Source organism: Cavia porcellus, unplaced genomic scaffold (genome assembly GCF_034190915.1).
Source record: "Cavia porcellus strain 051 isolate PalLab524CR breed Dunkin Hartley unplaced genomic scaffold, mCavPor4.1 scaffold_25, whole genome shotgun sequence".
In the NCBI taxonomy this organism is placed as follows: Eukaryota; Metazoa; Chordata; class Mammalia; order Rodentia; family Caviidae; genus Cavia; species Cavia porcellus.
Genome location: NW_026947508.1, coordinates 54,584,254 through 54,654,407, shown reverse-complemented (window position 1 = coordinate 54,654,407; position 70,154 = coordinate 54,584,254). Strand labels below are relative to the sequence as shown.

The window sequence follows — 70,154 nt, the reverse complement described above, 5'->3', positions numbered from 1 at the left end:
AGATGTGGTATTTTTATGCAATTGATTATTACTCAGCTATAAAAAAGGATGATCTTGTGGCCTTCATAGGTAAATGGAGGTAACTTGAAACTATCCTCATAAGTGAAATAAATAACAATCGTATTTATAAATATCACATTGTGTCTCTAGTGTGGAAAGTAATAACTGTAGAAGTAATAAAACCCAAAATGTGCAATTGCTATTATAAAAAAGAGAGGAAAAGAACATGCTCTAAAGGATATATCTGCAAGTGTGTAAGATAGATAACTATATTACTAAGTTTTTGTGGATCATTGAACAGAACTGTTTGTAGTCTCACTGTTTGAATGTCCACTTTGTATGCTTTATTTTTGTAACTTGAACAACTATTTCTAAGATAACAGTATGTAATTTATCAGCTAGTGATTTCTTAGTGTTTTTTTTAAATTCTGCATTCTATTCCTTTTTGTTTTGCTTTTTTTCTCTTTAAATAAACTTTTTTAAAGTACTAACTTTTATTATGTTAATATTGTTAGAGGGAAAAATATCTAGATTCATGTGACACTCTTGGTTAATACCTTATTTGGCATGAGAAATGCCTAGGATATTAGTAAGTCACACTGCTGGTGTGTCTGGTTGGGTCATGGAAGTGTGACATCAGGGACATTACATTTTCGTCCCCCTTTTTCTCTCTATTTTGCTCTGTGCTTCCTGGTTCTCATGTAGCAGTTATCATTCTTCATTTTCTTCCACTATGCTATTTCTTCCATTGGGGGGGGGGGCCAACTGACTGCAATCTCTGAAACCATGAGTTAAAATACTTTTTACTTTTAAGTCCTGTATTATGAAGTATTTTGTACTTACAACAACAACAACAACAAGAAAGGTCAACAATAGGTCCAACCCTTTAAGACGTTTATATAAATGAAGCATCTCCATGAATGCTCTTCACAGATTCTCTTCATATAAACATATTTCAGTGCCACTCTAACAACTCTGTGAAAGAACCACTTTCCAGGGAAAGCACCATGGTACTCACTGTTTACTTTTTAGAACAAACTATTATAGCACTATAAACACATCCAACTATTTCTCTAGTTGAATCCTAAACATTTATAAGTACCTTTCCCTTTGAAATGCTGTAGCTAACTTAAGGTTTAACCTTCATTTACTTAGTCAATAGTGGAGGATGTCAGATGTGTCACCAGAGCATTTGGATCCATCCCTTCCCAAAAATGCCTTTTGCCTTTCCATAGATCCATCCCATGTGATCATTTCCCTATTGGATCAATGTAAATTGATTCAGTTTGTATCTAGATGTTCCCCAATACCTCCCAAAGTGCTGATAGGTGGGACTTTTCAGAGGTGGGTGGACCTAGGGCATCTAATGCTGGAATTAGGGTGTACGAAACTGGGATTAAGGGTGTGTGATTATTAAATTAATCCACTGTTGTTTATGCATAGCTCTCTGTGTGGATAATGGGAAGGCCCCACTTATGACACCTATAGGTATGGGAGGTGACAGCCAAAAGGCAGATAGTTTGGGAGTAATAAAAGAGGAAGACTTCTGCTCCTGTTGCTTGCTGCTTTCCTGCCTTCTGCCTGGCTAACCATGTCATGGACTGTTTCTGTTTTACAATGCTCCTCTGTCATGCTACCCTGCCTCAGAGACAGTCAACTATGGCCTGAAATGTCTATAAACTTTGTGCCAAAATTAATCATTCATCCTTTAAATTGTAGGTCTTGTATATTTAGTCTCCACAATGAGAAAAGTAACTAAGACAAATTTGGGTACTCACAATGGTTCTAGAGAAACAGAGTTATAAAGATGAAATTCTTTACTGACTAGTAGTCACTGGAGTTGGCTAAGTTGATGAGATCATGGAGCTGGAGTGTGGTTCAGTGGTACAGCCCTTGCCTAGCATTTGCAAGGACAAGGATCAATTCCTAGTATAAAAACCAGTAATAACAATAATGAATAAATTAAAAAATTTAACTTAATGAGACTAAATGGCACCATGGTCAACCCTTCTGATACCATGAGGCATACTGATAACCCCTGGTGTGAATTGTTTAAACTAATGTAAAATATAAATTCACTTGATTGTCCTACTTCACCACTTATGAAATGTAAGTGATTTAGGGACTCCACATATGAAATTTTGAATATTTTCTGCAAAGTAGAAAATATAATCTTGCTGCCTGGTGGCTCTCAGCATCTTTGGATAAACTAGAGAATGAAAAAAAATGAGTTCGAGGGAGGGATCGCAGGTTCCTGAGGCACCTCGGCCTGTGGTGAGTGCCCAGCACACTCTGCCCAAATCTCAGACTGTTCCGGACCCCCCAGGCTTCTGGGTGCAGTGAAGTGGAGCAGTGGGTTAGAGGCCACTGCATCCGCCTCCCCATCCTCGCTACACTTGGAGGTCTGCTGAGCTCCCGATGGGTGGGCGGGCCTACACTATCCCCCGAGCCCAGCCACGCCTAGCCGTCGGTGTGCAGAGGAGGAGCTGGGCGGATCTGGAGTGCCTGCAGAAGCCCCTTCCTTTGTCTGGAGGACTGTGGATATCTCTGCAACCAGGGAGGGATCACAGGCTCCTGAGGCACTGCGGCCTGTGGTGAGTACCCTAATCCGGCTGCGATTGAAGAGCTGTGGAGCTTCCAAGGGGCAGGTGGGCGCACAGTGTCCCTGAGGCCCAGCTTGTCTGGAACTGCGGAGTTCTGAACAAGCAGAGGAGGGCCATTGGTTCTGCAGGCCCAATGGCTTGGGGTAGCGTGGTGCCAGAGTCTCAGTAGCTGCAAACATAGAAGGGGATTTTCAACAGATCCTGAGGAAGCATTCAAATAACACTTGAAACACAGAAATATAGGAAAATGACAAAACGAAAGACCAAATTACAACCTCAAACCTCCAGCCCATCTCAGGAAACCCTAGGAGGAATGTATTTAGAAGAAAATATATCCCATCCACCTCACATATCAGACACAATAGCTACTGAAGTTGGCAATCAACTCCAGGAAGCTTTAAAGAAATTCAAACTCGAAATAATTTCCCAGATAAAAGAAGAAATGATAAAAGAAATGAAAGAGATTCTAAATATATCTAAAGAAAACACAGATAAAAAATTGGAGGAACTAAACAAAAAGATAGAATCCCTAGACGAGCAATATAAGAAACAAACAGAATACATAATGCAGATGCACAAAGATATACAGGAAATAAAAAACTCCACTGAAAGTTGTAAAAACTGCCTTAATGAAAGTGAAGATAGAATTTCAGACCTTGAAGACAGGATTGCAGCTAGTGAACAGGAAAGGAAAGATCTTTTGAAAATAACAAGGAATCAGGAAACAACAATTCAACAACTGCAAGACGATGCAAAGAAGAATAACATAAGAATGATAGGGATTAATGAAAAAGAAGGAGACAACATAAAGGATGTCAAGAGGATATTTAGAGAAGTAATAGCTGAAAATTTCCCAAGCATGAGATCAGAAACTGACATCAGGATCAGTGAAGCATATAGAACTCCAAATAGTCATAACCAAAATAAAACTATACCCAGACATATAATAATCACCATCCCAGAAATCCAACACAAGAATAGATTATTAAAAGCTGTCAGAGAGAAAAGACAGATCACTTATAAAGGAAAACCTATCAGAATCACAGCAGACTTCTCAGCACAAACGATAAAGTCAAGAAGAGCATGGAGTGAAGTATTCCAGATCCTAAAGCAAAATGATTTCCAACCTAGACTGATATATCCTGCAAAACTATCATTCAAAATAGATGGTGCAATAGGATACTTCCATGCCAAAGAACAGCTGAAGAACTTCATGAACACCAAACCAACCCTGCAAAAAATATTGAAAGACAGTTTAGATACACAAAGGAAAAAAACCACTAAGCAAAGCAAATAATTAAACAGAACATAAAGATAAAGATGCAACAACAGAGAGATAACATTCCTACAATTAACCAGCATTTAACAGTAATAACCATTAATGTACATGGTCTCAATGCACCAATCAAAAGAAACAGACTAGCAGAATGGATCAAGAAACAAAATCCAACCATATGCTGTTTACAGGAAACCCATCTAACCCAGAAGGATACTCACAGACTGAAAGTCAAAGGATGGAAAACAATTCTTCATGCAGCAGGAATCCAAAAAAAGGCAGGAGTAGCCATTCTGTTTGCAGACAACGTGAACTTTAAACCAACAATGACCATAAAGGACAAAGAAGGTCACTACATACTCGTAAGGGGAAAACTCCAAGAGGAAGAGATAACTATCTTAAATATATATGCACCAAACTCCAGAGCACCCAGTTATATAAAACAATTATTAACAGAAATGAAAACTCAAATTATCAGTAACACAATTGTAACAGGAGACCTTAATACGCCACTGACACCAAGGGACAGATCAACCAGACAAAAAATGAGCAAAGAAATAACAGAACTGAATCACACCTGTGAACAAATGGGTTTGATAGACATATACAGAATGTTCCACACAACAACATCAGAATACACATTCTTCTCAGCAGTACATGGATCATTTTCTAAAATAGACCATATATTAGCTCACAGAACATATTTAAACAAGTGCAAAAGAGCTGAAATCATCCCTTGTATGTTATCGGATCATAGCGCTCTGAAATTAGAAATTAATGATAAAAGATACTGCAAAAATCCCACAAACACATGGAAACTGAATAACACACTCTTGAGTAAGCAGTGGGTCACAGAAGAAATTAAAGAAGAAATCAAACAATACCTAAAGGAAAATGAAAATGCAGATACAACTTACCGGAATCTGTGGGATGCAATGAAAGCCGTCCTGAGAGGAAAATTTATTGCACTGAGTTCCCACATCAGGAAAACAGAACGAATACAAATAAATAACTTGATGCTACACCTCAAACAGCTAGAAAAAGAAGAGCAAGTCAAGCCCAAAGCCAAAAGAAGAGAGGAAATTATAAAAATCAGAGCGGAAATCAATGCAATAGAGTCTAAGAAAACAATCCAAAGAATCAACGAATCAAAGAGTTGGTTCTTTGAAAGAATAAATAAAATCAATAAGCCCCTAGCCAACCTTATTTTAAAAAGGGAAGAAAAAGCTCAAATTCATGCAATAAGAAATGAAAAAGGAGAAATCACTACAGACCCAATAGAAATACAGAAGATCATCAACACCTATTTTGAAAACCTCTACTCTCAAAAGTTTGATAACACAGAAGAAATAGACAGATTCTTAGAAGCATATGAAGTGCCAAAGCTAGATCAAGAGGATGTAAAACTGTTGAATAACCCAATCTCTGTTACTGAAATTGAAAATGTAATTAAGGCCTTTCCCACCAAGAAGAGCCCAGGCCCAGATGGATTCACTGCAGAATTCTACAAGAAATACAAAGAAGACCTAATGCCGACACTCCTCAAACTATTCAATGAAATTGAAAGGGAAGCAATCCTTCCTAAGTCATTCCTGGAAGCAAATATTACTCTAGTACCAAAACCTGAGAAAGACCCAACTAAAAAAGAGAACTATAGACCGATCTCCCTAATGAACACAGATGCAAAAATCCTCAATAAAATATTGGCAAATAGGATCCAGCAAATCATCAAGAAGATTATACACCATGACCAAGTGGGATTCATCCCAGGAATGCAAGGATGGTTCAACATATGTAAATCAATAAATGTAATCCACCATGTCAATAAAGCCAAAAATAAGAATCACATGATCATTTCTATAGATGCAGAAAAAGCCTTCGATAAGGTCCAACATTTATTCATGATAACAACTCTACAGAAAATTGCAATAGATGGTATTTACCTCAATATAATAAAGGCCATTTATGACAAACCAACAGCCAGCATCATACTAAATGGCCAAAAATCGAAAGCCTTTACTTTAAAATCAGGCACAAGACAAGGATGTCCTTTATCACCACTCCTATTTAATATAGTACTGGAAGTACTAGCCAGAGCAATTAGGCAAGAAAGAGAAATAAAAGGGGTAAAGATAGGAAAAGAAGAAGTTAAGTTGTCATTGTTTGCAGATATGACATGATACTTTACATAGAAGACCCCCTAAGCTCCATTGAAAGACTCTTAGATACAATAAATAAATTCAGTAATGTGGCTGGATACAAAATCAATACTCAGAAATCAACAGCATTCCTATACTCAAACAACAAAATCACAGAGAGGGAAATAAGACAAACTGGACTATTCACATTAGCAAGCAAAAAAATGAAATATTTAGGAATTATTCTTACGAAAGAAGTGAAAGACTTATACAGTGAAAATTATAATACACTGAAAAACGAAATTGAAGATGATCTCAGAAAATGGAAAGACATCCCTTGCTCATGCATAGGAAGAACAAACATTGTGAAGATGGCCATTCTCTTAAAACTCTTATACAGATTCAATGCAATCCCAATAGAAATACCATCAACATACCTTATAGATCTAGAGAAATCACTCTTAAATTTCATCTGGAACCAGAAGAGACCTAGAATTGCAAAGGCAATTCTAAGCAGCAAAGGCAAAGCAGGAGGCATCACAATCCCTGACTTGAAATTATACTACAAAGCAACGGTAGTAAAATGAACATGGTATTGGAATCAAAACACAGGCGAAGATCAATGGAATAGATTAGAAGATACAACCACAACTACAAACACACTCAACCACCTTATCTTTGATAAAGGAGCCAAGCAGGTTCACTGGAAGAACAACAGTCTCTTTAATAAATGGTGCTGGAAAAACTGGCTCTCCATTTGCCGAAAACTAAAGCTAGACCCATGTCTATCACCATGTACTAAATTAAAATCTAAATGGGTCAAATATCTGAATATTAAAACAGAAACACTAAATCTATTGGAAGACAAATTGGGTTGAAACCTTGGAGACATAGGAGTAGGTAGAGAATTCATGAACAGGACTCAAACCACACGGGAAATACTTCCCAGAATCAATAACTGGGACCACTTCTTATTAAAAAGTTTCTGCATGTCAAAAGAAATCTCCAGCATAGTGAAAAGAAAACCCACAAACTGGGAAAAGATTTTAGTGAACTCTCTCTCAGACAAGGGACTCTTGTCTAAAACATATAAAGAATTTAAAAAACTCAGACCTCCAAAATTCAAAGATCCAATCCAAAAATGGGCATCTGAGATGAATACGCAATTCTCAGATGAAGAAATGCAAATGGCAAATAAATACATGAAAAAATGCTCATCATCATTGGTCATTAGAGAAATGCAAATTAAAACCACACTGAGATACCATCTCACTCCTGAAAGAATGGCCAGGATCAAGAAAACCAACAACAACAAATGCTGGAGAGGCTGTGAGGAAAAAGGAACTCTCCTGCACTGTTGGTGGGAGTGTAGACTGGTACAGCCTTTGTGGAGGTCTGTCTGGAGGTTTCTCAAAAAGTTGGGATTGGAAATCCCATTTTTTCCAGCTATTCCACTTCTAGGCATATTCCCAGAAGAACTGAAAGCATCATACCACAGTGATTTATGTGCACCTATGTTTATAGCAGCACAATTTGTAATCGCCAGATCTTGGAAACAACCCAAGTGTCCATCAACTGAGGAATGGATAAAAAAGTTGTGGTATTTCTATACAATGGAGTATTATTCAGCTATAAAGAAGGATCACATTGAGATATTTATCAATAAATGGGCGCAGCTTGAGACCATACTCATAAGTGAAATAAATCAATCTCGCATGTATGAATACCAAATAGTTTCCCTAATGTAAGTAATGATGCAAATATATAAAAATATGTGGCAATCATGATTCCCCATTATGTGGCCTTGAAGCCTTATAAAATTTTCACTTATTAATTAGAAAGGCTTTATTCTGGGCTTCTTGATATGGAAATATTTGAAGCTATAGTATATGAAGTTTTATCCAAATATTTCAAGGAAAAAGACAGACACTATGGTAACTAGTATTCTTTAAAAAAATTATTTAGTTATTTCTTATGTTTATTTTAATTAAGGGAAAAATTTTAAAAATTAGGATATATAATATTAACTCTTTTCGATTTCCTATTAACTTGTTTTGAAGTCCTGTAATGCTCCCACGATCTTGTTTTGACTGATTAGACTCTGTTCCATTCTGTGCGATAGTATCAAGTCTGAGGGTATAGGCAACTACTTTGAAGGCAATAAGATTCACAAAGATGCCCATTCTGGTTTGACTATTGTCTCCTTTGGAAGTCCTGTAATGTTTACAATGCCTAAGTTTTATTGGTCTTGTTCTCTACTGTTTTGTCCAACTTTATAATATCTAATGAGATAGACAAATCTTTTTAAGGAAACAAGAGACAACGTTGATAACCATTGTTGATAACCTTGAACTCTGTTCTACATCATGTGCTATGTCTATCCTTGGTTTTGACTGACAGCTTTGTTTTGCCATATTTGACTTTATTCTCTCCCCCCTCAAAAAAGTAATAAGAACTAAGGAGTAATAAAATCCAAAATGTGTAAATTTTGTTGTAAAAAAGAGAGGAAGGGAAAAAAAAGAGCTCTAACGGATATAACAGCAAGTGTGTATAGGGGTGTTAAATAGCTGACTATATTAATGTTTTTGGATCATTGAACACAGCTGTTTGCAGTCTCTCTGTTTCAATGTCTACTTTGTATTCTTTGATACTGTGATTTGAGCAACTATTTCCAAGATGATAATATGTAATCTATTAACAGGTGATTTCTTACTGTTATGTTTTTTTTTTTTGTAGTTCTGTATTATGTGTAACCTTACACTGCTTTGTTTTGTTTTGTGTTTTTCTCTTTTTCCTCTTAAATAAAAAAAAAAGAAAGAAAAAAATGAGTTCAAAACATCCATAGAAAGTCTAAAATCTTCTAAATATGAGGACAATAAGGAGCTCAAAGATTCAAATGTCCAAGCCCCAGACACACATAAAATATTTTCAAATTTCTAAGTGTATCTCGAAAGAGAATCTCGGGATGCAAGCAAAGATGGTGGATAGATAATGTTGTAAACCCCCCTCCCAAAAAAAGGCCCCATGATGAAAAGCGGGGCAAGATGATGTCATTTTTTTTTTTTTTTGTCTTTTTCCTTTTTATCGGTACCAGGGATCAAACTCATGACTGCCTGCTTCCAAAGCAGGCGCTTATGCCACTGAGCTAAATCCCCAGCCCATGATGTTATTTTTAAAACAAGCACTTTTATTTTAGCTGGCCCAGCCACACAGTGCAGATGGAATTTGCAAAGCTGTGCAACTGAGTTAGAATTTTGAGTGATTTTTATAGTTCATTTATGATTAGCTCATGGATCATTAAGTACATAATGATGAGAAACAGAAACAAAGTGGGCCTTTGTTCCCCTTTGCTTGAGGTCAGAAGGCATTTCACAGTGGGTAGTTAGCCAATTCATAGCCCTTGGTCTGCCAATTTCAGGAACATTTGTTCCCTCATAAAGGGAATAATGGTTGACACCGCATCATTTGTCTCTGACAAGTGGAACAAAGGTTGACACAGCAAACAGGTTACTGGGGTGGGGAGGAATGATGCTTACAGAACAGCATGATGATGTGGTCAGTTAATCTATAACTGTGGTTACTAGGGCAATAGCATAGAGCATAACAGATAACAGCTGGCTACAGAGGCTCCCTGAGCTAATCAATTTAGAATTCAACATAATATAACATTGATAGTCCCAAACAGAGGGAGACGAATTCTCTCATCCCAAGAAGAAACTAAGGTGAGAAGAACCAATCAAACATACAGTCCCAGTGCTATTATTGGAACAGCTAAAGGTTCAGTGCTCCCCCCGCAGCAGGAGACTTGCCGAATCATCTGAGGTCCTGCTGCTTCAACTCACTGGAGGTGCAGTCACACTGAGATTTTGGGGTTGGCCAGCCAAACTGAGAACTGAGCTGGCAGGGAGCCTGCATTGACCTGTGGTGAGTGATAGGAGTGGAGCCATTCCACAGAAAGGGGGGCTCCAGCAGACAACATTCTGGAACTGGGCAGGACTGGCAAGTATAAGGGGCAGCAGTGACTTCAGTCAGTTGTTCCCTTTCTGAGCGGGATTGGTGGAGTGAGCGTGGCCTGGGTCACACAACCTAGCTGAGACCCAATAGGTTACCCGAAATCAATTCTCTATGGCGATAGCACACACTAATGCAGTGAAGTCAGAAGGAGTGACCCAGAGGGGAGGTGGCCCACAGTAACACAGTGAAGGACTCAGCAGCTTGACTGATCCGGAGGGGAGGGGCCAGAGTACGCTCCCCCTGTTTGTAACTCACATACACACTGCAGTGGGTCACCTAGCCAGTGTGCTTCAGAAGAATTGTAACCAACAAAGAAAGAAACTGGAGCCTCCGGGAAGAAACAAAAAAGATGGGAAGAGGAAGCAACAAGTCCCCAGGTCCCAACCCTGAGAACACTGACCCAGGACAGGTAAATACAAAGGAGAATGAGAACAGCAAACATACAATATCAGACACTGCACCAGTAGACATAAAGGGATTTATTTGGCACCTCATAGACGAGTTCAAAAGTGAAATATTTAGCCACATAAAGCAAGATATAAGAAGATTAATAAAAGATATGTTAAGCACCCCTCAAGAAGACACAGGCAGAAGAAGGGAGGAACTCAAACAAAGGAGAGAACCATTTGAAGAAGAATATAAAGAAAATATAGAATATATGAAGCAGATTCAAAGAAATTATCCAGAAATTAAAAACTCTATGGAAAGATGGCAAATCTGCTTGAAAGAAACTAAGGATGGATTATCCAACCTGGAGGACAGCTTTGCAATGTGGGATTATGAAAGGAAAAACTTTTTAAAGCAAGGAAATGAGCAGTAACAATACAAAGGCTAGAAGATGGCAAGAGGATCTATAACTTGAGAATAAACAATGTGAATGAAGAAGCTGGGGTACAAACAAAGGAACTACAAAGGCTATTCACAGAAATTATTAAGGAAAACTTCCCAAACATAGGAAAAGGAAATGATATTCAAATGTATGAGGCATACAGAACTCCAACCACCCACAACCAAAACAGAGCTATACCCAGGCATATAATAATCAAGATCCCAGAAATTCAATATAACAACAAAATATTAAAAGCTGTTAGATACAAGAAACAGATAACCTATAAAGAAAGGTCCATCAGAATAACAGCTGACTTCTTGACACAAACCATCAAATCAAGAAGAGCCTGGAGTGAAATATTCCAAGCCCTGAAAGAAAATAACCTCCAACCCAGATTGATTTACCCTGATAAACTGTTTCTAGAAATTAATGGAGAAAGAAGATGCTTCCAAGACAAAAAAGAACTTGGGAAACTTGCAATCACCAATCTAACTCTACAGAGAATATTGCAGGGCATTCTAGAGAGAGAGAAAAGTACTAGGATTCCAGGAACAGTGGCAGAGGGGCCTCAATGAATGGAGCACAAAACAGAATGAAGAAGATTAGCAGACAACTGATGGGAAAAAAAGAACATAACAGAAATGAGGCAGAGAAGATTTGATTCAAAACTGATGTGATTGATAGTATCAAGTCTGAGAGTAAAGGCAGCTACACTAAAGATGACAAGACTCTACGATACACGTTCTGGTTTTATAACTGCCTGTTTTTGAAGTTCTATACTGTATACAAAGTTGTATTTTTATTAATACTGTTATGTACTGATAAATTAAACGATGTCTGATGATATAGCCAATTCTATTGGAGATAACAAGAGACAACACAAGAACCATGGTAAAACTCTTTACAACAATCTTATATGTTCATTTCATTTCATGTGTTTATAGGAATAAAGCTTTGTTTTGTCTTGCTTTCTTTTGTTTCTCCCTTTAATATAGAAAGGATAGAAATACATGTTAAGACTCATGCATGTTTAGAATCTATAAACAATTTATGAGAACTGGTCTTATGGCACATGATGAAATGAACAAATACTTTGAAGAAAAAGAGTCACTAAAGTACTCAGTGCAGTGTCATAATGTGAAATCCAGCAGTAGTATTATTCTTTGTTTAGAGTGATATTAGCTTGCTTGGGTTTGTTCAGTCTCAATATAATTGAAGATATGGATAACTGCATGTATGTTTAAGTGTATAGGATTGATAACCATGTTTCTAAGTTTTTGTTGGATAGTTGAACAGAACTGGTTGCAGTCTCACTGTTTGTATCCCCATTTTATATGCTCCACTTTAGTATCTTGAATAACTATTTGTAAGAGAACAATCTGTAATCATCAACTAGTGATTTCTTACTGTTTATTTTTTCTTTGAAAGTATGTATTATTTCTATCCATTTTCTGCTTTGTTTCATATTTCTTTAAATAAAATTTAAAAACAAAGACACTACAGTACCCAGTGCTGATCCCAGAGTGTCATGATGTTAACTCCAGTAATACTGTTATTCTTTACTCAGAGTGACTTTAGCCTGCTTTAGTTTATTTAATCTCAACATAAATGAAGATATAGATAACTGCATATATGTTTAAGTGTATAGGATTGGCAACCATATTACTAAATTTTTGTTGGATAGTTGAACAGAACTGTTTGCAGTCTTGCTGTTTGAATTCCCACTTTATATGCTCCACTTTTGTATCTTGAACAACTGTTTGTAAGAGGACACTATGTAAATATCAACTAGTGATTTCTTACTGTTTATTTTTTCTTTGAACAAATGTATTATTTCTACCCATTTTCTGTTTTGTTTAGTCTTTCTTTAAATAAAATTTTTAAAAAAGAAAGAGAATCTCCCCTTTAGCCACAGGGTTGAGGCTGCAGAAACACAAGCAAAGGCCCTCATTATTCACGTGGCTTAAATACAAGCGTAAGTTTAATGCTCAGGCTCAAAGAGTATCTGAAGTAAAAGTGAGGGCTCTGATAGGAAAATAGGATTCCATAAATTGGGATGAGGATTCTTGGGAGTATCCTGATGAGCTGAGGAAGATGAGCTTCTAGACTCTAATGAGATTATCTTATCAGAAGAATAGATCTCCTCACTCAGTGGTGGAGGCACATCCAACCTCACTCACTATGATGTTGGACTCTCCTAGTTATACCCGAGGAAACTAATCCTATATTGGTGAAGAATGATAATGCTGACACTCCTCCGGATCTACACTTGCCATCCATTTTTGCCCGGTAATCAGGCTTAAATCACAGAAAGTTTCTAAGGAGAAGGTACATAGTGTGACCCATGAAGCGGTCTACTATTATCCCAAAGAACTTGCATTTTCTAACACTTCTAAGAAGAGGCCTGATGCGTAAGTGTGGGAATGGATTTTACAGGTGTGGTAGAATAACAGCAAAATCAAACACCTGGATCAGGCTGAGGTTGTCAATTTGGGCCCATTAAGCAGGAATTCTGAGTTTAATATTGCAACTGGTAGGGCAAAGAAGAGTAGTTTACTTGGATGGTTGGCAGAAGTATGGCTCAAAAGATAACACACAATGGATGAGTTAGTCATGCCTGTTTACTGTTGATGAGGGGATTCAGAGGCTTAGTAAACTGTAAATTCTGGGGTTGATCTGTCATGTCTGACCTAATCTGCCACAATGGGATGATCCAGAAGAATGTACCATCCACAAACACCTTGATAAACAAATTTGTGAAGTAAACATCAGCTTCTCTGAAGAGTCCTGCCATTGCTCTTCTCTGTATGCCAGACCTTACAACAGGGACCACAGGGGTTCAACTGAGAAACTTAAGAGCAAATGGTCCAACTGGCTCCTGGAGTGGCAGAAGTCAAACAGCAATGCTTAATCACCAAAGGCAGAGTAATACACTTACCATAATGAACAGTGGAAGCAGAACAATGATCTGAATTATGTGACATGTGTAGACCTATGACACTGGCTGGTAAGTCACAGTGTTCCCAAAAGTGAAATAGTTGTGAAGTTGAAAAAATTTATACCAGATTTATATCATCAAATAAATGTAAAGACAAATTAACAGAAATCTACTTCCAATTGTAGTAACAGGGAATCATGGTCCCTCAACCATTTCCCAGATGCTGATACAAGCCAGCATATACACTCAGAATCCTTTGAATGAAGAAAAGATTGGATCTCCTTGAGGAAAGATCTTGATGTACCACCAAAAATGTATATGGTTAATCTCTCTGCTTTTCTATAAAAAGGCCTTTTCCTAGAATAACTGTACATTGGTAGAAGTGAAATGATTAGACATTTGGAAGATTACTGATACCACTTCTGAACTAACACTGAATCCATCCTGTAGTCATTTCCCTGGTCCAGAATTCATAATTGGGATAGATATACTTAGCATTTGGCAGGACCCTTACTTGGTTCTTTACCTCATTGTATGAGTGCTATTATATTTGGAAAGGCCATAAGGAAGCCATTAGATTAAGTTTTTCCTAGTAAAATACTAAACCCAAAATAATGTCACAACCCCGGAGGGACTGTAGAGATTAATACCTCTATTAAGAACTTTAAGGATGCAGGAATGGTATCCCCAGCAGGATTCCATTTAATTCTATTTGACCTATAGGGAAGATAGATGGCCTTGGAGAATGATGATAGATTATCATGAACTAAATGAATTGTAGCTGCTGTACCAGATGTGGTTTCCTTGCTGGAGCAGATTAATACCTTTCCTGGTATTTGGTTTGCAGCTATTGATTTGGCAAATGCCTTCTTCTCCATGCCTACCCAAAAGGCCCATCAGAAACAATTTAGTTTCAGCTGGAAAGGCCAGCAACACACCTTCATTGTCCTACCTCAGGATTATACTAATTTTCCAGTCCTGCATCACAATTTAATTCTCAGGGATTTTGATTGCCTTTTTCTCCCATAAGGTATCCCAGTGATCCTCACTTTGATGATATTATGATGATTGGACCAAGTGAGCAGGAAGTAGTAACTACTCTGGATTTGTTAGTAAAGTACTTGAGAGCCAGAAGATAGGAAATAAATTCAACTAAGATTTAAGGTTCTTCTACCTCAGTGAAATTTCTAGGAGTCCAGTGATATGGGGCAGGTAGAGATATCCTTTCTCAGGTAAAAGATAAGTTTTGTATATGGCTCCTCCTACAATGAAAAAAGAGGCACAAAGTCTAGTGGGCCTTTGGATTCCTCACTTGGGTATCTTACTCCAGCCCACTTACTTAGTGACTTGGAAAGTTGCTAGTTTTGAGTGAGATCCAGAACAAAAAAACAACCAAACAAACAAAAAAGACTATAATAAGTCTATATTGCTGTGTAAGCTGCTCTGCTACTGAAATCACTTGATCTATCAGATTCAGTGGCCCTTGAAGTGTTGGTGAATTGTAGTGGAGATCTTTAGGATTTTGGAACAAGGTTCTGCCAGTGGGGTGTAGACAACTACTCTCCTTTTGAAAAAACAGCTACTGGCCTGATACTGGGCCTCACTGAATGCTGAACATTGACCAGATTACAAAGTGAACCAAGTTGCTTATCACAAACTAGGTATTATCTGATTTACTGAGTTCAAGTTTTGGACAGGCACAGCAACAGTCTATCAATAAATGGAAAGAAACATGATTCAGCTAAAGCAGATCCAGAGAGTACAACAAGTTATATGAAGAAATTGCCCAGATGCCCATGGTTCCTCCTCCTGCCATACTGCTGACTCCCAGCATGCACCTATGGTCTCACGAAGTGTACCATATGATCAACTGTTAAAGGAAGAGGTTAGAGCCTGGTTTATAGACAGTTCTGTATGCAGTCACCACCCCAAGTGGACATCTGCAGCATTACAGCCCATTTGCAGGACACTCCTGAAGGAAAAAAATACAGTAAGATATCACTAGTTAATAGGTTACATATTGTCATTTTTTTTTTGGTCTTTTTCATTTTTTTCGGTACCAGGGATCGAACTCACGACTGCCTGCTTGCAAGGCAGGCACTTAAGCTGCTGAGCTAAATCCCCAGCCCCCCATATTGTCATCTTTGAAATACTTGTCAAAATTATAAAATTAAAGCATGCAAAGTGAACATTCATACAATGAGATTGCAGACAGTGCTGATCAATGATCCAACAAAAATTCAGTAATATGGATTTCCATCCACACACTCAAACATACATGCAGTTATATCCCTTAGACCACCTTCCTTTCCTCTATTTTTAATAACAATTACACTTTGGGGGTTTTTTTCACTCCCACAATTGTTTTTTTTTTTTTTTTTTTTTTTTGGAGAGAATAAAACCTAATGTGGCTAAACAGAGTCAGTTAGAACAAAAGGATGGGCATAGTACATGATGTAAAAATAGAATATCAGGTAATCTAAAATGGTTACCATTGTGCCTCTTGCTATTTTTTTAAAAGTTGCCTATGTCATCAGGTATAATAGAATTGATCAAAACAGTACAGAACAAGACCAATAAAACCTACACTGGAGACCTTACAGGATTTCAAAAGAAGACAATAAGCAAACCATAATGGGCATCTTAGTGAATCTTATTGCCTTCAAAGTGGTTGCCTATACCCTCAAACTTGATAATTTCAAACAAAATAGAATATAGTAAAATCCAACAGAACAGGATGGGGCGAGCAATACTGGGAATCATATCAGGTTAATAGGAAAACAAAAAAGTTACTATAATATATCCCACTATTTTTTAATTTAGTTTTCCCTTAATTGAAAAAAAATGTAAGAAAAAAATAGATTAATTTTTTAAAAGGGTGGGATTGAGATAAAAGAAGACATTGTATTAGAACAACACAGGTCAGAACTGAACAATTTAAGCATCATTGTGTTTCACCCCAGATAATCTAACATAATAGTAGTCACTATAGTGCCTCCTTCCTTGAATTATTTGAGTATAACTTCATATAACACAGCATCAAGCATATCAAGTCAGTCTGAAGCTATTCAAGAGAATGAAAAAATTATAGGGTATTTAGAACCAGTTAACAGAAAATAAACAATGGTTTCTATATTATCTCTTTGCCTATAAAAAAATTTTGTTTATACTATCACAAGTAGTAAAATATAGTAAGATACCCCATGTTAAAACCAGTGGAAACAGGTGTACAACAGTTTGATGGGAATTCAAAACAAGATGATATTAAATCATCACTAGCTTTTATGATGTGTCATTTTCTGCAGAATAGCTATTCGTACTATCACCAATACTAAAATTGAACAACCCAGGTTAAAACCGTTGCAATTAATGAGTGATAACATTATATGCATTCAAACTAATATGATTGGGAATCATGATTACCACATACATTTATGTATTCTTATCATTTCTTACACTAGGGAAACTATTCGGTATTTATACATGTGAGTTTGATTTATTTCATGTATGAGTATGGTCTCAAGCTGCGTCCATTTATTTACAAATATCTCAATATGATCATTCTTTATACCTGAGTAATACTCCGTATAAAAATACCACGACTTTTTTTTATCCATTCCTCAGTTGATGGACACGTAGGTTGTTTCCAAGATCTGGCTATTACAAATTGTGCTGCTATAAACATGGGTGCACATATATCACTGTGGTATGATGCATTCAGTTCTTCTGGGAATATGCCTAGAAGTGGAATAGCTGGGTCAAATGGGGCTTCCAGTCCCAGCTTTTTGAGAAATCTCCAGACTGACCTCCACAATGGTTGTACTAGACTATACTCCCACCAACAGTGTAGGAGAGTTCCTTTTCCCCACAGCCTCTGCAGCATTTGTTGTTGGTGGTTTTCTTGACCTTGGCCATTCTTTCAGGAGTGAGATGAAATCTCAGTGTGGTTTTAATTTGCATTTCTCTAATGACCAGTGATGGTGAACATTTTTTCATGTATTTATTTGCCATTTGAATTTCTTCAGCTGAAAATTGTTTATTCATCTCAGATGCCTATTTTTGGATTGGGTCTTTGAATTTTGGGGGCCTGATTTTTTTTTAATTCGTTATATGTTTTAGATAGAAGTCCTTTGTCTGAGGGGCAGTTCACTAAGATATTTTTCTCAGTTTGTGGGTTTTCTTTCACTATGCTGGAGATTTCTTTTAACGTGCAGACTTTTTAATAAGAGGGGATCCCAGTTATTGACTCTGGGAAGTATTTCCCATGCAATTTGAGTCCTGTTCATGAATTCTTTACCTACTCCTGTGTCTTCAAGGTTTTTTTACTCAATTTATCTTCCAATAGATTTAGTGTTTCTGTTTTAATATTTAGATCTTTGATCCATTTAGATTTTATTTTAGTACATGGTGATAGACATGGGTCTAATTTTAGTTTTCGGCATATGGAGAGCCAGTTTTTCCAACACCATTTATTAAAGAGACTGTCATTCTTCCAGCGAACATGTTTGGACCCTTTATCAAAGATAAGGTGGTTGAGTGTGTTTGTAGTTGTGGCTGTATCTTCTAATCTATTCCACTGATCTTCAGCTCTATTTTGGTTCCAGTACCATGTTGATTTTACTACAGTTGCCTCGTAGTATAACTTCAAGTCAGGGATTGTGATGCCTCCTGCCTTGCCTTTGCTGCTTAGAACTGTCCTTGCTATTCTAGGTCTCTTCTCACTCCAGATGAATTTTAGGAGTGACTTCTTGAGTTCTATGAGGTATGTTAATGGTATTTTTATCGGGATTGCATTGAATCTTGTATAAAAGTTTTGGGAGAATGGCCATTTTCACAATATTTATTCTTCCTATCCATGAGCAAGGGATGTCTTTCCATTTTCTGAGATCATCTTCAATTTCATTTTTCAGTGTATTATAATTTTCCCTGAATAGGTCTTTCACTTCTTTTGTGTGAATAATTCCTAAATATTTCATTTTTTTGGTTGCTAGTGTGAAGGGTATTGCCTCTCTTATTTCTCTCTCTGTGACTTTGTTGTTAGTGTATAGGAATGCTATTGATTTTTGAGTATTGATTCTGTATCCAGCTACATTACTGAATTTATTTATTATATCTAGGAGTCTTTCAATGGAGTTTTGGGGATCTTCTATACAGAGTACCATGTCATCTGCAAATAATGATAATTTAACTTCTTCTTTTCCTATTTTTATGCCTTTTATTTCTCTTTCTTGTCTAATTCTTCTGGCCAGTATTTCCAGTACTATATTAAATAGAAGTGGTGATAAGGGACATCCTTGTATTGTGCCTGATTTTAAAGTAAAGGCCTTCAATTTTTGGCCATTTAGTATGATATTGGCTGTTGGTTTGTCATAGATGGCCTTAATTATATTGAGGTAAAAGCCATCTATTCCAATTTTCTGTAAGGTTCTTATCATGAATTAATGTTGGACCTTATCAACGGCTTTTTCTGCATCTATAGAAATGATCATGTGATTCTTACTTTTGGCTTTATTGATATGGTGGATTACATTCATTGATTTACGTATGTTGAACCATCCCTGCATGCCTATGATGAATCCCACTTGGTCAAAGTGTATGATCTTGATGATTTGCTGCATCCTATTTCCCAATATTTTATTGAGGGTTTTTGCATCTGTGTTCATTAGGGAGATTGGTCTGTAGTTCTCTTTTTCAGTTGGGTCCTTCTCTGGTTTTGGTACTAGAGTAATATTTTCTTCTAGGAATGATTTAGCAAGGATTGCTTCCCTTTCAATTTCATTGAAGAGTTTGAGGAGTGATGGCATTAGGTCATCTTTGTATTTCTTGTAGAATTCTGCAGTGAATCCATCTGGGCCTGGACTCTTCTTTGTAGGTAAAAATTTAATTATGTTTTGAATTTCCTTAATAGAAATTGGGTTATTCAGTAGTTTTACATCTTCATGACCTAGCTTTGGTACTTTGTATGTTTCTAGGAATCTGTCTATTTCCTCTGTGTTATCAAACCTTTGAGAATAGAGGTTTTTGAAATAGGTGTTGATGATCTTCTGTATTTCTATAGGGTCTGTAGTAATTTCGCCGCTTTCACTCCTTATTGCGTGAATTTGAGCTTTTTCTTCTCTTTTTTTGAAAGGTTGGCTAGGGGCTTGTCAATTTTATTCATTCTTTCAAAGAACCCGCTCTTTGTTTCGTTGATTTTTTTGATTTTTTTTTTCTGGTCTCTATTGCATTGATTTCTGCTCTGAATTTTATAATTTCTTCTCTTCTTTTGGCTTTGGGCTTGACTTGCTCTTCTTTTTCTAGTTGTTTGAGGTATAACATCAGGTTATTTATTTCTATTCATTCTGTTTTCCTGATGTATGAACTCAGTGCTATAAATTTTCCTCTGAGGACAGCTTTCATTGCATCCCACAGATTCTGGTTAGTTGTTTTTGTGTTTTCATTTGTTTGTAGGTATTGTTTAATTTCTTCTTTAATTTCCTCCGTGACCCACTGATTATTCAAGAGTGTGTTATTCAGTTTCCATGTGTTTGTGGGATTTTTGAAGTATCTTTTATCATTGATTTATAATTTCATAGCACTATAGTCCGATAGCATGCTGTGCTTCTAATAGGTTTTCCTTGATCCATTCTGCCGATAGCATGCAAGGGATAATTTCTACCCTTTTGCATTTATTTAAATATGTTCTGTGAATTAATATATGGTCTATTTTAGAGAATGACCCATGTACTGCTGAGAAGAATGTGTATTCTGTTGTTGTTGGGTGATATACTCTGTATATGTCTATTAAGTCCATTTGTTCACAGGTGGCGATTCAGTTCTTTTATTTCTTTGTTGATTTTCTGTCTGGTTATCTGTCCATTGGTGTCAATGTTGTGTTAAGATCTCCTGTTAGAATTGTGTTACTGCTGAATTGGCTTTTCATTTCTATTAGTACTTGTTTTATATAACAGGGTGCTCTGGAGTTTGGTGCATATGTATTTAAGATAGTTATCTCTTCCTCTTGAAGTTTTCCCTTAACCAGTATGTAGTGTCCTTCTTTATCCCTTCTGACCATTATTGGCTTGAAATTCAGATTATCTGCAAACAGAATAGCTACCCCCGCTTTTTTGGGGTTCCTGTTGCATGAAGTATTGTTTTCCATCCTTTGACTTTAAGTCTGTGAGTATCCTTTTAGGTTAGATGGGTTTCTTGTAGACAGCATATGGTTGGAGTCTGTTTCTTGATCCATTCTGCCAGTCTGTTTCTTTTAATTGGTGCATTGAGACCACTTACATTAATGGTTAGAACTGTTATATATTGGTTTGCTGTTGCCATGTTATCTTTTTGCTGTTGCACCTTTATCTTTCCGCTCTGTTTAATTGTCTGCTTTGTTTAGTGGTTTTTTCCTAAATGTATCTAGGCTGTCTTTCAGTATTCTTTGCAGGGTTCCTTGGTGATCATGAAGGTTTTCAGCTGTTCTTTGTCATGGAAGTATCTTATTTCTCCATCGATTTTGAAGGACAGTTTTGCAGAGTACATTAGCCTGGGTTGGAAATCATTTTCCTTTAGGATCCGAAATACTTCACTCCATGCTCTTATTGACTTTATTGTTTGTGCTGAGAATTCTGCTGTGCTTCTGATAGGTTTTCCTTTATAGGTGATCTGTCTTTTCTCTCTGACAGCTTTTAATATTCTATTCTTTTGTTCGATTTCTGGGATGTTCATTGTCTTAGTTACTTTATGCTTGTTGCTGAGACAAAATACCTGACGCCCAAGTTGGGAAAGGAAAGGTTTATTTCTTACAGTTTTTTGGAGGTTTCAGCCCACACTCAGTTGTCTCCCAGACATACAGGCATGGCTGGACTGCCTTTCATGATGGCTGCAAACAGCAAACTCGAACCAGCAAAGAGAGCAAGACACACCTTCTTCCTGCCATTACATATCCTGGCTCCACCCCTAAGTGGGTGTAGCACTAACACCATCAATCCAAACACTATACAATGAATGAATAACAAATGCACAATTCAAACTCATGAAGCCTGGGGGACACAAACATAAACCATGACATTCATTATTATATGTCTAGGTGTAGATTTATTTTGATTATGGCTATTTGGAGTTCTATATGCTTCATTGATCTTGATATCAGTTTCTAATCTCATATTTGGGAAATTTTCAGCTATTACTTCTCTAAATATCCTCTTGACATCCTTTATGTTGTCCCCTTGTTTTTCATTTATCCCTATCAACCTTATGTTGTTCTGCTTTGCATCGTCATGCAGGTGTTGAATTGTTATTTCCTGATTTCTTGTTATTTTTAAAAGATCTTTCCTTTCCTGTTTGCTAGTTGCAATCTTGTCTTCGAGGTCTGAGATTCTATCTTCACATTCATTGAGGCAGTTTTTACAACTTTCAATGGAGTTTTTGATTTCCTGTATATCTCTTTGCATCTGCCTATGTATTCTGTTTGTTTCTTACATTGTTCATCCAGGGATTCTATCTTTTTGTTTAGGTCCTCCAATTTTTTAACTGTGTCTTCTTTAGATATGTTCAGCATCTCCTTCATTTCTTTTATCATTTCTTCTTTTACCTGAGAGATTATTTCTAGTTTGAATTCCTTTAAGGTTTCCCAGAGTTGCTTCTTTATTTCAGTTACTATTATTTCAGGTATTTCAGGTATGTGGAATGTGTTTTGTTCTATGATTGTGGTTCCTAGGCTTTTTTGGGATGGGCTGGGTGTTTGATGTTGCATTTTGGTTTTTCATTTTGTCATTTACTATATTTTCAAGCTTCAAGAGTTGTTCCAAGTGAGGGAGAGAGTTCCCCCAGACTGTGTCTAGGCCCGACTGGCTGGGCCCACAGGGAAGCGCGGCCTGGCCCCTGAGGCAAGGAAGAGTGTTCCCTGAGACTGGGACAGGATTCTGTGCCTAGGCCTGACTGGCTGGGCCTGGCAGGAAACCATGCGCTGGTCCCTAGGGGACAAAGACAGTTCCCCTAGACTGGGGAGGGGGAGTTCCTGGGGCAGGATTCCTTGCCTAGGCCCCACTCGCTCTAGGATTTGTTTTTAAAAACATTTCCTTTTAATTTTTTGGGTAGAACTATCCCATTTCAGTAAGATGGCACATAAAAACCAGATCTGCAGTTTTTGAAGGTCAAAAGTGAATCATCACACCACTCATGAATGGATGAAAGTGACTTTGACACTGGTCCCGTTAGCCAAAGTTTCATGACAGTGAAATGCAGCAAGAAGTGACTGACACAGACACACAGAATGCAGATCTCCTTGATTTAGAGGACGAAGAAAACAGAAATATGAATACATGTATCACTAGTTGAAATGCTACAAAATTGTCATGCCAAGGAGATTATACAGAAACCATTGTTCATTTTCTGTTAGTTGATTCTAAATACTCTGTAATGCTGTCATTCTCTTAAATGGTTTTACATTGTTTTGATATACTTAATGCTACAGTATACGAAGTTGTACTCAAGGACTTCAAGGAAAGAGTCAATATGGTAACTATTTTTGGATCGGAAATATCTAGTGGTGAAACACTATTCTGCTTAAATGGTTATGTTTTGATCTGCGCTGTTTCACTGTTATGCCCTCTTTTTTCTCAATCTCCACTCCATTATTTACTTTTTTATTTTTATCCGTTTAATTAAAGGGAAAAAAATAGCAGGATATAATATAGTAACCCACTTTGACTTTCTATTATCTCGATTTGAAGCCCTGTATTACTCTCACCATCTTGTTTTTGACTGATGTTCCCCTATTCTGTTTTGCTGGATAGTATCAGGTTCGAAAGTTTAGGCATCAGCTGAGAAGATAATGAGATTCATTATAACGCCCATTCTCGTTGACTTTTATCTACTTTTAAAGACCTACAATGTCTCCAATGTTTTGGTTTTGTCGGTTTTGTTCTTTACTGTTTTGTTCAATTGTATTATAACTAATGATATAGGCAATTCTATTAGAGATAGCAGGAGGCATTATGGTAACCATTGTTGATCACCTTGTATTATGTTTTTATATTATCTATTATGTCCACCCTTTTGACTTGACCGATTCTGTTCTGTTATGTCTCATTTGGTTTTACTCTCTTCCAAAAAAGCAATAAGAACCGTGGGAGCAATGAAACCCAAAATGTGTAATAGTCATTGTACAAAAGAGAGGAAAAGAAAGTGCTCTAAACTATATAACTGCATGTATATTTAAGTGTATAAGATAGAAAATGATATCACAGAGTTTTATTGGATCATTGAACAGAACTGTTTGCAGTACCACTGTTGGAATGTCCACTCTACAAGCTTTAATTTTGTGACTTGAACAATTATTTCTAAGATGGCAATATGTAATCCATTAACTAGTGATTTCCTACTGTTCATTTTTTTCTTCTGTAAATCTGTATAACTTGTACCCTTTCACTGTTTTTTTTCTTTTCTCCTTAAATAAAAATAAATAAATAAATAAATAAACACAAAATGGTCATGCAACCAAATGGAATGGCTTAACATCAGAACTAGGTACAAAAATATAGTGAAGATCCTGGTAGGAGTGAAACTTATTAGATGGAATGCTGGCACTTCTGCTCAATGCTAGAAATTATTTGAAACAGACAAATTATAACGAGACACTGCAAAATACATAAGTGCTAAAATACAAGCAAAATGTTCTGTATGCACCAATAGCCTTACTCAAAAATGTATTTATTCTATACCTCATGAGCTGAACTGACAGCTTTTATAGGTCTGCTGTACTTAGCAGGGCTTTCTCATAATCACTGAAGGAATGACTCTCTCTAGGACAATTATGTTTCTAAAAGTAAGAAAAATCTTATTGATATAGGGATGATTTAAGGCAAATAAAATATATGGAAAATATTTTATATTTATAACTTCCAACATACTAGATGTGTGATACACTGAGCTCATGTTCCCCCAAACTGAAGAATGAATTATAAAGAACAGGGAGAGTTAGAGTAGGAAATATTTACTAAGGAGGTTAAGGTACAGGTCCTGAGAATGGTAGCTCAGAATACTCACACTGGAGCCCAATACACTGCTATGGAAACTCTATACTGAGCCAGGTACTGGCGTAAGGACAGAGGCAACCCCCAAGGCCTAGCTAGTTGAGTCACTGGAGGTACAGACCCTTTGGCAACAGTCACTTTTTTGTTTTGGTTTATTTTTTTGAGACAGGGTCTTGCTATATAGTTCAGGCTGAGCTATGTGGCCCAAGGTTGTCCTTCAACTCATGATGATCCTCTTGTCTCAGCCTCCCATGTGCTAGGATTACAAGCACACACCACTATATCTGGCTGGCAGTGGTCACTTACTAGTAACAGGCAGTCTCTAGTTCCTGTGCTCTTCCCCTCACCTCAGCATGTTGCACTGGGGAAGCCAGCCTAAGGCAGTAGTTGGTCAAAGTGTGACAGCCAGGGCATTTGCATCAAGGGCCCTTCCTTGACACTTCCTAAGATGGTCCCTCTGACTCCCCCACACTGTCCTGCAGGCTGGACTCTCTAAATCCCTCCCACACTATCACCTTTCCCTCACTCCTGCCACCACTACCAGGAGCCATGTCACCCATCTCACTAAACCCCTAGAGCCTGCTGCAGCTTCCTCTAATTTTCCTGCCTCCTATAGTTACTCCCTGCCCTTGTAGTGGGAAAGGTTTTTCAAATCACAATCTGAGCAAGTCGCCACACCACTGCCTCTCACTGGCAAACCCTCGAGGAAGTCTCAGGACTCTGGGGTAAAGTCCTAAATTCATAATACAGCTTGATAAACCATCCTCCAGTCCCCTTGGCAGCCTCTTTAGTCTTAGGGCCTCCACGTGTGAGACCCCCCCTCATCACCAGGCTGGTCTCCCTGCACAAGTTTGTAGTTACTTGACCATGAGCAGCAACAAAGGCCTGACATTATACTTAATGGATGCTGAATGAGTAAATAGATTCTATATATGATGCCATTATTCCTGGAGATATGCCCCTACCTACCTCTTGATCCTCCAATTTCCAGACCTAGTACTTCCTCCTCCAAGGTTCCATACGCCAGCACTTCCCACTCACATGCATTCTTTCTTTCTTGCATATGACAAATTTTTTTAAATGTCTACCCTATACTAGAGAAAGTCCAAGGATCCAGAGGATATAGCAAAGAACAAAAAAAAATTTTTATTTGGAATATTTATTTCTCTCCTTTCCATCTAATCTTAAGAAACTCTTAGTCACCCTTCAAAACTCCACCCTAGTGTACCATTCTCTGGAAAGCTCTTTCCCAAACTTCACTTTTTTCACTATACCACACTTGAATCTTGTGCAGCCTTTCCAGCAGTAAGGGAACAGGGTTGGGGATACGCAAGAGTGCACAGTAGAGACAGAAACAAAGGCAGAAGACTTGTTGGAAGTACCAATTATAGGTAGTGAGTGGGGTACAACTCTGCCTCCAACTCATGCCTCCTACCTTGTCTTGTCACACCACTTATAAACTTCATGAAGGAAGTGGCTACCAGGCACAGAAATGACAAAGGGTTGCATATCCTGGTTGAGAGGCACCAAATGGAGCACACCTGAGGAGACTAGGAGGTGGAATCAATGTGGCTTACCAATCAAATGTTACTGGGAGTCTTGGGTTGTTCACCTCACATCTCAAGCTGGATTCCAGGATATTTTATCTTAAACAAAAAATGGAATAAAGCACAAGGCAGTGGCAAAGTTTATTTGTAAAAGTAACAGTGAAGAGTGAGAGAGACACTGGCTCTGTGGAGTGAGTTTGGGCTGAGTAAAACAGAAAGGGCAAGATAAAGGCACACCCAGAGGATAAAGGGTGGAATACTGTGAGAAAGCCAGAATAGCAAGCTCTCTTTGATGGTAGTGCCCTTTTGTACTGTCTGAATCTCAAGGAAACCCTGAGAACTTATATGTTCCTGAAAGGAACGTATAAGTGTCCTGAGAGGTGCTGTTGGAGTCCCCTGGCTTAGGCTGGTGCCAGGTCTAGGTCATGCTACTGAAAATATGCTCGAGTTTTCACAAGCTGTCCACATGAAGGCCTTTGAGAATGTTCTGTAAATGTGTTCTGGGATCTTGTAATTAACTGGTTATAACTACTTTACCAACCAGATTTCCATGCTCTAATCCCCTATCTCATTTCCCCTGAGAGACACAAATTCCCATAATTCTTTATGGGATGGTGAGGGAGTGGTGGTCTCTGTCTCCTACGGCTTCTTCAACCTGAAAGGGGCTGCAGAAATGACTTACCAGGAATGATGTTGTTCTCTCCAACTACCTTGGGTTGCTTTGCCTCACGGGCTGGGATGAACAAAGATAAACCTGTCAAAATAATGAAAAAAGAATTAGTGATGATTGTGCTGCCTGTCTGACAAGAAAAAGAAACTTCACTATTCCATGTTTTCTGTCTCAGTATTGGAGTCTTGCTTTTTGAAAAGAAATTTCAAGTCTTTCAGAGGCTCACAGGAATAGCTTTCCCCTTTGAGTGATCCTGTTCTACAGATAGTTCAGGTACGAACTGTCTTTATTCTAGAAAGATGAATCCAATTATTTATCTCTATCATTTTTACTACATTGGCTATGGCAAGGGTCCCTGGAAGAATCCTTTCCATTTTAGATTTAATTGGTCTGTGGGTAGCCCCTCTCCCCAGTTTTAACAAGCACTTGGTCTCCCAAATGGACACTGGCAGGACTGCTCCTATGCATTGGATAACCTGTTGTAATTGGTGTGAATCAATGAGATATTGTAAAATTCTAATATTTTCTGGGTCTAATACATCAGAAGCTAGAAATGGCCTTCCTTATAACAACAACTTGAAAGGGCTCAAACTTAGTGTAGTTTTAGACAAATTATGAACCATCATGAGCACTATTAACAGTAGTCAGAGCCAAGACTCAGATGTCTCTTGGAAAAGTTTTGCCAGAGCTCACATTGCAGTCCAGTTGGTTCTACATTCTACAAGATTGAGACCCACTTCTCATGTAGGACTTTTAGTTTATTACTATATCCTTTGAGGAAGCAACAAAATGGTCCCTCAAGAACTGGAAATAAGATTATACCATTGAGGGGTTAGAGGGCTCTCCATCTTGCTTCCCTGTGCTTAGAGTAAGTAGAGAGGAGACAAGCAGGTCTTGTCTCCTTAAATCCACAGGGAAAAAGCTCGGCTCAGCAGACCTGTCCCTGAAAATTTATACATTAGCATTACTACTATAGTGGGCTGTATATCTCACTACATTGCCCTGAGGAATACATGATGAAATTTATGTTTATCCACTTGGTATGACAAAAAGCAAGGGTGCACACACGCAAAAGTGGCAAAATAGGATTTGGATCCACTTTTATGCTCCGTATACCTGGTTTTATGTAAGTTTACCTGAGCATCACGGAGTTCAACAGACCAACAGCATTTCAAGGATTTGTTAAAAAAATGTTTTCTTTTGATTTTTCTAGTAGAAGTAGCCCAATTCAGTATGATACATGAAAAACCAAATGTGCAACTTTTTGAGGAGGTCAAAAGTAACTCATCAGATTATTCCTGCACGGATGATGAAAACAATCCATTTTAGTAAAATATACACTTTCATAACAATAGAGTACTGTGGGTGGTGATGATGATAATGATGCTGACTTTGATGCTGGACATGTGAGCCAAAGTTTCTGTGACAGTGAATTGGAGCAAGAATTGACTAATACAGTCACAGGAATAGCAGACCTCCTTGATTCAGATGACAAAGAGAATAGTAATGTAGGCACATATTTGACTAGCCAAAATACTGCAAAATGGCCATACAACCAAATGAATGAACCAAAGTTGGAACCAGATCCAAAAATATAGTGAGGGTCATGGCCAGGATGAAATGCATTGGACAGAATTCTAGCACTATGATTCACTGTTGGAAATTTTCACAGATGAAATACTACAATTTGTTGTGAAATACACAGATGCTGAAGTGCAAGTAAAATGTTTTGTATGCACCAATAGCCATATTTAAAATGTATTTATTGTAACACAGTAGCTGAACTGAAAGCATTTATAGATCTTCTATACTTACCACAGATTTCTCATGATAATTGTAGGAATATAAAAGGCATATGGAAAAATAATAGGTCAAAGATAGCATAAAATTTATGCTCCTATAGATGAAGACTTATTATGCTTTCAATTTAGATATTTATTCTACATCCCAATCACCAAGTCTTTATTTTTATAGTAATAAACCAAATGATATTGTGAATAGATTTGTTGCTCCCATCATTCAAACTAATCAGGATGTAGCATTAGGCAATTGGCTTACTGTTTTCCAATTGCTGTCATACTTAGTAACAGAGCTTAAGTTGACCAGCACAAGAACTGTACAGGAACAAAGCAGAAATTCCATAGGAAATGCTGCAATTTCAAAACAGAAAATTGTACGTTGCAAACTTTGGATTTCAGAAAGATAACACATTGACCTCATATAGGGCAAGAAAACAAAATGGTTATGCTGATGTCAAGATTTTACCATGATGGAAATATTGATAGTGAAACATTGACAAAACAGAAGCCTGAGATTGAAACTTTCAACAACAAAACCAGAGGCAGTGTAGATGTTTTTGATGAGTTATGAAGCAACATGATGTCACTTGAAACAAAAAGCCCTGACCAATACTTGTGTTCTATTTCATCCTAAAATGCATGCCATGAACAGTTTGATAGTTTACATAGAAAATAACAAGTGCAAAATATCATGGATATATTTTCTTAGAAGATTGAGACTGGAGAGTATAAAGATCATTTACTACAGAGTAAAACAAAATGTTTCTGCCCAAAGAACTATGAAAAAAGTTGCAGAGTGCATTAGTGAGCTGACAGGTGAATAGGCAAGTACAGCATTATAAAATGTGCTAGCACAACAGGAAAATGAAAATGTGAATTGAGCCTTACAATAAAGTACAGAAAAATCAAAACATACGTACTATCAGTGTAATCAATTCTTGTGTATGGAATATGCAGTTGTCATATATGAAGACTGCCTAGGGTATGACAGGTGCAGCAAAGCTTATTTTGTAGTAGTGTTCCATTGGTATTTTCATTATAGTTCATCTAGCAATTTATGATGTCATCTTTTTGATTTTGCAAAGAAATACACAGCTGATATGAAAATGTTGATGTCTATTCTAAGTACACATTATATAGTTGATATTATATTTTATTCACATCTTATTTCTCTGCTAAATGTATATTGTACAATATAGTAGAAAGCTCCTGACAAGACAGGAAGAAGAGAGGTGACAAGACTTCCACATAAGAAAAGAAAGCTAAGGATACATGTGGGTCAGTATAACTGAGATGTGTGCAAGTAACAAGCAGCTATCATGTGTGAAGATTGCCTTGGGTATGCCATTTACAGCAAAGCTTATTTTTATGGTAAGGCTCTATTGGTATTTTCATTGTAGTTCATATAGGAATTTATTTCTGATGTTATCTTTTAGGATTTGTAAGGAAATACACAATACATATTAAGAATTTAATAATTTATTGATACTTTATGTTCCTGTTAACTACACATTGTATAATATAATCAAGAACTTTCTGACAAAACAGAAAGACCATGAAGATACCAACCATGTCCTACAAAAAACCCCAGAAAACAAAACATATGTGCTATTAGGGAAAGCAATGCATGTATAAGGAATGTGGGGTTGTCTTGTGTGCAGACTGCCTTAGATATGATCATTGAAGTATCTTTTTGTGTATGGAGTGCCATTGATACTTTTATTGTAGTTCACATAGGAATTTATTTCTGATGTTCTCTTTTGAACACCAAAAACCAGTTTATCTTGAAAATTTTGATGCTTTTTTATAAACAATAAATATTAAAAACTCAAAGCTGTATTTTTGTGATTTTTTTCCTGTTAAGTATTCAAAGTTTAATACAATAAAATTAAAATTACTAACTCAGCAATACAAATATTCTAAAGAATAAATGGGCATTTGACAAACCCACATTTATTTTCCATGACAAAATTAATCTTATACTCCAAAGTCTAGGATAGCACCTCATGAAAGAGGAGGATCTAAGAGTTCCACAAAGCATCACTTGGGGAGTCTCAAACACAGATTAGACAGACATTTCTGTTTGAGTGTTTCCTTATAACAGAGAGTTACATCTAGATGCTATGTTTTGGCTTGAAAGTTGTTTCCACAACAATTTCTCTTCCCAAGTGGTATATAGGATGAAACAAAATTTAAACTCCTGATGAGTAGGTACCATGAAGCTTTATAAAGTTTTATAAAGTATTTTTTAAAATACTATCTTGTGCATAATTATAAACATTTCATGAAAGGAAAGTCATATTAACACTCTATGCTTATTTTTGGAAGGAAAACTTAGGGGTTTTGTGTTATTGTTGTTGTAGTGGTGCTACAAAAGGAACCCAGGGTTTCATGTATGCAAAGCACATAGTCTACCACATGTCATCTCTTGACCCTATTGTTTTAAATATTTCCAAAGAATCCTATCTTGAGAACATATTTCAATAGCTTCTTACTATCGAGAAGTGTCCCCTCCACTAACAAAAAAGAAAACTAAAGTGAAATGCAAAAAAATTCACTCAGTTATTTGGTACAGAATATGATTTTTACCACTTAATTCCAGAATACAGTTCTGTCAAAATATTTGCTAGTAAATTCTGAGTTCCTCCTAGCTGCCTGTATGTATTGCTTCTGGAAAACTAATCAGTTCCACTCACCCAATGATTTAAACTAACATATTAAGTGATATGAACAGCTGCATTCATTGACCACAGCAAGAACAGCTTTCAGGAAACCAAGCTATAGTGGGACACTACATTTAGCAAGCTCCCTCAGTGCAAGAGAATGCTACAGGGAACTTCTCATTAACAAGGAAAATGCTTGTGAATGCTTTATAATAATATTTATAAAGTACATATTTTGAAGTAAGTTCAACAATTTTGTGACCATTTTTACTCTAGGAGTTTAAACTCATTTTCTTTTGAAATTTTCTGTGTGATAAATGATTGTTAATACCTCATCAAACACTCAATAGAGGCATCTCAAAGGAATGACAGCCCCCTATAAATCACAGACCATATCATGGGGGCCTGAGCTCAATGAGACAATAATCGTGGCTCACTTATCTTCCATGTTGTTTTCTCACTGAACCTATCCCATTTTGCCTTAAACTTCTGACCTGAATGTAGAACTATGAATTTCAAATAATGAAAATGGGGCAGAGTGTTAAATGCAGTGGTCAGCTCTACACATAGCACACACAAACCCTGGATTCCATCCCCAGTACCACCAAAACACAAAATGGTCAAATGGGAAGAGAAAAGCAGGGCTGGTACAGGCCACAAACCAAAGGTGGGGGAGTACGTGCCTAGCACATGTGAGGTCCTGGGTTCCAGGCACAAAAGAAAGCTAAAAGAGGAACACAAACTGTGACATCTGACAAGGGTCCATTGGCAAATGCACACTACTATCAGCTAGAAAAACAGAGTAAGGGAGAGGAAACTGACATTCGTGGCAGGGCTCTGGTGAAGTCTCAGCTGCCCCTATCTGTTGGAGATCACTATGACGTGGTTCTGAGCAGGATTTAAATTTTACTAATTGGCTTTCTATGTTTATCTGTGAGTCTGTCCTAGGCCTAGGCCCTTTGCCTGATGATGGGAGCTGATTCATAGTAAGTGAACCTCTATGAATCACTGGTCTTGGCTGAGGCCAGAGATACCTCAAAGGCCACAGCTGCAGACATTCTGGCTCCAAACCCAGTTAACTAGAGACCACAACTGCAAAAATTACTCCTACAGTCTCACTTCTACCATGTCTTTATGATAAGACAGTGCTACAGAATTGACTTGATTCATGACTTGGAGACGTCCTTGAAGTGACTCCCAAGGTCCTACTCATTACCTGCATTTTCCTCAGTCTCTCTACCCTTTGTCCTTGGTCCTAATGTAAGTAGACTGATCCAGAAAATCTTTTGTCTTTTTTTAAAATTTTACTTTGAAAGTAGTAAAAATGCAACAGCACAAGACAGAACAAAACCAATCGAGACAATGCAGTGAAATTCGTGCAGGATTTCACGGTAGGATACTGGAATAGTAGTAATAGGTACTATGGTATATCTCTTTAACTTCACAATAGTTCTCTAGTCAATTAGGTATAGAAAAATCAAACCAAAAATAGAACATTATAAAACCAATTGAGAATACTGAATAGAGCAAAAGAAACATCACAAAACAAAACAGTGAAAACAACCTTTGCCTTTAAACGAAGATAGAAGGAAATCCCCCATATTTGCTATACTACATATGGTCATCTTCTCAAGAGATACTGAGACATCTATCCCCAGTTACTATGGGGAAGGGTGAGAAGGGTGCCTGATTTTCAGCCCGCATGGCAGTAGGCTCACAAGTAATGGTACTCCTCCAGGCCCATGTTGCAGGTGCTTACCATGACCATGTCTGGGTCTCGGGAGTGCTGCTTCTTCTCCTGGCTCTCTCCACAATGCTTACCAACAGGGCAGGTGAATAAGCTTCCTGATTCCCACCATGGCTGGATCTCTGGAGTTCTGCTTCTCCTCCTGGCCCTCGCCACAGGCTGAGAATCTTTTGTCTTAACCCTGAAAGTCTTGAGCTTAATTAAAGGAAATCAGAAAAGAAGGAGAAATTTCTGAAGAAGAATTTAAACATAACTTGATACACTAGAATACATGAATACATGAAACAGATCCAATGAGAGTACTAGGAAACTAAAAACTCCATTGAACACTGGCAAAATGCCTTGACAGAAACTAAAGTTAGCCTTTTTTTTTTTTTTCATCTTTTTCCTTTTTATCGGTACCGGGCATCGAACTTCACGACTGCCTGCTTGTAAGGCAGGCACTTATGCCGCTGAGCTAAATCCCCAGCCCCTAAAGTTAGCCTTTTGAAACTTAAGAGAGATTTATGATATATGATTGTGAAAGAAAAGACCTCTTAAAAATTACGAGGAACCAGAAAGAAACAATTCAAAAGATGACAAAAGGATACATAACTTAAGAATAAAGCATGTGAGTGAGGAAGCAGGAGCAACCAAAAATGAAATACAAAGAATATTCACAGATACATTAAAGGAAAATTTCCCATTTATAGGGAAAAGAAATAATATCCAGATAAAAGAGGCATACAGAATACCAGCTACCTACAAACAAAACAGATCTACACCCAGACATATAATTATCAATATTCCAGAAATCCACCAAAAGAACAGAATATTAAAAGCAGCCAGGGAAATGAAGCAGATTACCTACAATGGAAAAATTATCAAAATAATAACAGACTTATCAACACAAACTCTTAAATTGAGAAGGGAATGGGCAGAAATATTCCAAGTCCTGAAAGAAAATAATCTGCAACCAAGACTCATATACCCATCAAAATTCTCTCTCAAAATTAATGGAGAAATAAGATGCTTCCAAGACAAGGAGGAACTGTGGGAGTTCGTGGCCACCAACCCAACCCTACAGAGAGTACTGAAGGACATTCCAGAGAAAGAGAGGGAGGAATATCAGGATTCCAGCAACAGTGGCAGAGAGGCCTCAATGAACGGGGCAGATAGTGGAATGAGGGAGTAAGGTGGACAAATCATAGCAGTAAAGTAGAGTAGCAGACATGAGGCAGTAAGCTATACTCTTTAGTATAGATAGCTTTGATACACTATAAAAAAGGCAGAGGTCATTGTTAATAGTGTATCAGGATTTAAAATACACAGTAGTCTTATCACCCTGTTTAGTTTGAATTTAATTTGTTCTGGTCTGTTCACTCATATCAGATTTGAGGGCACAGACATCTGACCCAAAAATAGCAGGTTATACCATGGTAACCATCCTTAATTTCCTATTAACTTAAACTGAAACCCTGTATTACTTACATTGTCTTACTATGACTGATCTTATTTGAATCCAATTCATTAGACCACAGTTTTGCCTTGGCTGATTTTATTTGAATCTGGTATGCTTGATAGTATCAACCCTAAAAGTAGAGGCAACTACTCTGAAGATGACAAGATGTAAAAGACATCCATACTGATATTGATTATTAACAGCTCTCAAGTCCTACAATGTTTTCAAAGTTGTGTTTTTATAAAAATAGCTGTGTAATACTACGCTTAACTATATTAAGCCCAATGATATGGGCAAGTCTATTGAAAATAACAAGAGAAAGCATAGTAACTCTGGTAGATCACCTAATATTGTAGTCTTATGTGTCTTTTTCATTGCATGTTTTTCTAGGAATTTGTTTTGCTGTCTTGTTATGATTTGTTTTTCCCTATAATACAGAGAGGATAGATATTCATGTAGAAATTCACACATGAGAAGATTTTTTTAAAAAACTATTGATGGGAACAGATTACATAATGCAAGATGTAATGAACAGATACTCTGAAGAAGAAAACACACTAAGAAACCCAATGCTAATTCTGGAGTATTATGATATAAAATCTAGCAATACTATTATTCACTGATCAGAGTGATATTAGTGTAGTCTCTTAAATTCAATTTCAGCATATGTAAAGATAAGGACAGCTACTATGAAGAGAATGAGAGACAATATGGTAGTTATTATTGTCTTCCCCAATGTCATATCTTGAAAACTTAAAAAGCCTTCATCATCCTATAATGATTTGATTAGTTCTATAATATGCGGTATGTATTTAATGTGCATGAAGATGGGGACAGCTATTTGGAAGAAACAAGACAATTAGATAAACAGTGAAGATCTACAGGGGACTTGCTTTGAAATCTGTATTTCTTTAAATTGTTTTTTTTAACTGCTTTGTTCTGTTTTGATATGTTTAATCTTAACATCTTTAAGATAAAAAACAAATGTGTAGGACTGATAACCATATTACTAAGTTTTTGTTAGGTCATTGAGCAGAACTGTTGGCAGTGTCACTATTTGAATGTCACTTTACATACTTTAGTTTTGTAACCTGAACAGCTATTTCTAAGATGACAATATGTTACTTATCAACTGGTGATTTCTTACCATTTATTTTTCTGTAATTCTGTATTATTTCTACCCTTTTTTATCTCCATGTATTTATTTTGTTTATTTCTCTTTAAATAAAGAAAAAGAATCTCAGTACATTTAGGCATATAAAAATATCTAATAAATTCTGGAAGAATTAATTTTTCCCAGTTTGGTGGTGTTAGTTCAAAAATCACCAGGCATAGTGGCATATATGTCTAGTCTCTGCCATCCAGGAGACTGAAATTGGAGGACCTCTTGAGCCCAGATGTCCAAGGCCAGGCAACAGAGTAAGGCTCCACCTCCTCATAATAAGTTGCCACTGTGGGTCACACACAATTACCCAGCCCTTCCTAAGTCACTTTCAGTGGAGTAATGTTTGCACACAGTGTTGTGGGCACTTGTGCTTTGCAGTACGTTTCCCTGATCTGTACAGCTAGCTCAGACTGATGTCTCCAACCTTCATCTCCCTGAGTCCAAAAACATTTAATCTAAACTCCTTGAAGAGGTATGAAAGGCTACTTTCTCAGCCTTATTTCACACGATTCCTTCTCAAAACTTTCAACGTTAATACCCTAATATATCTTGCACTATATTTTTTCACTTTACATTTTTACTAATACACATTCATGGTCTATAACACATTCCTTGTGGGGAGTCAGTACATGTACATAAGACATCCCAATGCTTTTTCCATCCCCTTTGTCCCCCTTGCTTGTCCTTCCCTCCATCCCTTCTTCCTCTTCCCATTTGAAAAAGATCTCCTTTCTTCCTATTATCTATCTTTTACTTTGTTCTTTACCTTTAGGGTTTTTCATAAGAAAAACCATGAAATATTAAAGCTTGTGTGTCTGCTTTATTTCACTTAACATCACAACCTAAAACTGTAGAATGCTTCATGAATTTGAAGTCATCTTTGTACAAGGTCCATGCTAATCTTTTCTGTAGCACCTGATTTAATTTACATAATGCCAGTGTAGGCACTCTTGTATTATACCTCCCCACCTAATTTTCTTACAAATCTTTCCAGGAAACCTAGCCAATCTCGTGAGTTCTCAGGTTTCTTATTATCCAACATTCTACACCTGTAAGAACATTTCTCTAAGGGCAGTCTAAAAGCCGGCAGCAGATCCTGGGCAGAATTTTAGCGGGGAACAGAAACTACTTTTAATCAGCACCACAAGAGATTTTGATTATCACTGAAGTTCAAGAATCATTCTTTTTAAGGGATATAACCACAGGCATGTTCAAGTGTGTAGGATGGAAAACCATATAACTGAGCTTTTGTTGGATCATTGAATGGAACTGTCTCCAATTTCACTGTGTGAGTGTTCACTTTATATGCTTTAATTTAGTGATATGGGCAACTGTTTCTGGGAAGATAATATGTAACCTATTAACTGGTGATTCTGTACTGTCTATTTTTTTCTAGAAATACTGTATTATTTGTACCCTAAAAAAAAAAGAATCATTGTTTTATGCACAATGTACATACCATGTTGCTCCTGGATTGATGTGTTTTGAAATTTTACTGTAGTTTTTCTTTTCTTTTCTTCTTCTTTTTTCATCCTTGAAATCAAATGGATTTAGAAAAAACAAAACAAAACAAAAATTTTTTTAAAAATCATTGTATAGGTAAGACTTAAATCATAGTCCATACTAATTATTCTCAATTTTGGCTATAATTAGATCCACTGCAGACTCTCCAGACTTCCAGTGCCCAGGCCTCATTCTCAAGCAAGTAGAATTAAGTCACTCAACCATTTCTTTAAAGGTATCAGTAAATTTTAAGCTTCCCAAGTAAAGCCCATATGGTGGCACATCCCCATAATTCCAGCTAAGGCAGAAGGATCATGAATTCAAGACTAGATTGGGCAACTTAGTGAGATCCTGTCAAAAAAGAAAAAAGAAAAATGTCTGTGTTCAGTCACAGGACACTACCTCCCTCCCAAAAAATTTCCCAAGTGATTAAAATGCATAGTGATAAGCACCACTATATCATAATATCCATCAATCTTAAATTCTACCCATTCTTATTTGAGATCTTATGTTTTCATATCATTGTTAATTCATCCCAATTTTACTCTCCATGTAGTACTTACATTCTATCCAAGCTTATGTACTGTTTCTATTGTATAAATTTGTTAACCATAACTTATAGCAAATAGGATTAAGTAAATGAGATTACCTGTTCTGTGATTAGAAGCAGCTCACCCCAACATCTACCCCAGTTCTTAGTAAAGAAAAAAATGCAATATAATTTTTGTTGCTATCTTAGTTACCCCACCAACTGCTGTTTTTCTTGTTCTATTCCACTACCAAAGCCCCACTCTGCACTTACTTCAACTAATTCCTATACTATCTACCAATGCTAAAACTATGCCCAGTTTAGAAGAACATATTAATTAGTTGCATAGTCAGATTTTTTTTTGAGAGAGAGTCTTGTTATTTAGTTTAGGCTGATCCTGAACTCACTATGCAGCCCTAGTTGGCCTTGAACCCATGGAAATCTTCCTACCTCAGGTGTGTGCTACTATGTCTTCCTTGATTTATGGAAATTTTAAATGAAATGAATTTTTAATGGTGGAGGATCTGATTGTTTCTCATCAGGACATGAGTATAAAAAAGATAAAGAGAACGAACAAGACAAGACACTGCAGCTCTACTGATTGAGAAAAACAAAGCAAGTGGCTACTCAGATTTTCAACTCATTCAACTTTTGCTCTATTATGGCCTTTTTTAAATCAGTTTTTTATTAGTGCATCTTAAAATACAGAACATGAGCTTCACTGAGGCATTTTCATACATGCACATACATGTTCATAGTTTAGAAGTACCTGAACATACTTTAATCATATCCTGCTGCCCACTCTCCCTCTGCCTCCCCGCTGATTTCCTTTCTCTTCTCTAATTGTCTTCCTGAGTACCCACTAATCAGCAATGTTCATTACTGGGGAACGCTAAGCAGCCTAGATATTCAGAAAGCGCAGATTTCCCGATTCATATGGGCTTCAGGCTTTTACAGTTTATGAAGATAAATTAAGAGTCTGAGACAACGGCTAACTCTTTAACAAAAGTATTCATTCCACTGATGAAAGAACACTGCTTCTCCTACAAGGAGGGAAGAAAAATAAATCCAAATATCAAGTTTTGAATCAGAGAGGAACCACTGATTTAATGCTGCAGGCTCCTGTGGTTTGGATCCAACACTGTGGCCACACCCACCTGAAAAAGGACCAGAGAGGCCACATACAAAAATTTTCACAGAACACAACTTGTGTTCAGTAAAAGTAATTACTATTTTTTTAATTTTATTTAAGAGGAAAAAGAGAAAAACACAAAACAAAACAAAGCGGTGTAAGGGTACACGTAATACAGAACTACAAAAAAAAACAGTAAGAAATCACTTGATAATAGATTACATATTATCATCTTAGAAATAGTTGCTCAAATCACAGTATCAAAGAATACAAAGTGGACATTCAAACAGAGAGACTGCAAACAGCTGTGTTCAATGATCCAAAAACATTAATACCTAGTCAGCTATTTAACACCCCTAAACACACTTGCTGTTATATCCGTTAGAGCTCTTTTTTTTCCCCTCTCTTTTTTACAACAAAATTTACACGTTTTGGATTTTATTACTCCTTAGTTCTTATTACATTTGGGGGGGGAGAGAATAAAGTCAAATATGGCAAAACAAAGCTGTCAGTCAAAACCAAGGATAGACATAGCACATGATGTAGAACAGAGTACAAGGTTATCAACAATGGTTATCAACAATGGTTATCAACGTTGTCTCTTGTTTCCTTAAAAAGAATTGTCTATCTCATTAGATATTATAAAGTTGGACAAAACAGTAGAGAACAAGACCAATAAAACTTAGGCATTGTAAACATTACAGGATTTCCAAAGGAGACAATAGTCAAACCAGAATGGGCATCTTAGTGAATCTTATTGCCTTCAAAGTAGTTGCCTATACCCTCAAACTTGATACTATCATACAGAGTGGAACAGAGTCTAATCAGTCAAAACAAGATCATGGGAGTATTACAGGACTTCAAAACAAGTTAATAGGAAATCAAAAAGAGTTACTATTATATATCCTAATTCTTTTTAATTTTCCCCTTAATTAAAACAAACATAAGAAATAACTAAATAATTTTTTTAAAGAATAAGGGAGAGATTGAGATAAAACAGGACATAACAATATAACAATACAGGTCAAAGCATGACTGTTTCAGCAACCTAGTGCTTCACCACCAAATAACCCGACTTAATAGTAGTTACCATAGTGTCTGTCTTTTTCCTTGAAATGTTTGGATAAAACTTCATATACTATAGCTTCAAATATTTCCATATCAAGAAGCCTAGAATAAAGCCTTTCTAATTAATAAGTGAAAACTGCATAAGGCTTCAAAGCCACATAATGGGAAAAAGCCTTCAATAAGGTCCAACATTTATTCATAATAAGAACTTTACAGAAAATTGGAATAGATGGTCTTTACCTCAATATAATAAAGGTCATATATGACAAACCAACAGCCAGCATCATACTAAATGGCCAAAAATTGAAAGCCTTTACTTTAAAATCAGGCACAAGACAAGGATGTCCTTTATCACCACTCCTATTTAATATAGTACTGGAAGTACTAGCCAGAGCAATTAGGCAAGAAAGAGAAATAAAAGGGGTAAAGACAGGAAAAGAAGAAGTTAAGTTATCATTGTTTGCAGATGACATGATACTCTACATAGAAGACCCCCTAAACTCCATTGAAAGACTCTTAGATACAATAAATAAATTCAGTAATGTGGCTGGATACAAAATCAATACTCAGAAATCAATAACATTCCTATACACAAACAACAAAATCACAGAGAGGGAAATAAGAGAAACTGGACTATTCACATTAGCAAGCAAAAAAATGAAATATTTAGGAATTACTCTTACGAAAGAAGTAAAAGACTTATACAGTGAAAACTATAATACACTGAAAAAGGAAACTGAGGATGATCTCAGAAAATGGAAAGACATCCCTTGCTCATGGATAGGAAAAACAAACATTGTGAAGATGGCCATTCTCCCAAAACTGTTATACAGATTCAATGCAATCCCAATAGAAAAGTAATTACTATTAAAAAGGGGAAATCCCTAGAGAAGATTTAGTCATCTCACAGGTAAGTCCAAGACACCATAAAGAGACTAACCCTAATTTATAAGATAAACTGCCTCCCAAAAGTAATTGCAGTGCTCTTTTCTAGTCCTCAATGGAGTGGTTCTAACTTCACTCACATGGCAATGCACATGAGTTCCAAGCCTGGTAGGAGCTCCCCTGTCTCATCCATGGAAAGCCCAAACAGCATCCAAGAACAGCAGGGCTTTCCTAGCACTCCCAGAGGTAACTGTGACTGTCCCCTTTAATCAGGACATAAAGAACTCAGGCAAAAATGAGACATTCTTTTCTTCAGCCACTGTGTGCTAATATACTGGTCCTCAATCAAGTCAGCAAGTTGAAATATTTTCTTCCATTTTTAAAAATTATTTATCATAAAAGTGATGGGGACTTCTCAGGGAGACTTTGGGGAAGTTGTCTTAAAAGGAACCCAGTCTGAAAGTAGAAATAAGACATGAATTAGGAGCGGAGTTCAAACACAAGGACCAATGGGATGGGTCAAAGTTAGAGAAAAGCTGAAATCCATACTGAAGAATCTGGGATGTCTCTGACAGAGTGAATACCTTGAAGGCAGGTATGCAGGTATGAACCAACACACCTATATGTTATAGGACTACCCCACACCTGACACACTTCCTCATGCAACTGAAAAATAAGATGAACTAAGCCATTTGTAAAGGGTAGCATATATAAATGTGAGATGTTCAAGCCTAAGGTTGTGAATTCAATCCTGGTACAAAAAAAAAATGTGAGAGGTAGATTGCTTATCATCCTCCCAAAACAGAAAAGGAATCACAAGTTGAGCTGCAAGAGCATGGACCATGAAATCAGTTAGACCTGAGCAGCCCCCAGAAGAGCCACTAACCACATGGGCCAGTGAGCACCCAGTCATGTGCCTGGTCTGAATGGTGATGTACTGTCAACATAAAATACACAATGGAGTTAAGAAATTACAGTTGGAAAAATAATAAAAATAGTTAATAATTTTTATATTGATTTTATGTTGAAACAGCAGTATTTTGGATATAATAGATGCAGTAAAATGTAATTTAAACTAATTTCACTTTCCTTTTAGTTTTCAGTGAGACTCCTAGAAAACTTTAAATTACACGTGTGGCTTGCATTATAGTTTTAATATACAGCACTGAGCTAAACTTTGATTCATGAATGTGCTCTGCCAGGTATCTACTCTGGACAAGTTGTTTCATCTCTGAGCGTCACCTTTTATATAAGTAAAGTGGAGATAACTGCTCTGAAAAGAAGATAATGTAGAGTTCTCTGCACAACACCAGTATTGGGAAGCTTAACAAACTGACCACTCAGTCAACTAATAGTACCTACTGTGTGCTAGACATTGTAAAACAAACAAGAAGCCCTGCATCCACAAAACTTACATTCTGATAAAAACAGACAATACAATGAGGTACATGAAAATACACCACATATTCAATGACACATGCTAAATTATACAGGAAGCAGGTTAGGGGGAGAAAGAATAGGTAAGGAGGACAAAATTTACAGAGGTCTCTCTGAACAAAATGCTCAAGTGTGGGGTGGGCCATTAGTATTTTGACATGATTAGCATCAAAATGGTCACAAGGGGGAAAACTGTGATCATTATGCACTGTAAACAGAAAAAATTTTTATAAAAGAGCAAAAATAAAACTAATCATAGAACACTTTTCAGCAGCTCTCCCAAGGAAGACAAGCATCTCAGTGTTTTCAAAGAGTCCTCTTTTTTAATAAAATGATACTGATAGTGTTATAGCCAGCATCCTCCCCTGTTTACTAACAGATGGAATCTGTTCCTGCAATTTTCTAGGAGAAATTAAATAGAAAGGCACACCATGAACACAGAACATCCAGATTTAATTTATACCAGACTCCCTTATGCAAGAGGAAATATTTTAAAGAGTAAAAATAGGGGGCCAAGATTTAGCTTAGCAGCACAAGCATCTGCATGACAAGTGTAAGGTTGTAAATTCAATCCCTGGTGCTAACAAAAAATAAAATAAAAGTAAATATAGGGCTGGGGATGTAGCTCAGCAGTACAAGTGCCTGCCTGGTAAGCACAAGGTCATGAGTCAAATTTGTCAGTATTAAAAAAAGTAAAAATAAACTTAGTAACTAAAAATCTTAATAACAACATGAGATGAGTACTTCTAATGTTAACTTTGATTTTTCTAAAATAAGCTTCCTTTTTTATAATCACTGGGAATTTTTCAAAGCTGGGATTTTGAAAAGATGTATAATACTTCTAGGATTTTGTTCATTATTAATCTAACAAAATAATGCACAACTATATACAAAGATTACTACTTTGATCCATCCTTTTCCCTTCATTTTTCTTTATTTGAAACAAATTTAACAGCCTCTATCTAGATGTCCCCCAAAGTCTCATGCACACATAGGTGAGCTTTTTGGAGGGGTCTCGATCTAGAGTGTGTGAACACAGATTAATGTTATGTGCTAACTAAATAAGTACACTCACCAGTTTAGCACAGTTCTGATGTAGATAATGGGAAGCTCCACCTGAGTAGGCACCAACCACTAGGTTTATACCTTGGATGGAATAAAAGTAAAAGGGAGTCTTAATTGCTGCTGCTTCATTGCTTTCTGCCTGCCCTGCCATGAACTATTTCCTCTATGCCACACCACCTTGTCTTGGAGCCAGCCAACTATGGACTGAAACTTCTACAAGGCCCTGAGTCATGGGATCTGGAACATGAGTCATGTAAGGGGCAAAGTTTATAGGGACATGGAGTTGTCATTAGTATTAGTGCTTAGCAGAAGTCTCAAAGCCCCAAATCGTGAAATTATGCCATAACATTTTTATTTTGTTTCCCTGCTTTAACTTCAGATTAAGCAAAAAGAGGGAGAACTCTCCTGCATATGAATTATTAAATTGTTCAATCTCAATAATTTCTAATTCCTATCCTGATGTAAATTTGTAATGTGCATGAATTCAGTAAACATTCTGAAAACAATTTTAAAAGGAAAAAAACCCTTTGAAATATTATTTCCTCATTCACTTATTAATATAACAAAAATAAGAAAATTGACCTCTGTATGAACTCAATGCAACAAATGAACTTCATGAATCAATGCACTGGATGGTCAGAAGTGGGCACAGGTGACATATTTTCACAAAGACAGAGTGAGAGGTCCCGGCATTCCTTGCTGCTCCACAGCTCATGTTGGGTAGCCTGACTTTTCATTCCAGCTTTCCATGTTCTAAGATCTGCTGAATTCAGTATCTGTTGAGTAGACTCTGAAATGTTTTAAAATATGCATATTTATTATCAGTATCTCTACTGATATTGTCTATGACTATGCCAAATAACTTTAGAAAAAATGCTTAATTTACAGATGACAGATTCCTCACAGAAGAACCAGGAGAAATTCATTTCAAAGCAAATGTAAAGCAAAGCTTCTTTCAAACTGAGAAACTCAGCTGCTGCTGGTGTGAGTCCTGCCTGTCATCCCGAGCCCTGGGAGACTTTAAGATCATCACTCCCAGTGCTGAAGGACCCACCCAGATCCAAGCCTGCCCAGGCCATGCCCAGTGACATTCTTTGAAACAGGGAAACTCAGTTGGAGGCTAAGGTGAGTCTTGCATGCCATCCAGAGACCCCATAGACTTTCATCACTCCCAGTACTCAAGGACTGAAGTACTCAGTACTCCAAGTACTCAAGGACTCCAAGGACTCCAAGGACTCCAAGGACTCAAGGACTCAAGTACCCATGTACTCAAGGACTCAAGGACCCAGTACTCAGGGACTCAAGTACTCAGCTCTAAGCCACACTAGACTAGCCTTGGAAGGTTTTGCAAACCAAATACATTACACCCAGTGACCTTCTTCAATCAGGGGAGTTTGGAGCAGGTAAAGTGAGTTCTAGGGCATTGGTCTTTCCCCAGGGAGAGTTTTAGCCCACCATACACATTGGATAGGTGCCTTCTCAGCTACGTGGAACAATAAAGGTGTCACAGAAGGGCCTGAGGGCCTGACTGGACCATGCTCAGCAACCTCCTTTCAAGACCAGGAGCTAAGGGCATACAAGACAATTTCCAACATACCCAGGGGAAGCCTTGGAACAATACTTGAAACATAGAAATATAGGAAAATGAAAAAACAAAAGACCAAAATGCAATCTCAAACCCCCAGCCCATCCCAAGAAAGCCAAGAGCCATGTACAGAGAAAAAAAATGCATGCCATACACCTGAAACAACTGTACTAATAGCAACTGAAATAAAGAAGCAGCTCCAGGAAACTTTAAAGGAATTCAAACTAGAAATAATCTCCCAGGTAAAAGAAAAAATGGTAAAAGTAATGAAACAGATGCTGAACATATCTAAAGAAGACACAGTTTAAAAATTAGAGGAACAAAACAAAAACATAGAATCCCTAGATGAACAATATAAGATACAAACAGAATACATGAAGCAGATTCAAAGAGATATACAGAAAATCAAAAATTCCATTGAAAGTTGTCCCAACTGCCTCAATGAAAGTGAAGATAGAATTTCAGATCTTGAAGACAAGATTGCAGCTAGTGAACAGGAAAGCAAAGATCTTTTAAAATAACAAGGAATCAGGAAATAGCAATTCAACAGCTGCGAACTGATGCAAAGATAAACAACATAAGACTGCCAAGGATAAATAAAAAAGAAGGATACAACACAAAGGATATCAAGAGGATATTTACAGAAGGAATAGCTGAAAATTTCCTGAACATGAGAATGGAAACTGACATCAGGATCAATGAACATATAGAACACCACATAGTCATAACCAAAATAAAACTACACCCACACATATAATAATCACTATCCCAGAAATCCAACATAAGCATAGAGTATTAAAAGGTGTTAGAGAGAAAAGACAGATCACATATAAAGGAAAATCTACCAGAATCAGAGCACACTTCTCAACACAAACAATAAAGTCAAGAAAAGAATAAAGTGAGGTATTTCAGATCCTAAAGGAAAATGATTTTGAATCTAGACTGATGTACCCTGAAAAAGTGTCCTTCAAAACTGATGGAAAAATAAGATACTTCCATGACAAAGAACAGCTGAAGAACCTCATGATCACCAAATCAACCCTGCAAAGAATACTGAAAGACAGTTTAGATACACTTAGGAAAAAACCACTAAGCAAAGCAGACAATTACACAGAATGAAAAGATAAACATGCAACAGCAGAAAAATAACATGTCAAAAATAAACCAATATGTACCAGTTATAACAATTAATGTAAATGGTCTCAACGCACCAATTAAAAGAAACAGACTGGTGGAAAGGATCAAGAAACATTGTTCAAATATTAGCTGTCTGAAAGAAACCCATCTAACCCAAAGGGATGCTTACAGACTGGAAGTCAAAGATTGGAAAACAATACTTGATGCAACATGAAACCCCAAAAAAGTAGCTATTCTGTTGGCAGACAATGTGAACTTCAAATTAACAATGATCAGAAGAGACAAAGAAGTGCATTACATACTAGTTAGGAGAAATCTTCAAGAGGAAGACATAGCAATCTTAAATATATATGCACCAAATTCCAGAGCACCCAGTTATACTAATAGAAATGAAAAACCAAACTAGCAATAACACAATTATAACAGGAGACCTTAACACACCATTCACACCAAGGAAAAGATCAACCAGACAGAAAATCAGCAAAGAAATAACAGAACTGAATCACACCTGTAAATAAATGGACTTGAAAGACATATACAGAGTGTTCCATACAACATCAGAATATACATTCTTCTCAGCAGCATATGGGACATTCTCTAAAATAGACCATATACTAGCTCACAGAACACATTTAAATCAATGCAGAAGAATTGAAATTATCCCATGCCTGTTATACAATCATAGTGCCATGAAACTAGAAATTCATGATAAAAGAAACTACAAAAACCCCACAAACACATGGAAATTGAATAATACACTCTTCAGCAATCAGTGGGTCAAAAGGGAAATTAAAGAAGAAATTAAACAATACCTACAAGCAAATGAAAATACAAATACAACTTACCAGAATCTGTGGGATGCAATGAAAGCCGTCCTCAGAGGAAAATTTATTGCATTGAGTTCCCACATCAGGAAAACAGAAAAAATACAAACAAACAACCTGATTCTACACCTAAAACATCTAGAAAAAGAAGAGCAAGTCAAGCCCAAAGCCAAAAGTAGGGAGGAAATTACAAAAATCAGAGCAGAAATTAATGCAATAGAGATTAAGAAAACAATCCAAAAAGTCAATGAATCAAACAGTTGGTTCTTTGAAAGAATTAATAAAGTCTTTAGCCAACCCTAATTTAAAAAGGGAAGAAACAGCTCAAATTCATGCAATAAGAAATGAAAAAGGTGAAATCACTACAGACCGTGGAAATACAGAAGATCATCAACATCTATTTCGAAAACCTCTGTTCTCATAGGTTTGATAATACAGAAGAAATGGACAGATTCCTAAAAACATATGAAGTAACAAAGCTGGGTCAAAAAGATGTAAAACTGATGAACAACCCAACTTCTATTAATGAAATTGAAAATGTAATTAAGTCCTTACCTACAAAGAAGAGCCCAGGCCCACATGGATTCACTGTGGAATTCTACAAGAAATACAAATAAGACGTAATGCTGACACTCCTCAAACTCTTTAATGAAATTGAAAGGGAAGCAAACCTTCTTAAGTCATTCTGGAAAACAATTAGTATCAAACCTGAGAAAGACCCAACTAAAATGAGAACTACAAGCCAATCTCCCTAGTGAGCACAGATGCAAAAATTCTCAATAACATATTGGCAAATAGGATGCAGCAAATCATCAAGAAAATTGTACAACATGACCAAGTGGAATTTATCCCAGGCATTCAGGGATGGTTCAACATACATTAATCAATAAATATAATCCACCATATAAAGCCAAAAGTAAGAATCACATGATCATTTCTATAGATGCAGAAAAAGCTTTTGATAAGGTCCAACACTTTCATGATAAGAAACTTACAGAAAATAGGATTAGATTGTATTTACCTCAATACCTCAATAAAGGCCATCTATGACAAACCAACAGCCAGCATCATATTAAATGGCCAACAACAAAGGCCTTTACCTTAAAATCAGGCACAAGACAAGGATGTCCCTTATCGCCAATCCTATTGAACATAGTACTGGAAATACTAGCTAAAACAATGAGACAAGAGAGAGAAATTAAAGATGTAACGATAGGAAAAAAGGAAGTTAAATTATCATTATTTGCAGATGACATGATACTCTATATAGAAGACCCCAAAACTCCAGGGAAAGTTATAATACACTGAAAAAAGAAATTGAAGATGATCTCACAAAATGGAAAGACATCGCTTGCTCATGATAGGAAAAATAAATACTGTGAAAATGGCCATTCTCCCAAAACTCTTATACAGATTCAATACAATCCCAATGAAAATACCATCAAAATACCTCATAGATCTCAAGAAATCACTCCTAAAACTTATCTGAAGTGAGAAGAGACCTAGAATAGCAAAGACAGTTCTAAACAGCAAAGGCAAGGCAGGTGGCATCACATTCCCTGACTTGAAGTTATACTACAAAGCAACCGTAGTAAAATCAACATAGTACTGGAATCAAAACAGAGCTGAAGATCAATGGAATAGGTTAGAAGATACAACCACAACTACAAACACCTTATCTTTAATAAAGGAGCCAAACAGGTTCACTGGAAGAGTGACAGTCTCTTTAATAAATGGTGTTGGAAAAACTGGCTCTCCATATGCCAAAAACTAAAACTAGACCCATGCCTATCACCGTGTATTACATTAAAATCTAAAGGGATCAAAGATCTGAATATTAAAACAGAAACATTAAGTTTATTGGAAGACAAATTGGGTAGAAGCCTTGAAGACATAGGGGTAGGTAGAGAATTCATGAACAGAAATCAAACTGCATGGGAAATACTTTCCAGAATCAAAACTGAGATCACCTCTTATTAAAATGTTTCTGTATGTCAAAAGAAATCTCCAGCACAGTAAAAAGAAAACCCACAAACTGGGAAAAAATCTTAGTGAACTCTCCCTTAGACAAAGGACTTCTGTCTAAAACATAAAGAATTTAAAAAATCAGACCCCCAAAATTCAAAGATCCAATCCAAAAATGGGCACTTGAGATGAATACACACTTCTCAGATGAAGAAATACTAATGGCAAATAAATACATGAAAAAAAATTCATCATCATTAGTCATTAGAGAAATGCAAATTAAAACCACACTGAGATTCCATCTCACTCCAGAAAGAATGGCCAGGATCAAGAATACTACCAACAACAAATGCTGAGAGGCTGTGGGGAAAAAGGAACTCTCCTGCACTGTTGGTGGGAGTATAGACTGGTGCAACCACTGTGGAGACCAATCTGCAGATTCCTCTAAAAGCTAGGATCAGAAGTCCCATTTGACTCAGCTATTCCACCTCTGGGCATATTCCCAGAAGAACTGAAAACATCACACCACTGTGATATATGTGCACCAATGTTTATAGCAACATAATTTGTAATAGCCAGATCTTAAAAACAACCTAAGTGTCCATCAAGTGAGGAATGAGTAAAAAAGTTGTGGTATTTTTATACAATGGGGTACTACTGAGCTATAAAGAAGGATCACATTGAGATATTTATAAATAAATGGATGCAGCTTGAGACCATACTCATAAGTGAAACAAATCAAACTCATATGCATGAATCAGAATAGTTTCCCTATTGTAAGAAATGATTCAAATATATAAGCTTCCGGGAGAACATGGCGGATAGTTAACAGCAACTACCGGAGGCTCTCTGAAAGGCTCGGCTCAGAAATCAGGAATGATGCGGACTAAGGAGACATGAACCGGTAGAGATATGCTCTGCTGACTCAGGAGCGAACTGGGCTGAGAGAAAGCAACTTGGAATGCAGTCCTGGCGCTAAAATAGGAACAGAAAAGTATCGGTGTGGAGGATGGACCCCGCGCCATTGAAAACCGCGGTTTGGATTTCCCGCTGCTCGGCGGCTGACTGCCTCCACAGTGGCTCGGCAAGGAGAGATGCGCAGAAGCTCTGGGAATGGGAGTCTGCGAACGGAGTCGAAAACAGGACAGACAAGGAGGTGTACACTGACTGGTGGCGAGGTGAGTGAGAGAAACTGACACTCCACCACAGTTTGACTCCAGCGGAGGACTTACTGGGCTCGGACAGTCCTGTAAGAGCAGGGCGCGGTGGCGACTCCAGCAACACATTCCCCTCTCGGATGGGATTGGTGAAAAGTGCCTGGCCTGCATGATGCTGCGGGCGGACTTGGTAGGCTGGCCTAACCCAGATCCCAGAGCCTGACTGTGGCCCGGAGGGGTGACTCCCGTGTAGGCTGCCTAGTCCGTAACTCCCTGGTGCGCAGCGGTGGGCGGGAACACCTAGCCAGCGCAATTTGATCAGGCTGTGGCTGACAGGCAGGGAAGCTGGGCCTCCTATGTAAGCTTGCATTTTATAAGGAATGGAGAAAATGGGGAAGGGAAGCAACAAGAAAGGCTCCTCAGCCCCCAATTCTGAGAAACAGGCAATAGCGGACACCGCACCAATAGACATTAAGCGCCATATAAAGAGCCTCATAGACCAATTCAGGAATGAAGTTATCAATGACCTGAAGCTAGAAGTATGCAGAATAGTTAGAAAAATGCTAAGCACCACCCAGGAAAAAACAGATGGTGGAATGGAAGAACAGAAAAAGAGGGGAGAATTGTTTGATGGAGAAAACAGAGAAAGCATAGAGTACGTGAAGCAGGTTCAAAGGGACTATCAAGAAATTAAGAAGTCTATCCAAGACTGGCATAACAGCTTGAAAGAAACTAAGGACAGACTATCTGAGCTGGAGGGAAGACTTGTAATATGGGAGAATGAAATGAAAAACTTCTTAAAAATAACAAAGAAACAAACAGCAATAATACAAAGACAAGAAGATGATAGGAGGAGCCATAACTTAAGGATTAAGAACATAAAAGAAGAAGTAGGGACACAAACAAGTGAACTACAAAAGCTACTCACAGAAATAATCCAGGAGAATTTTCCTAATTTAGCAAAAGGTAAAGATACTCAGATGTATGAGGCATACAGGACCCCAGCTACCTACAACCCTAACAGAGAAACACCCAGGCATATAATAATACAAATTCCAGAAATTCAATACAAGAACAGAATATTAAAAGCTGTAAGAGACAAGAAACAGACCACTTACAAGGGAACACCCATCAGAATTACAGCAGATTTAGGGGCTGGGGATTTAGCTCAGTGGCATAAGCGCCTGCCTTGCAAGCAGGCAGTCGTGAGTTCGATCCCTGGTACCGACAAAAACGAAAAAGACAAAAAAAAAATGGCTACAGAATTACAGCAGATTTCTCTGCACAAACCATCAAATCACGAAGAGCATGGGGGGAAATAATTCAAGCTTTGAAAGATAATAATCTCCAGCCAAGATTGAGATATCTTGCACAACTGTCCCTGGAAATTGATGGAAAAACAAGGTGCTTTCAGGATAAAGAGGAACTGGGGGAATTTGCAACCACCAATTCAACCCTACAGAAAGTATTGCAGGATATTCTAAAAAAAGAAAAATACAAAGAACCCAGAAATAGTGGCGGGGAGGCCACAACAAATGGAGCAGAGAACAAAATGAAGAAGACAAACTGACAGCTACTGACAGAAAAAGAGCTCAACAGAAATGAGACAGAGAAGATTGGATGATAGGAACAGCTATTTTAGAGAAAATGACATCTTAATAGGTAATACTGATTTAGTATCATCTTGTTTTGAAGTCTCATCTAGCTTTTGTTCTTCTGTCTCCAATGGTCTAAACAGGTTGTATCTTATTGGATTTTATTATGTACGATAGTATAAGCAAAAACCTTTTAAAGACAAGGAGATTATATAGAAACCATTGTTCATTTTCTGTTAGTCGATTCTAAATACTCTGTAATGCTGTCATTCTCTTAAACGGTTTTACATGGTTTTGATATTCTTAATGCTACAGTATATGAAGTTGTACTCAAGGACTTCAAGGAAAGAGTCAATATAGTAACTACTTTTAGGTCGGAATTATCTGGTGGTGAAACACTATTCTGCTTAAATGGTTATGTTTTGATCTGCGCTGTTTTGCTGTTATGCCCTCTTTTTTTCTCAATCTCCACTCCATTATTTACTTTTTATTTTTATCCATTTAATTAAAGGGAAAAAAATAGCAGGATATAATATAGTAACCCACTTTGACTTTCTATTATCTCGATTTGAAGCCCTGTATTACTCTCACCATCTTGTTTTTGACTGATGTTCCCCTATTCTGTTTTGATGAATAGTATCAGGTTTGAAAGTTTAGGCATCAGCTGAGAAGATAATGAGATTCATTATAACGCCCATTCTCGTTGACTTTTATCTACTTTTAAAGACCTACAATGTCTCCAATGTTTTGGTTTTGTCGGTTTTGTTCTTTACTGTTTTGTTCAATTGTATTATAACTAATGATATAGGCAATTCTATTAGAGATAGCAGGAGGCATTATGGTAACCATTGTTGATCACCTTGTATTATGTTTTTATATTATCTATTATGTCCACCCTTTTGACTTGACCGATTCTGTTCTGTTATGTCTCATTTGGTTTTACTCTCTTCCAAAAAAGCAATAAGAACCGTGGGAGCAATGAAACCCAAAATGTGTAATAGTCATTGTACAAAAGAGAGGAAAAGAAAGTGCTCTAAACTATATAACTGCATGTATATTTAAGTGTATAAGATAGAAAATGATATTACAGAGTTTTATTGGATCATTGAACAGAACTGTTTGCAGTACCACTGTTGGAATGTCCACTCTACAAGCTTTAATTTTGTGACTTGAACAATTATTTCTAAGATGGCAATATGTAATCCATTAGTGATTTCCTACTGTTCATTTTTTTCTTCTGTAAATCTGTATAACTTGTACCCTTTCACTGTTTTTTTTCTTTTCTCCTTAAATAAATTAAAAAAAAAAAAAAAATATATATATATATATATATATATATATATATATATATGTTTGTGATTCCCCATTATGTGGCTTTGAAGCCTTATAAAATTTTTGCTCATTAATTGGAATGGCTTTATTTTGGGCTGTTTGATATTACTGCCTATGATGATATGAAAAGCTATTTTTAAGAAAAGAAGTCATGATAATAGCTAGAGTTTATTTAATATCACCTTGTTTTGAAGTCCCACCACACTGTTGTTCTTCTGTCTCCACTGGTTTTATCATGCTGTATCTTACTGGATTTTATTATATGTGATAGTATAAACAAAAATATTTATAGGCAGAGATAATATAGAAATCATTGTTCATTTTCCATTAGCTGTTCCTAAATACCCTTAATACTTTCATCCTCTTGAATGGTTTCACACTGCCTTGATATTTTGATGCCATAGTATACTAAGTTATACTCAAATATTTCAAGGAAAGAGACACTATGGGAACTACTATTAAGTCAGGTTATCTTGTGGTGAAGCACTAGGTTGTTGAAATTGTTATGCTTTGACCTGTATTGTTACATTGTTATGTTCTCTTTTATCTCAATCTCCCCCTTTTCTAAAAAAATTATTTATTTTATTATTATTTTTTAATTAAGAGAAAAAAATCAAAAAATTAGCAGGATATATTATAGTAACTTTTTTTATTTCCTATTAACTGATTTGAAGGCCTGTATTGCTCCCACCATCTTGTTTTGCCTGATTTTTCTCTGTTCTGCTCTGTTTGATAGTATCAAGTTCGAGGGTACAGGCAACTACTTTGAACACCATAAGATTTACTAAGATGCCCATTCTGGTTTGACTATTATCTTCTTTTGAAGTGTAATGTCTCCAGTGTTTAGGTTTTATTGGTCTTGTTCTGTACTGTTTTGTACAATTTTATTATACCTGATGATATAGGCAATTCTTTTTAAGGTAGCAAGAGGTATTATGGTAACCATTGTTGATTGCCTTGTATTCTGTTTTTACATCATGTACTATGTCCATCCTTTGTTTTGACTGACTGCTTTGTTTTGTCATATTTGGTTTTATTCTTTTCCAAGAAAAAGTAATAAGAACCATGGGAATAATAAAACCCAAAATGCGTAAATTTTGTTGTAAAAAAGAGAGGAAAAAAAGTGCTCTAAAGGATACAACTGCAAGTGTGTTTAGGTGTGTTAAGATAGATGACCATATTACTGAGTTTTTGTTGGATCATTGAACACAACTCTTTGCAGTCTCACTGTTTGAATGTCCACTTTGTATGCTTTAATCCTGTATCTTGAATAACTTGAATTTCTAAGGTGACAATATGTAATCTATTAACTAGTGATTTCTTACTTTTTTTGACATTCTGTATTACTTGTACCCTTATACTGTTTTTTTTTCTCCTCTAAATAAAATTTTAGAAAATGTGGTATTTTTATACAATGAACTACTATTCAGCTATAAAGAATTATCACATTGAAATTTATAAATAAATGGACACAATTTGAGACCATACTCATAAGTGAAATAAATCAAAATAACATGTATAAATACCACATAGTCTCCCTGGTATAAGAAATGGTAAGAGTACATAAGAGTTTATGGTAATCATGATTCCCCATTACATTGCTCTGAAGCCTTATAATATTTACATTCATTAGTTGGAATGGTTTTATCCTGGTTTGTTTGATTTTATTATCTGTGATAGTATGAACAGCTATTTTGAAGAAAACAAGACATTAGAATAGCCAGTGCTGATTTAATATCATTTTACTCTGAAGTCCTATTATGCTTTTGTTCTTTTGTTTCCTTTGGTTCTATCATGTTATATCTTATTGAATATTATTATGTGTGATAGTATAAACAAATCTATGGAAAATGAGATAATATAGTAGCCATTGTTCATTCTCTGTTATTTGGTTCTGAAGCCTTGTAAAGTTTTCATTTTCTTGAATGGTTTTATATTGTTTTGTTAGGTTTGATACTATCATATATGAAGTTATGCTCAACTATTTCAAAGAAAGAGACATTATGGTAGTTACTATTAATTATGGGTTGTCTTGTGGTAAAATGCTGTGTTGCTTGCATTGTTCTGATCTGATCTGCTTTGTTATGTCCTATTTTGTCTTAATCTCTTTAAAAGAAAAAAGTAAACAAAGAAATGTAAAGCAAAAAGAAGAAACACCTTTTATTTTCCTTTCAAAGAATAAGGCATGCAAGCATTTGCTCACCAGTGATATATCACTATGAAGACATATTACAATATCATCCAGCTTTGTATCTCCTAGACCAATACTAATGATACTACTTTCCAAACTCCAATTTGGCTAAAAATCAAAGACCATCCCTTTGTATTTTGTAATACCAATTTTATAGAATATTACAGCAACTATTTCAGATTATTTCAATATGATGCCATAGCTTTAAAAAAAAAAACTTCAGCATTTCTCAGAAAATTATAAAATTCCCTAAAGTAATGTTTGCAAACATTATAATGCCATAGCTTAATACATGAGTAACACCCCAAATCAGGTTGGTGAAGCTGTGTATCAACATTAATGATGCATGCTCTTGTAGAAAACTAGGGGATTCAGAGTGGGTAACTGGCAGAAGTCTCAGCTATTTAGCAGAGCACCCTTGGGGCAAGTGACTTCACGTCTATAACCCTATTGTCATGGTTTACGTCTGTGTCCCCAGGCCTCATGAGTTTGAATTGTGCATTTGTTATTTGGTTATTGTCTAGTGCTTAGATTGATGGTGTCAGTGCTCCACCCACAAAGAGGTGGAGCCAGGATGTGATGTAATGGCAGGAAGAAGGTGTGTCTTGCTCTTTGCCGGTTCTTGCTTGCCGTTTGCAGCTGCCACGAACCACCACGCCCAGCTGTGCCCACCTGCCTTGGAGCCAACTGAGTGTGGATTGAAACCTCCAAAAACTGTAAGAAATAAACCTTTCCTTTCCCAACTTGGGCTTCAGGTATTTTGTCTCAGCAATGAGTAAAAAGTAATTAAGACACCTATTAAACTGCAAATATTATTTGTGATGAGTGTAACAGCTGCATGGGATTGCTCAGCATAGTCCCTGAAATGCAGTAAACACTCAAAAAAAGCAAAACACACACATACATAGACACACACACACATAATCTGCAACCATCATTATTATTAACATTATTATTAACCATCATTATTATTAACATTGCAGCCACTGCTGCAACCATCATTATTATTAACATTAGCCCATGGAACTTGATAATTTTTTAAAATAATTCTTAATGTATAGTTACACCAAATTATGAAGAGGTTATCAGACCAATTAAAATCTAACATCTCTAATCTAAAAGTTAGCCACTTATAGCTATTTTACGTTGAAGGTATTTTTTAACTGTAGCTTCCTTTAAGCAAACCCAAGGTACATAACTACACACACAAAGCAAAAATAGGTGGAGAGACCACTATTCCTTTTAAAGGAATCACCAAAGCCTCTTAAACAAACAGTTTAATTACACCTCAAGTATAAAGAGGTCAGGCAGGGGATTTAGCGTGGTGGCATAAGTGTCTGTCTGGCAAGCGCAAGGTTGTGAGTTCAATCCCTGGTACCTAAATAAATAATAGTGAGGTCACGTGCACACATGTACACACAGTGCACCCAAAAAGCTGACTATATATTCATTCCATCTTACTCTAGCTGTTCTTAGTATAGTCTTAACATTGGTATATATTCATTACACCAATGCCAGGAGCTGAAACAGTTCAACAAATTTCATTCTAGGGTGACCCACAAGAGTCTCCGAAGGACACATGCATCCTGATGTGCCAGGTTCCCCAGTGTTATCAATTCCTCTCCACTCTATTCTTACCACATACGTTAAACTGAGAAATTCCAAACCCTTGCAGCTTTAAAACTTTCAGAATTAAACTTCAGAAGTTACCAAACACAAAGGTCTATTTGTTTTCTGGACAAGAAGCATGTTTAAAACTCTTCTTCCAGGGCCAGGTATTTAGCTCAGTGGCTCAAGTGCCTGCCTAACAAGTGCAACATTGTAAGTTTGATCCCCGGTACCAAACCAAACCAAACAAAAAAACTCTTGTTCCAAGATCTCAAAATAAATCCACAGCTACTATAAAAATGGGAAGGAGACAAATATTCCCAGAGAATATCACATGCTTCAAGAGAAAGTAAAGTTATTTAGGAAACTATCTGCTTACAGGAGTACTCAACAGATCTCAAGCTGAAAATCAGAGCCAAGGATTACAGTGCAAGGGTCCAACGTGTGCTTCCGCACAAAGCCCTGGCTGGGTTCAGTCCCCAGCACCAAAAAACAAAAATAAGCAAAATGAAGCCTGAAACATTTAAAATTCAAAGAAACTAAGTTTTTTCTGTTTAAAAGGGGAAGAAATGTAAAATTTCTTAATCTCCTCTGCTGGATTAGACTGATGAAGATTAATTTTCATTAATGTTCTATTTCTTCAAAACTAAACAGCACTATCTTTCTGTGTCAAAAATGTAAATTAAGCAGGAAATTTCTATCTGGTTTTTAAAATATTTCCTTATAGTGTAACAAGTTAAAATATTATCATTTTTAGCTTTTTGAACCTGAGGGCTTTCCCACAACATTTTTTGTGTGGTAAAATACTGTTAGGCCCCTCCACACATACAACTCCTGTGGACAACCTCGTGGAGCATGCTAGTGTTCACCTCCATCATTCACTAATTTCACCCCAACCATTCTGGTTCAAATTAACCAGCACAGCACTGGTGGGGGAGGCAGCTTATTTTGATCGTTACCTCACTTAATCCTAATTGGTTTCCCATCAGAACAGGTCTAATAAAGTCTTTTTTCAAAGTGTAAGTTCTCTTGTGTACTGGATGTGAGTTTTTCAAATACAAACAGCTTTCTGTGCTTCACATGTGCACCTGACACATTGAGAGATAAGTGCACACCAGTGAGACCATCAGCCACTATCAGTGTCACTATCACTGCCATCGCCTTTAAAGGTTTCCCTCACTGCTTGTTGCCCTCACTGTTTGTTTTGTTTTCCTTTTGTGGTAAAAGCACTCAACACAAACTCTATCCTTGTAGGATTGTGTTTTGTTTGGTTGGTTGGGTTTTTCTGCACACCCAGGGCTGGCAGGTGATCAAACCCAGGGCTCATGCAGCTAGGCAAGTGTGTGCTCTACCATTCACTCACTATACCCTCAACCAGGAATTTATCTCAGTGGCATAAGTGCCTACCTGGCAAGTATGAGATTGTGAATTTGATTCCGGGTACCAAAAACAAAAACAAACAAACAACAAAAAAAACACCAAGAATTATTAGATAGTCGGGCATGATGGCACATGCCTGTAATCCCCAGCAAATAGGAGGCTGAGGCAAGAGGATCCTTGTAAATTCGAGACCACCCTGAGCTATAAAGTGAGCTCAAGGCCAGCCTGAACTGCATAGTGAGACTCTGTCTCAAAAAAATATTTTTATTAGGTACTCCACACTGCTAATCATAGACAGAATAATGCATAACGGAAGCTTTGAATCAAACATCATTTTTTTCCCTAAATTTCTACACATTCTTTTGTTGTGAACCTTGGAATTCCTTCCAAGCAGAGAATCCCTTGCTACCAGATTCTTCATTGGCAGGCAGACACTTGACTCTGGCTGGCCAAGCACACCATCGACCATCTCAGGGAATCATCTTGTCTGGGCCAGTGACCCAGAATAGGTAGGGCCTTTACGGAGGACAACCACAGGTCCAGGTTTACCTGTAGCAACGCCAGTGTATGCCTGCTGTGCTGGCATAAGTTTATTCTCAAGCATATTAGCATTTAGACTACAAGATTTGCTTTGTTTGGATCCCATAAGTCTCCCGAACTCACATGGTTTAATGTTTGTCTAGGGCACTCACTACCAGGACATAGTGGAACTGGGATGGAAGAGAAGTCAGCCAGCATGCCCCCTTCCACAATGCCAATAGCACTTTCTGCTTGCAAAAAAAAATGTCTCCAAGTTCATAATCACTCCTCAGAGAACTGCTGCTCTGAGGAAAATGGTCATTGTCCCCTTGATCTGCCAGAGCAATAAGAAAGGTGAAAGCCTTAAAAACGTTAGCCACCATGAAATCAGTGCCAACTGAGAGTAAAGTAACTGAGGGGAATATCGGTAACACAGAGAGAAACCAACCCACTAGCAACAGTACCTGGAAGCAGAAGGTGTCTGCAAGTCAACAAGTGAGAAACAATCATACTCACCAAGGAAGTATGAAGTGACAGCAGATTAACATCTTCCTCAGAGGACACAGGGGAGAAATTCTAGTTGGATGACAGAAGAAGTCCCAGCCATGGCATCTCAGGTTTTAAACAGGTATCTGCCCAAGAATGTAATATCAGGGTTTCTAGGTGAGTGTGTGTGTGTGTGTGTGTGTGTGTATAAAGAAAAGGATATTAAAGCTTTCCCAACACAAAAGTACCCCCTTGGCCAATCTATAAATTCCATTCCTATAATGGGATTATTAAGAAAAGTAGGTCATGGCACCTGTTGGTTTTGCAGCTTACTACAGATACAGACCAATGCTGAAAGCATGCGCCTCTTACCTAAGCAGCCTAACAGTCACCTACATTCTTCACATGCGTAACCCTTAGGAACATCATTTTTCTTTTCACTTTATAACACTGGAAGTCTAATTCCAGTGAAGCAAAAATGATTTTAAAGTTTTCTTAGTGTTTTGAAATGTACAGGAGTTTATTCTGATTAGTCACTGAGGCAATCACAAAATAGCCAAAAGAACACTTAGGGCTTAGTGTTTAGTCCAATGGTAGAGAATTTACCTAGTGTGCCAAAACCCTAGCTTCAATTCTCATCACTGAAAAGACAGACAGACAGAAAACAAAATAAAAAACAGCAGAATGAGTATAAGGCACATCACAGACCAATTAGTCTTTCCAAATGCCATTTGTAGCAAAACTATCTAATTTAAATAGAGCTACATATAGCCATATGGATGATCTCATAAATACAACGTGGGGATGGTAATAGGAAACCATTTTATAAACCCTAAAAACATGCAAATCTGTCATTTAGAGATGTGTGTAACTGTACTAAAATGCCTATTTGAGATACTATCTTTTGGGGAGAAAGGGAGCCAAACAAATACATAGATATTATGGTTTTGTTTGTTTGTTGAGTTAAGATGTTACTATGTAGCTCAGGCTGCCCTTAACCTCACCATTCTCCTGCCTCACCCTCCCAAATACTAGGATTACAGTTCTGTGCCACCATGCCCAGCTTGATTCTTAATATTTTTATATTGCTAAAATATATCCAACTTATAATTAAAAGGAAAAAACGTCTAGTACTAAAATAAGTTATTGCTCTATAACGGATGGGATAATAAATAGAAAAGGAATATGGAAAAAGAAAGAGGCAGAAAGGTAAGGGAAGAAGAAGGAAGTGAAATGTTATTTTTATGAGTGGAGTTCTATATTTTGTAGTGGAGGCTGAAAATCAATGAATTTTTGAGTATATATGCTTATCAATCAGTTTTATTTACATTAATGATCTCAAAGGGTGTTAAAATCTACCAAATTTTAAATCATGGCTCGGTACTTGAAGTGATTTTATTTACAGAAATAAACCCAAGGGCAAGGATCTCTACCTTATTACTTCTTTGTTATTATCTCAATCACAATATTCAACAAATTGTGGGTGAGGAATATTTGCTGATTGCTAAATACTTTCACTCAGCAGTGTTGTACTCTAGCCAAAGAGCACTGTCATCCTGTTCTGTGCTCACCATTGCCCTAGTTATTTGCCCTAATTACCTTGTAACTTCCTTTGCTAAAGTAGCTGTTTCTCACAACTGACCACCCTGGAGCACCTGACCACAATTTAACCAAAGCACCACCATACTGTTCTGTATGCACCGTCACCCTGGTACCCTGTTTGCTGTGTTAACCTTTGTTGCCTTTGTGAGGGACAATTGTTCCTGGAATCAGATGATCTCGAGTTACCAATATTCCATCTCAGCCTTTGTCCTCCTTTTGTGAAAGACAGTTGTTCCTGGAATTAGCTGACCAAAAGCTGTAAATTTCTGTAAAGGAGGAACTTGTTGACCACCAACTGCAAAACTTTCCGTAAAAACTTTGTCCTCAAGCAAAAAGGGAACAAAGGTCTTCCTCAACCTTATTCTCCCCCAACCCCTTACTTTGCAGTTTTTTCCTTTATAAGCCTGACAAAATTTTAACCTGATTACACAGCTTTGCAAACTCCAACTGCACTGTTTCACTGGTACCAGCTTACATAAAGTGCTTCTTTTTCTTTTAAAAGATGTCTTGCCCCCTTTTTGGACAATATCTCGGGGTCTCATTTTTGGGGTACAACAGTAGTAAGTCTTCAGGTCCTACTGGCTTCCCATTTCTTTAAATATTTATGGAAGATTGGAAAGACATCTCTATAAGCCCCAATTACATAAATCCAAGAAGCATTTAGTACATGTGGATGAGCTTTTACAGAGCAATTAAGGATTTACTAAATGATTCTGAAAATACACAAAGGCTATTTTTACAAAAAATAAAAAGTGCAAAACATCTGGAAATACAATTCAACTTACTTGATTGTTATTCTTCCCATACCTCCACCCTCTAATGGCCTTCCCTGACTCTAGACCTTCATGTTCTGTATACAAGGCTCAAATAAATGAATGATTGGCCTAGTCCCTGGTGAACCTTTTGGAGCTTTCAATGATAGAAAAAACTAGCTGCAACACTTCTGTCATAGGTTCACCACCACTGGCCTAGAATGAAATTTCACCGGCCTTTCAAGCCATTTATTAAGTGGAAACTTAGTAACACCTCAAGGAGGTACAGTGGGAGAAACTGAATACAAAATTTCCATGTGACCAGGCCCTAACAATGGAGAGGAATCACACTTCCATCTCCTGACTTAAACCCAACACATTTAATCTTAGAAATTAGAAGTAAACTTTATGGAACAAGTGGAGAATAGCCAGGGTCTTCTCAATTTGCCAAAAGCATGTGTACTAAAGCTGCATTTTTTCATGGGAAAGAAATTAAATTAATGAAGAGAAAAAAAAAACCTTCAGACTGCTCTCTTAAGCAGGATCATCAATCAGCTTCTTTTGGTAAAGGACAAGAATCAAGAGTAAGACAGGAATTCACAAATTCAAAAAAAGCTACATTGTGTGGAGGAAAGCTAACAGCTGCCCCCCACCCTCACCCCAGCCCGAAGCACTGGCTGCTGCTGAACTATGAGGCAGCTTCCTGGAGGCAGTAATAGTGATCCACTGGTGGCCAGACTGATTTTGTCATGGCCTCTCTTCTCCATAACTCCCAAACTCCAGAGAGGACTGCCACAGCCAGTAAGAGGAGTGAAATGTTATTTTTCCACTCATAAAAATAACATATCCCTCACCCAACTAGTGCCTAGGAGCTCTAAAATTTAAAGTTTCCTGACACCCAGCTGTGCTCCCCACACTTCCTCCGTCTAGGCTCACCCCTCTTGCCTCCCACCCCACCAGCACCCAGCTCTAGGCCCTGGAGAAGCGCCATCCACCATACTGGGTGCCCACAACAAAGAAAGTATCCTCAATACTGAGAGGTCCAAGATGCCAAAGGAAATGTGGAAATCATCCAAAGAAGAAGCTGAGAGAGACTTGCTTCCCGAACTATAGGGATGGCACACAAAATTCTTCCCATTAAAATGTATTTCATCTTGTTCATTAAATAAGTATTAACCGTGTAGGCAGAGACTGTATGGAATGCACTGTAACCTTCAATGCCACTTTGATGGAAGGCGGAGGGAGGTGGCCTTGAGTCAGGATATTCTTCTCAGAAGTGGTAGCCACAGACAAGTGTACAGGAGGCAAACTTCCAAGGCTGGGAATTCCTGAGTTACGAAACTACAGGTCACTGAGAGCAGACTGCCACAGGCTACAGGACACTGCAAGAACCTTCAGTTGTGCTGCGCAATCTTTTAAAGACAGAAGGGGGACTCAGCAGTCCTGAAAAGGGTCCGGTGCGTGGCCAGGCTGCCCCGCTCCGGTGGAGCACACCCCTGCCCAAGTGCAGCAGCACCCGGGAAATCCAGCCCTGGTCCCTCCCAGACTCCTCTGAGCTCCTCTACCCACACTACCTCTCCAAGTCCTTCCGACTCTTTCGGAACAAGCCAAGCGAGGAAGGCACCGCTAGAACCCGACTGCATTCTCTCCCGGCAGGCAGTGACCCTTCTGTCCGTAACCTTTGAATCTCCCTGCACCGGAGGAGGGAAGGGAGATGTAGAGCGCGCAGGACGCCAGGAGAGCGAACCGCCTGGGGGTGATCAGGGCGGCAAGTCACCAGGGATACAGATGAGGCGCTAAGGCAGCCCTAAAGCATCTGACAGCACTGAATTAAAGAAAGAAAAGGCAAAACGGAGAACAAAAACCTAAGAAAGTTCTTCTGACAACTTTCCAGCCAATACTAGACAAACCGATGCCTCTGCCCTCCGGAGACGCAGCAGCGCGACCCCAGCGCGAGCCCAGATGGAGGCTGGGCGGGCGCCGGTCAGGCAGGATCCTCGCTCCCGGCCGCGGAGGGGCCGGGGAGGAAGGAAGGGGGCCCCGGCCCCTCCGGAGCGCCCTCCGGCTGCGCGGGCGCGGGCTGTCCGTGCAGGGGCCTCCCCTACTTTGGGTAGCAGCGATGGGTTTCGTCCCGTGTTTGATGGGCTCTGATGAACCCGCTGGTGCTCTGGAGCTCCGCGCGGTGGGCACCGATCCGCTCGCAGAGCTGCGGGCGGTCCAGGTAGCAGTTGCTGAACCCCGGGGGCTGCAGCCCCCTGACGGCGGCGATCGGAGCCCACAGTCCGGCCCGACGCGGGATCCTGGCGGCCGCCAAGCGCGGGGCGCGGGGCGCGCACATCCCCGCCAGGCCTGCGGCTGCCACGAGCCATTCGCGCGGCGCCCCAAAACCTCCCGAGCCGGCACCGCCGCGCTCCGGGCGCTCCCGACCCGCCCAGCGCCCGCTGTCTCCCCGCACTCAGGCGCGGCCCCATCCCCTCCGCCACACTTCCCTCCTTTCCCTTCCCCTCCTCAGGCCTCTTCTCGCTGTCGCCAGTCTCAGCTCTCTTCCTTGGAGGCCTCTTCCCTGTGGAATTGCTTCCCTCTGCTCTCCTCCACCGCCACCCTCGCGCCCGCCCACCCTTCCTCTGGCACCAGGCTGCTGGGTGACTCCTGGAGGCTAAAAGCAGGAAGGCTGAGGCAGGAGGCTCACAAATTTCAATCCAGTGTGGGCTGTGTAGTGACTTAGCTAGACCTGGGACTGTAACTCTGCCTTGAGTTCAACCCCCAGTACAGCTATATAGTGTATATATAATTTTATATATACTAATTTACATATTTATATAAAAATTACCCCTATTGTGATGTTTCGGGCACACACTGGGAACTGCATACATTTTTCACAAATTCACAACATAGGTTTACATATATAGGTTGACTAATAATGGTAGTATTATCAAGAAACTTCAAAGTGATTCTTTAAAACATTCAGACTCTGAGCTGGGTAATTAAAAGTCTCTGGATAAGAAAAAGCATAACCCTCAGGAATAAGTTAGGTAAGCCTCCTACTCAATCAACTCTTTCATTACAAAACAACATCTTACTACCTCACCCACTGATGAACACCAACATCCATCCTCCAGGGATTGCAATATGGGTTACAAGTAACTTCGATCCTTTGAAAGCTTCAATTCCTACTAAAATCAACAGGAGACTGGAAAAAATCACTTAAAAGAGGCACATACGTGGAAAGAACAGAAGAGCTGTAAAACGAACAGGGAGTTCTGACCGTTGAGGACCTGAAAGTCCTCAGTCTTCCAGGCTGAGGGGCTGGGGGCTAAAGGGACCCGCCTGAGAGGCTTCAAACTCGGAGAGTCTACCTGATTGGAAGTTCCATTTACAGTTGTTCCTGAAAGGAATACACACCACACACACACACACACACACACACACACACACACACACACACACAGAAATGTTCCTAGCTTTGTTCATAATAGCCAGAAAGGGAAGTCAGTACAAATACCTATGGGCTGTTGAATGCATAAACAAAATGTAGAGCTTCATACTGAGCTACAACTCAAACTCTTTTATTTGTTTTTTATTTTGACTGGGGTTTCACTAAATTACAAAGTTGCCCAGGGTGGGATGGAGCAGACCCACAGATTGCTGGAGTCACAGGCATGTCCCACTGTAAAGATGAAATTTTGATTCACACAGGGAAAGGTTACAGTACTGACTCATACTATATTGGAGACTGAAAGGGTTTTGGCCCAGACAGGACACTGTAGCCAGGAAAGCCTCAACCGGAACCGGAAGCCCCTATCTCCCCTGCCCCTAGGAATTTACCTGTGATGCACTCTTCCTGCCCCTGGAAATTTACCTATGACGCCAAACCTAGGACCAATGGGCTACCCATGCATCCTTAATGCCCTCCTTAGGTTCCACCCCAAACCAAGGCTACTTACATACCCCCCACGCCAAGTGTCCACCGGAAGCCAGCGGTGGGGGATGCCGGTCATTTCTCTCCGTGTTCTCAGAATAAAGGCTGCTTTTTGTTTTATACTTCTCATCTTTTGGAAATATTTTTCATCTTTTGGAAATAATCCTATCAGAGACCTGGCCTAGATCCCCAAACTCTTGACCATGTATACAGTGAAGGCTTAAAATAAATGAGATAAGTGGTATGATTTTAGGCTCCAGGAGAATCAAAACCCTCTGCAGTGTTCAAGGCCCTGGTGGTTAACACTGTCATTACCTGCTTTAGCATCGTTATCCTGTTCTATAAGTATCATTACCCTGACCTGTGTTTCAACTCTTGTTTCTTGTAAATTATCCCTTTACAGAACAGCAATTTGGTCCTGCAACCCACTGACCCTAGACTGTAAAATATTTGCTGATTGTAAAACACTGGGTCCCAGGACCAACTGGCCCTGGTTGTAAAACATTTTTGCAGAGATTAACTCTCTTTTTGTATGAGCTCCCTTACCTTTCCTCTGCTTTACTGTCTATACTTTAAAAAAAAAAAAAAAAACCCAGGAACTTGACCTGGTTGCACAGCTCTGCAGATTCCAATGGCAGAGTTTGTGTCGCTGAGTATTACCTAAAATAAAGTGCTTTTTATGACAGCTTGCCTTTCTTTTTGAACAATATTTTGGGCCTTGTTTAGGGGTACAACAAAGACCAGGAATGCCTCTGGTTTCCCCATATTTAATTTTTACAAACAAGATAGGGGTGTGAGGGGAAAGCAAGAAATTGAACAGACCATGGGAGTGGTTCCACTTTGCCAAGTAACAGATTATGTTTAATTTAGAAATATTTTATGAGAAGACCTCCATGTTGCATTTCACTACAGGAGTGAAATGCCTGCAGCTACAGTCTTTGTTTAGTTGATTGGAGTTGGAGCCAGGTGTCCTCAGCTGTGACCTTATCATGCCCTTTGAGGTGTCTCCTTGTTTTCAAGTCAGTTGTGCCATTCCTCAGCTCTGCACCTGTGTTCAATTTCCAGTTTTAACAGCTCCCAAAAAAACTACTTAATGCATTCATTACATTAAGCTAGGAGAAAATACATTAAGCTAACAGAAAAAAGCCAACTGCAAAAGCCAGTGGTGATACTATCCACTCATATGAAACATCCAGAACAGGACTCTTGTGTAGACAGGAAGTAGACTAGTGTTTTCTCAGGGTGGGCTTGTAGAAAGGATTTCTTTTGGGGACTGTAATGAAAATATTGTAAACTTTCATTTTGATAATGGTTGTACAACTCTATGAATATACTGCATTAAAACCACTGCACTATAAACTTTTAATGAGTATACATTTTTATTATGTGAAATATATCTCAATAAAGTGTTTTTTTTTAATTTATAAAAAACTGCTCCTAGCAACCACCTCTCTTGCCTGACTCCATTCCATTCCCAGCCATTAAAACGCATTTACTTAATGTGGCCAGTTCTTTTGCTGTGTCGAGCAAAACAAATTATATAAATGCTTGCAAGAGGACCAAAAAAATGTAAACAAGTAGGCTAGGAGTATGGCTCAGGGCTGGCCTTTTGGCTAGTATGTTGCAGCCCTATGTGCAATCCTCTGCACAGCAAAAAAAAAAAAATGTTTTTTAAATTATTGTTACCACCGCTGCCCATATGCACACAGTGTTCACAAGCAGGTGAATACTGTTTAGGACTGCTAAAATCACTATGAAAGGGCTTAAGTAAGTGGTCCTGTGTTATTCAACTGCCTTGTGCCATGCATAGGGAGAGAAGAATACCTTAGAGAAACCACTGTACCACAGACAAACAATAGGATGTTCCAATTCTGGATTCATTACCTAATAGTCATCCAACTATCTGTGAAATGGAGACAGGGTCATGCCAGCTGTCTTGATTGAAATGATTTGATGAAAATGGGCTTGTAAAGTGCCTGCTGAAAGTTTATGATGATGACGCAGAAAAGAGGAAGAAGATGGAGTGGGGAGAACTGACTGAAGAGAGGGATGAGGAGAGAAGATGAATATATCCCTTCCCAGCAGGAGACATCTGTGAGGCAAGGGTGACCTTCCTCACAGCCTTACACTGTGGAAGACCTCAAGGAACGGGATCCCAAAAGCAGATGTTACCAACTTCCCGATTTCACCTGCAGTTCTTTAATATGTTAACTTGTGGTTCACATGAGGCACGGTGCTGGGTGCTAGTGATGCAAACACCCAGAGCGCTGCCTGTCCTCGATGTACTTTTGGTCTTAAGAAAGAGAGCCTTACTCAAAAATCAAGCATTTAAACATGCCCAGTTGAAAAGTAAAGTGTCAGGGCTGGTGTGTGGCTCAGTGGGAAAGCCCTTACCTAGCATATGTGAGGCCATGGGTTCCACCCCCAACACTGCCAAAAGCAAACAAAAATAAAAAGTAAGTTAAAATGCCACTGAGTTCAAGTAAAGAGATCTGTGAAATATCATAACTGCAGAACCTAATACAGATTGGGAGTAGGGTCAAGGAAGGCTTTATGCAAGAAGTATCATTGAATCAATGTCCAAAAGAATCAATGGGAGGGCGTGGCACTGCACACTTGTAATTCCAGTGCTTGGGAGCCTGAGGCAGGAGGATTGCTGCAAATTTGAGGCCAACCTGGGCTACAAAGTTCAAGAGTTCAAGGCCAGCCTGATTTGTGTTGTAAAACCTTGTCCCAAAAAGACAAAAAAAAAAGTGAGAGTTAACCATTGCATAGGGAATTGGAATAGACCAATCCAGAATAGAAGCCAGTTTGTGCCTGCTCCTGGGGTGGTACCTGCTTTAGGGATTAAGGCTGAGCTTATCCTGACAGCTCTGGATGGGGAGGGTCACCAAGGGTCAGCCCCTTCGCACAGAGCCTCCCTAACCATATTTAGGACTTTGGATTGTACCCAGGCACTACTGGAAGCCTTGGGAGCGTTTACACTTGTGGATCCCCTTGTGTCTTCTCACTGTGATAGCTCGGACCCCGGAATAAAACCCAAGGAAGCAAGAAATTCAAATTTGGGGAGCAAAGGCTTTATTTTAGGCCAGGCCTGGTGTCACAGTCTCCAGAAGCCGAGTTGGAGACTGCGCACCTTACAGCTAGAAAGGTTGGGTTTTAAAGCCGAAAACCACAGGAATGTTGTAATCGCTGACACAGTTAGGTAACATCTGGGCTTTATAGAACTTCCTGTAATTTCCTTGAAGTTAAGTATTTCTTAAAGAACAACACATTTTATTACAGATAGCTGGATGAGGGGTAGGGGAGGGGTTACAGGAAACTGATAACTAAGGCTTTTACAGCTTTCTCAGGAAATTGAAACTTAACCTAGATAGATAGGAAGGAGAAAGGGGAGGGGGAGGCAGTAAGATGCATACAGAACAGAAAATGAGGCGCAATGGTTAAAACTAGGTTACAACATTCCCCTCTGATGTTGTGACTGAGGTCAAATCTTTGACCTAATTTTTAAGGATTTTGAGGTATAGGCTCATAGGTGTGCTGGCTTAACATCATCAACTTTATGCCTTGCATTTGTTGTCTGACATATGTAGTTATTTTGTTGAGTATACAAGGACCTACTGTGACCAGGAGCGGTACTCTTACCAATGGTCCAAGCAAGGGCAGAATTTTATTTTAGACATTCCATAAAGGGTTTTTAAATAGCTCTCTCCTCCTTTTAACTAGGTCTTCCTGTAGTCTCTTGATTTTATCTCGGACAATGCCAGACTTATTTACATAAAAGCAGCATCTTTCCTGCAATGCCGCACAGATCCCTCCTTGTTCTGCTGTTAGGAGGTCTAGTCCCCTTCTGTTTTGGAGAACTACTTCAGCCAACAAGTCTATTTGGTCTTGAATGACCTGAATGGTACTAGATAATGCCTGCACATCACTAACAATCTGGTTGGAAAGTTGGACAGAAACCCCTACTCCTGCTGCCCCCATACCTAAGGCTCTTGATATTTTTAGGCCTACCAATAAAGGGATAAATTGAATTGCCCTCTTTGAGCAGTCTGTAATGTAATCTAAACTAGGAATGGGGACAGGCTCGTCCCCAGGTAGGATCTCTATATCAGGCAACAGGACAGCTGTTACACATATCCCTGTCCAGTTAGTTGGGAGGAAAGTAGAGGCCATATTTCCTCCACAAATAAGAACTTGTCCTTTGGCGGGACAAAGGGAGGTTGTCCGGTTAACTATGGAACTACAATTAGTAAATGCAACGAACACCACGTCAATGTTGGAGGTATCACTATGAAAACCTCCTTGGAGACAGAGAGAGTCCTTGAAGCCTACTGGTTGTACTCTAAAGGGAGGGACCAGCACTACAATTTAAGTAATCTTGTTCCTCCAGCATAGTCAGAGAAACATTGGTGGGGATCACAAGGGGCATGGGGGAGCCCTGTGTCATGCATAATCAGCAATTCTTCAGCAAAAGTTAGGTTGGAAGCATTTAAGGCTTTATGAGTGGCCTCTAGAATATCAGAAGTTTGAGCATCGAGATCAACTCCCTGCGATTTAGGCAGCATCAAGGGGTGGTAAGGTATCTGGGGAAACATTATTTTTACTAGCTGCTTGACTCATTCCTCAACCATGGGTTTT

General features: G+C 38.1%; 1 long non-coding RNA gene and 1 other non-coding gene across 2 annotated transcripts; both read right to left on the bottom strand.

Moving 5' to 3' along the window:
• Positions 1-27,039: 27,039 nt before the first annotated feature.
• LOC134472850 (uncharacterized) lies at positions 27,040-59,913 on the bottom strand. The gene is made up of 4 exons (XR_010042826.1): positions 59,271-59,913; positions 37,302-37,375; positions 33,249-33,431; positions 27,040-27,111 (listed from the first exon to the last, which is right to left on the bottom strand). It is a non-coding gene; the product is annotated as an uncharacterized LOC134472850 (long non-coding RNA).
• LOC111755278 (U6 spliceosomal RNA) lies at positions 36,687-36,791 on the bottom strand. Its single transcript, XR_002789848.2, has one exon. It is a non-coding gene; the product is annotated as a U6 spliceosomal RNA (small nuclear RNA).
• Positions 59,914-70,154: the final 10,241 nt, after the last annotated feature.